Raw genomic sequence first — 67105 nt, 5'->3', positions numbered from 1 at the left:
ACACCATAAAGCTAATGGTAGAAAAGCGAAAATATGTTTGTTTGTTTTTTTCTTCCTAGAATCTTTCATCAAACCACAGATCTGGGTGTATTAATATCGATGGGCAAGTGGGCACTGGGCAGTGGGCAACGCAACGCTCAATGCTAGGTAGTCCTACTTGGATTACTGCTGTTTTGTTTATTGAAGGCAATGAAAATCACCAAATTATAAAGTTAAAAATAAATACTGTAGTCAAAGCTATGGTAAATTCCTTTGATTAATTAGGTCAGATTCTTGAGTTTCTTAGTTGTGCGTGCTCCAATTCCACCCAGCATCTAAAGCAAAAAACTTTTTCACTGGGGAAAGGTTATTGTTTAATTGTGTAAACTCCCTTATCGAAGTGTATTCATTGATCTCAATATATATATAGGTTACAATATAAAGTAAACAACTAGTTATTAGGTTTGGATAAGAAAAAAATTCATTTATCAATATAATACTTTATGATAATAACGCTAAATACAAGTTAGCCGAGTGGTTAAAACTTTAGTATATGTACTTGAGGTCTTGGGATCAAACCCTATACTATGCAATTTGTATAGATATTAAGAAACTTAATTAGGGTAAAAGTTTAATTCTATAACTATATCCAAATACAAAATATATCCTAATATATATTTTATATTCTATCAGTTATTTCTCGTAAAATCTTTTTTTTTTTTTTTGTAAGATCTATGTTGTCAGATTTTTTTCATATAAAAGTTTGTCTCAAAAATATGTATTTAAAAGATTATTTATAACAAATTTTCCTAATTTTAATAATTTACTCCATTCATTTTACAATTTAGTGTTTATTTCTCCTTTTTCATAGAAATTAAGGAAAGTAAGAAAAGTTATTATTTGTATATATTTGATGACGTGCTTGTATTAGAAATCATATCTAATTTTCTTTAGAATTTTGATAAAAAAAATCTATGGCTAAAATAAACAAAACTACACTAAAAGTAACTGTTAAATGTTTACCAATATTAAACATAGAGCGGAACAAAATTTCACCTGAATCCAAAAAATTAAGACCAACCATTAAGAGTACATCAAGTATTTCTAATAACCAATAAAATTATAGCTTTAAAAGTAAATATATTTAAAATAAAGGAAAAATAAACACCAACAGTCCCAATTATGGACCATCTTTCATAAAAGGTCCCAACTATGAAAAATCCACAAAAGGTACGAACTATCAACGTAATCTTCCAAAATCGATCTCATTGACCGGCTCACCTGCTGTTGTAGGCAAAACTTGATTTTTTTAATTTCTCTTTTATTTTTTTTTGAGGTTTTAATAAAACTTTTTCTTTTATTTTTTTCACTTCTTATGTCTCTCTTTTCCTTTCACTCAACATCACCCCTCATCTTCTCTCTCCGCCATGCCATCAACCATCATCATCGGCATCATCTGACCTCCTCCCTCCCTCCATCCACCAACAACCACCCACCTTGTGTTCACCACCACCCAGCATCACTCATCGTCATTCGTCGCTGCGTCTAATAATTGTCCACCCATCACCACCTTAATCACTACCGATCACCACTCTTCTCTCTCATCTACCTCTAACAACATCACCCCTCTTTCTCTCAATGAAAACTGCCACAACCCAAAAATTAAAATAAAGGTTATGGGTTTTGGAGGTGGGTGTGGGTTTGGGAGGTCGAGGGTTTCGGGTTTTGGGTGGATGGGCAAGGTGGTGTTTTGGGATAGTTGGTGGTGTTTTGGGGGTGGTTTATGGAGTTTTCAGGGGTGGTTGGGGTTTTGAGGTGGTTGGCTTCATGTTGGTTGGAGTTTCGAGGTGGTTAGTTTTGGGGTGGTTGTTTTCGGATTGGTTGGGGTTGATTTCGAGTTGGTGGTGTTTAGGGGTGGTTGGTTTCGAGTTGGTGGTATTTCGGGGTGGTTGGTTTGGGGTTGGTTGTGTTTTGGGGTTTGGTGGAGATTTCAAGGTGTTGGGGGGTTGGGTGAAGGTGGGTGGAGATGAGTGGGAGTGGTTGTGGGTGGTGCATCGACACAGTGGTTGTGGGGTTCGGGTGGGGTGGGATCATGGCTGGTGAGGATGGGATGGGGATTGAGGCGTGGGCGTGGGTTTGGGTGGGAGTGGGGGTGGTGTTTGGGGGGTTTTAGGATGGATTTGGGGTGTGTGTGGGGGTGGTTGGATCTGGCTGGGTGGGGGTAGTTGGGTAACAAAAAAGGATAAAATGAAAAGTTTATAAAAAGTCAAACAAAAAAGGGAAAAAAAGGAAATAATTAAAAAATCATTAAATAGATCACGTGAAAGTCACATGATCTCATTTAACTTGTTATAACAGGTTACCAGGTAATCAGGATAATTTTTGGAATATTGATGCAATAGTTGAGAATCTTGGGATCATTTTTGGATTTTCAATAGTTGAGATATTTCATGGAAGATGGTCCATAATTGGAATGGTTGGTGTTTATTTATTCAAAAAATAAAATTTTTTCTTTTGTCAAAAAAAAAAATACATTGTATTATACGACAAATGGAATAGTTATTTCTTATGAACAACTTTTTTTTAAAAAAAAAAATTAATAAAAATAATTTTTCTAGATGGTCTTTGTATAGGACCCCACTTAGAGACTTTTTAAAAATTTGGTTTGGAGAAAAATGTTTTTCTCATGAACAACTTACCAAGTTGGTAGATGACAATGGATGTCAATCATGTCATGTACTCATGTATGCCTAGCTAAGTGGTAGCACTTTTTAGTCTCCGGAGAGATCTCGGTTTTCATGCTTATACTTTTTACCCAAATCATTTGGTATACTGTCACTAGTTTCCTCCAAGATGCTCACTTTAGACCTTTGAATTGAGAATGGGGCCTCCACTAGCAAACAATGGAATATTAATTAGTAAATTGTGATGAAAAACTCTAATCAGACAAACACCGAAATAATTATAAGAGTGTATCTTACATATAATATGTTATACCATAATATATTGTGTAACATGTATACTGAGATATATATTTCAAAAAGAATGACATATACAATTTAAATAATGACATAATTTTCATGTCAGTTACTCATATATTTCATGTCATTTGAGTATTTTTTACAAAAGCAATATTGATTTTTTAGGTTGTTATTTCATAAATTATGGTATAACAGTTACACCTAGGGGTGCACCGGTCCAAGATCGGATCGCAATTCGAGATTTTCTTGGACCGGGAATGGAGCTGAATTTTTCCGGTCCGGGACCTCTTGGACCAAAATTTTTTTCTCACAAAAAAAATCTTTTTTATTTTATTTAAATATATTAATAAATTATATATTAAAAATTAATAATTTTAATAAAAATAATCCTAAAAGAATAAATAGTAGGTTTTTAAGTTTCTAACTTTCTACCTTTTAATTTTTTTTAACATATAAACTTTTTTTTTACTAAAATAATAGAAATTCTGGTCCAACCGATCCGGACCGAAATTTTCCGATTTGAAGTGGACCGGAATCTTGATATTAGGCGAACCGGGGACCGCACCGGAATCTCTGGTCCGGTCCAGACCCGTTTGTGCACGCCCCCTAGACTTACACCCAAGAATTTGTGTGTAATAGACTAAGAGCTTGTTTGGTTACCTTTGTAACTTAATTCCCATAAAAAATCTTATTTTATGGGAAGTAAATTCCCTTGTCTATTTAATTCCTAGGAAATGACTTTTGGTGTTTGATTGAGCATATGAATTTGTAGTTGACACAAGAATTTCTAATCACCAGGGGAAAGGGGTTGGTGATTAATTTCCAACACTTCATAGGAATTTCCATTTCCTTGGAAATTCTATTTCCCATGAATTCCCTATTTCCTGCGTACCAAACAACTATCCTATTTCGTACTTCAAGAAATCCAAATTCCAATGAAACTTGAGATGAACCAAACGACCTCTAATATAATAGTGAACTGTGATGAAAAAGTCTATTCAGAGAAATGATAAAATAATAGTAAATTGTGATGGAATACTTCTATTTGGAGATACGGAGTAAGTTGTGGTGAAAGATTTTATTTGGAGTTGTGTCTACGAAAACGAGAAGCATATAATGTATAATATTTCATAAATCTTGCTTGTTTATTTATAGGAAATTTTTTTTAAAAAAACCTTATAAAGGAATTTTTTGCAAAAAGAAACCAAAATCATTTTTTTTGCGAAAACAAACCAAAAACCTAGTCACCACTACCAGTAACCCCCAACCCTCCCTCCACCCCCTCAGGCGGCACCCCCACCCCCCACCCTCTCTCCTCTCCATTCTTCCCTCCTTCACCCCTCCCCCCTCTCCTATCCCTTCGTCCACCCCCCAACTATTGCGCTACCTAGAACGCCCCCCACCGCTGCGCCACCCAGAACCTCCCCACCGCTGCGCAACCCAGAAACCCTCACCGCTGCGCCATCCAAAAACAATGGTTTTCATTCTTCGTTTTTTGGTAGTTTCCGTTTCATTTGTGGTGGTAGTGGGTTTTCGTGGTGGTGGAGGGGGGGTCATGATGTTATGGTCATGTGATGATGGTGGGTTCAGATTTTCTGGGTTGCGAAGAGGAAGTTGCGGGGGGATAGAGTGGGCTGCGGTGTGGGTGGGGGGGATGGACAAAGGGAGAGTAGAGGGGGAGGGATGGAAGAAGGGAGAAGAAAGAGGGTAGGGGTGGGGGGGGGGGAGGGAGAGGTTGGGGGTTGATGGTGGGGGTGGGCTGCAGGTGGTGGGGGCTGGGCTAGGGGTGAAGTGGGGGGCTGTAGAGGTGGGTGGGGGCTGGGAGCAGGTGTTGGTACTGGTGGCTAGAGGTGGTCAACGCAGAAAATTCTATGGTCAACATCGGAAAATGATACTAGGTTTGGTTTCGAAAAAAAATTTGATTTTGGTTTGTTTTTGCAAAAAATGCTTTATAAGGTTTTTTTTCGCAAAAATGAACTAGTAAAAGGTTTTTTTTTTTTTTACAAATTTTCCTTATTTATATTTATGTTGGTCGTATATTTTAAATCTTTATATTACAGTTGTATTACTTGTATATCCATGCATTTGCACATTTAAATTCATAAATGGGGATCTTGGTTGTGTTAAATATTTGTTAGATTAATGTTGTTTTGTGTTCATCCATATATTTAACATTTGTTCATCCATATTGGTTATGGTTCATCTTGTATTAGATTTGTCATTTGTACATTTATCTTCATCCTTTATTCAACATATGTTCATTCACATTGGCAATTATTCAACCTTTTTCAGCACATCCATATTGATTTGTATCCTCCCTTTTTTCTAACATTTAGACATTTATAGGAGTATATATGTAAATTTACTTCTTATTTCCTATATAACAGTTCGCTAAAGCAAAGCAAAGACTACGATGCGACAATGAATTTCTTGTTTGGCTGTAGCTTTCTTCATGTTTGTTGATTCTTCATTGGCTTATATCTCTTTCATTTGAGATTCACTGAAACTTCCCTGTATTTTTGAATTTTTTCCTTGAATAATGCAAAAGTGAGTTTTAATTCCCAAAATATGTCCAAAAATAAAAAAATTCCTTGCGTACCATCCACGTAGGACGGCACACGAGAAACTGGTTTTTTTTTTTTGTTTTTGCCCAGGTAAACCGCTACTCACAGTAGCGGTTTATATTTATAATAAACCGCTACTTTAAGTAGCGGTTTATACAAATAAACCGCTATCTCAAGTAGCGGTTTACCTGGGCAAAAACTCTGGAGTTGGGGATAATACTACAAGAAAATACATATCAACGACGGCTAAAAGCCGTCGCTAATGACAAAAAACAGTTGTTGATTTCAGCGTTCGTTTTGGCCGTCGTTGTTGTTGGAGTAGCGTTTTTCATTAATAAACCGCTACTTGAAGTAGCGGTTTATATCACTCAGCAAAAAAAAATTCAGTAAACCGCTACTTCAAGTAGCGGTTTTGTTGGAAGTATAAAAAATAAAAATTTCTCGCGTGCCGTCCTACGTGGACGGTACGCAGGGAATTTTTTTATTTTTGGACATATTTTGGGAATTAAAACCCACTTTTGCATTATTCAAGGAAAAAATTCCTGTATTTTTCCCTAGAATACTTAATAACAAATCTACAACTTATCCCAAAACAAACAGTTTGCTAAAAAAGTTAACTCAATTGTGATTTTTTTTTTAATTTGATAATTAACTGATCCAAGTTAGGAATTCATATCGAGAAGGAGATATAACACAAATTACTCAAACTGGGGATGAGGGGAGTCGAACACCCAACCACAATAACCTCAACCCAATTATGATTCCTTGAGGAAAAATAATTTGATGTCATATGAATTTTCTTTGTTTTCGCATCTATATAAGATAATGCCAGGTAGGGTTGTAATGCCGTAGTATATGGTCCATATTGATTGTTTGCCATTATAAATTTTTATTCCCAAACTCAGTAACTGGTTGCACGAGGAAAGGGAAAAATGTTATAGGAAATGGGATGGCATTTTCTGTCGTAATGACAAGTTTGGAAAAAACTTTTAAAAAACTTATGATGTAATATGATCAGGGTATCTCAGAAAAAATAGAATATAGCACCAAAAAGTTCTACATTAAGGCTTCGTTTGGTAAGGTGTAAAATATTTTCCATGAAAATAAGTTTTCATTTTCCTTTTATTTTCCGTTGTTTGGTTTAATAAGGGGTGTAAAACAAGATTTCAATCAAGGGACCTTTAGGTGAAATCATTTTTCTTTCAAAATGAAGGAAAAACACATTTTCCTCTCTCTTCCTTAGCAACCTTTTACTATCTTCTTATCCATCCTCTCCCTTCCCCTTCCATTTTTCTCTTTTTCATAACTTTTTTTACATTGAACCAAACAAAGGAAAATTAGCTTTGCATTTGAATTTTTCATTGTAAAATGTTTTACATGAAAAATCATTTTACATTGAAAATGTTTTACATCCAACCAAACGGAGCCTAAAACCGTGTAAGGAATAGATTCAAAATTCCCCTAAAAAAAAAAGGAATAGATTCAAAATATCATACTTTAGTTTTCACTATTTCCATTATTATGTCTTAGTCATATACGGAGTTTTATGATTTCCAGTTCATTAGGTCCCAAACTCCCAAGTAATGTTTAGGTTCATAGTGTTGTCTGACCCAGGCTTGTTCTCTTCGGCATAAAAAAGCTGAACTGAACTGAATTGAACTGAATTGAACTGAATTAGATCGAACTAAATTGAATTGAACTGAATTGAACTGACTGAACTGAAATGAATAGTGATATGTGAGAGTAAAAGTATTGTCCAGAGCTGAACTGAATTGAATTGAATTGATCTGAATTGAACTGAACTGAATTGAGTTGAACTGAACTGAATTGAACTTAACTGAACTGAAAATAAGGTGGGGAGAACAGGCCCCATAGATGACTAGTCTCAACTCATATCATGCCAATTTTATTAAATATATTTTTTTAAAGGGAGTAAGAAAACTATTATTAATGTTCATACAACATTTATAATAATTATTATCTTCAAGTTAAAACTAATCCAAATATCAATACAAAATTCTTCATCCTACAAATATAAACATTTTGGTGCCGCTTTTTTTGATATGGTGATATTTCAACCAGAAACAAAATTTTTCGATGAAAATCAACATCTTTTATGTCTGATGTAATAGTAAATTGCAATCTAACCTTTATCTTGATGTTTTTGATCTTCAAACCCTAATTTTCCATGTTTTCAATTCTATGAACTAGACAATCCATGACTCTCATGACGAGTGTAAATTAAAGTATTATATATAAATGGAGAAAATTCCTCACAGAAAGAGAGAGAGTTATTATAACTAAACTAAAACCTAATAGAACTTTGAATTGAAGAGATGAATATAATAAAATTTAGGGCTTTCCACTGACAGAAACTGTTGAAAATTGAAATCCTCTACAACCTCAATAATGGAGCTAGTGTTTGAGAGGGGAGTTTTTTTGCTTTCAATATTGTGAGAATCAAAATTTTCATGTTAGGCCAATTTTAAGGTCAAAGTTTGATAGATTAAAGTCTTAGATAATTTTCTTAAAGATGATAAAAAGAGGTATAGTAGCTCGAAGATGACCTTAAAATAAGAAATTGTCGGGTCATTAATTATTTTTTTTGACATCAGGAAATCGTACATTAATTAGAAAGGAAGTACAACCTAATGCTAATACAATCCAAACTAAAACAAATACCTAAACCTAAATAAGTCTCACGAGCTTGTATATTCCACCTAATACAAAAGTTAAAAAAAAAAGAAAAGAAACAAAAGCGCGTAGGAAAGAGACACGTCGCTAGTCGGTGTTGATGATGGTGGATGTAAACCTCGGATGGCTGATGGAAATGGTTGATCAGGTGATGGACGATCACGATTTGGACAACGAACAGCGGTGAGCGTCGCGTCTCGCTATATGAGCAATCCTAATGATCTGTCATCACTTTGGATTTGAAGTTCATGACCATGTGATGAGTCACATTCCAATGTGACTCACTACTCTCAAGCGAGAGTATGTCATGTGTCTCCTTGATGAAGGAGAAACGCTGATGAAAGGGCGTGCTGTAAACCCCCAGATGTAACTGGGGTGCCGCGTACAGATTTGAAGTTTTCAGGGCAAAGACCATGAAGATCAATGTCAAGCTAAAGGGAGAGTCAAACAAGTTGAGCCCTCGAATACACCTCCGATTTTTAATACCGGCAAATACACGTCCCAACCAAGAAAGCATATCATCACCTCGTCCTTACTCACGAACATCGTGAGTCACCGTGTCCCTCACATATTCCAAAAAATCGACATGCTCAACTGTGACTACTGTGAACCACCAATCTTGACCCAACTGACTAATACTTTTCGATGACCACAACCAATCACCGAAAACAGCTTTAACAACTCGAAAACGACGCACTCTATTTATTCAGAGATTTAACACACTGTTTAAGAAGGTACCTGACTTAACTATTTGGAAACTCCAACAACCGGGGGTGGGGGGAAGGGGAAGCCCGACACTAACAGGAGGAAAGGGGAAAGGGGAGCCCGACACTGACTAGGGAGAGGGGAAAGGGGAGCCTGACACAAACTGGGGGGAGGGGGAAGGGAAGCCCAAAACAACCACAAACCAAACTACTGGATTGTTTATACGAGGAACAGGGACGGAAACCTTCAACACAAGCAAACCGGCAGTGACCACACCCTAGGAACACGAACACCCTAGGAACACCCGACAAGCAGCACACAAACCTAAAGCACAAACCCAATAGACCCAGACAGGGGAAGAAAATAAAACTAAACTACAAAACTATTGAAACCAGACATAGGGGAGAGGAGGAAACGAAGAACCGGGGAGAGGGGGAAATGAAGAACATGGGAGGGGGAAGACTCGGCACTGGGGAAGGGGAAGAACTCGACTCAAGAGGGAGAAGACTGAAAACGAAACCGTGAGGCAGGGTGAGTAAACACCAACGACGACGCACAGGGGAGGAAGGGAGGAAAACGACGACTAAACGCAAGGGAGAAGGGGAGGAAAACGACGACTAAGAACAGGGGAGGGGGAGGGAAAAACGACGATGAAAAGCATGGGAGGAGGAGGGGAAAATGGTGACTACAAATAGGGGAGGGGATACGAACTATAAGATACGCCAGCCATCGGCGAGTCTTCAAAGGCAACGGCCGAACTATTTTTTTAGGGTTGACGTTTTAGGGTTTTGGGAGGAGGTTTAGAGAGAGAGAATACTTGAATGACTTGGATCACCAAATTTATTGTGGTCATATTTGATGCATGAGGTGCTCAAAGACTAACCTTCATTTCTTTAAAGTTGTAAATTCTAGAGAAAATGTGGTCAAACAAACTTTTAGAGATTGGATATATTACTCCTAGAAGATTACTATTTATCAAGCAATAAATAAGTTGTCACTAATATTTACATGATTAAGAATCAAGGCTGGCCTAATGGGTTGAAAACCCTCCTCCTACCATTATGATAAGGATTCAACTTTTCTCCCTTGTAAAACGAGATTCCTAAATTCCCCATCCTTTATCTTGCCATAAAAAAAAGTTCATCACATGATCATATAATTTGGACAATGGAATACAATCTCCTACATTGTAACTAATCTAAATAAATAGAGTAATAGATGAAGATAAGTTTGGCTCAACAATAATTCTTTTTTTTACGACCAATGATAATTTGATATATTAAATTTTAGAGAAATGATAAAGCACTCAACACGAGCAGTCAAAGTGTCTACTAGTAGGGGAATATTGTCATTTTCAACATATTTATATACAAAATATGGGTTGATTTAACAAATAACAAATGTATCAAACACAAAAATATGAGTTGATTTATCAATAATCAGTATTTTGGACACAAAAATTAAAGGTTCGCATAAATAACCAACTGTATTTGTTGGGAGAAAAGCTGAACAAGACACGTAAATTAACGTAAATATTTACTTTTTGGCAGAGATCACATGTTTAATAGGGTCAATATTATCATTGCAGCATATTTGCGTATACAAATAGGGATGATTTAACAATAACAAGTGTATCAAACACATAAACAGTGGTTGATTTTTCAATAATCAGTATTTTGAACATGCAAAAAGTGGTTCTTATAAATAATCAATTGTACATTTCGAGGGGAAAGCTGAACGAGACACACAAATCCATGCAACTTTTTACTTTTTGACAAAAAGTTATCTTTTTATACTTCCTCCATTCTGTTTTACTTGAAACATTGGGTGAAATGACACTATTCATTGATCAATTTTGACTCCGATTTTTTGCCATTATATAAAGAAAAACACAGTCAAGTGAGATCTTGTTAAATTTTTCTCGATGCACACTATCAAATTATATTTTTTCATATTTTTTACCTGTGTACCACTAAAGATATTAATGATTAGAAAAGTGTGTTGGGTTGCGTGAAAAAAAAACAAACGTTTCATTTAAAATAGAACGGATGAAGTATTTTTATTTAATTTAAAACTTCTAATTTTCTTCACATAAAGGTAACTTTTCGTAAAAAAATTATTGTGAATGGACAAAGTGCCCGCTCATGATGAGCGTTTTATCACCACTTTAAATTTTGACTAGATTACTTAACTTCAAGGGGCACACCTAAGCAAAGATTTTAACATACATCCGGTGTAGAATGGTTGTACGATGAACATGCTACAACCAAGACTATGTTTTTGCTCATTGTTCATCGGGAAAATCCAAAATATGTAAAATATATACTTAAAAAAAAGGAGAGTTCCAAATAAACAAATGAACAAAAATTAATCTTAAACGTACGAGAAAGTATAGTCCCATGCCCGGTATGAGACAACTTTTCCCGTATCAGTTACTTGATATGATTAGATGTAGCTCAGATATTATTTTAATAGCGAACTGATATGATTTGATGTAGCCCAAATATGATTTAAGATTTCAACTAACAAGCCCCCAAAAAAAATATGAAAAAAAAATTTGTTAGAATTTTTTAATATTACTTTTGTCATAAAAATTACATAAATGTCATGGTATCGATACATACCCAGTATGGGAATATCATTGCTCTTAAACGTACCATATTATATATACTATCTAGACACATAATATATTAGATATACAATCAAAAAATGAAAAAAAAGAAAGAGAGAGAAAGTGCAACAGAAAGGGGCGAAAGAAACCACGAAAACCTAGAATTTCAGTCCAAGAAATCCCTTCCTCCCATCTAATTCTACCAAAAATTCAGAAGAAGCTGAAGAGATTTCTTCGACAAAGTGCTAATGTGCTTTTTATTATCATATTTTTTCTTTTAAGTATTTGGTGTGTAGTCAATAAAGCGCAATCTCTCACCCCCAAAAAAGCCCCAATTCAATTTAAAGGCTACTCTATCTCTTCTAGCCTCCATAAATCATTATCCCTATGTTTTAATTTCCCCAATTTTACAAAGGTATATCTTTTCTCTTCCTCATCTGATGATGTGTCGACTCTTCGTTTCAAGGAGTTACAATTTTGCTGCAATCCAGCTGGAGATGCTAGGGTTTTAGGATTCAGAGCATTTAATGCAATCTCTTCTATTTCTTCCTTTAGTGAGAGGTTTAATCAAATGTGTGCAAAGGTGGCGTTTCAGAGGCGAATTTCGGCCAAGGGTGGAGTGTATTCAGATGGTTTGAGTTCTGCAGTTTATCCAAGAACTCGTAACAATTTTGTCAGTACATTAAATGCGATGGAACTTCACTTCAAGCTCTCTCATTTCAAGCAACTCTCTTCAGTTCCTCCAAGCTTCAGACCCCTCTATAAAAGGGGTGGGAAGGTGAGTTATTACATCACACCAAAATCTCACTTTTCTTCCTTCTCTGGCAAATTCAATTATATTATTCTCCCTGCTAGTAGTCTTAAATTTATTATGTCTATCCCTCATTCCTTCAAAGATATGCTGGTTGGTAACCCTACTCACAATTGTGAAAATGCTGAGACTCCACTATTGGTGGGTCAATCTGATAGCACCAAAAAATCCATTGTTGCTACTAAGTCTAATAACCCCATAAATGATTCCCCCCTCCCTCCTAATAGTGTTCATGATCCCCCAGTATTCCCAGAATCCTGTGTGTTGGATGACCTCCCCCAAGTGAAAAAAGATATATGTGAGCTCTCTAAATCTTGCTTATTTGGTAAGATGTTTTCTGCCCCTCTGGATATTCGCACTGTTATTTCTCGTACTAAAGCTGATTGGAAGATAGTTAAGGTGATGTTGATTATTTAGAGATGGGGAATGGGTGGATCCTCTTGAGATTTGCCAACCCTCAGGATCTTGCCCTTGTTTGGAGTGAGAGGCCATGGCATATCCAAGGGGATCTGCTAGTTCTTCAACCCTGGAAGCCCTCTTTTGATCCTTATTTAGAGGAAATCAAGTGGGTGGACCTTTGGGTAAGAATCCCAAGGCTCCCTACTGAACTCTTGAACTTTGATTCAATAGCAAATCTGTTGTCTTCTAATGATATTGGAGCATTGATCAAGCTTGATCAAAGGTCTTTGTTGAGAAATAAGATCAGGTTTGCTCGGGCATGTATTCGAGTTGACATTCAAGGCCCCCTGTTGGAGTTTGCTGAGGTAAGCAGGTCTGGTGACTTGAGGCATGGATATGTCATATGGTATGAAGACTTCTCTGCTGGTTGTTCTTTTTGTGGTGAGATTGCTCATGTTATAGAGGCTTGTCCTTTATTGAATTCACCTAAGAAAGAAATCTCTATCCAATTGCTAAAGAACCCTAAACAGCAAGTATTATATAAAACTCTTGCTAAGGCTGCTGGGCAAGACTCTCATATTACCACTACTGAGCCAGCACAAGTGGTGTATGTCAAGCCAAAGCACCTTAGCAAGAACCATGCCCCTTTATCTGCTTTCTCTAAGAAAAAAAATGCTAGAGTCCCTGATGGTTTACTCCCTGTTCCGGCTGCTAAAGGTATTGTTTTGAAGGACCCAATAGCGAATCAAGCAAAGCTATCTCCAGCCCCTGTGTATGGCAAAGGTAAGGGTAAGTTGGTTGTAACTGACCCCTATGAGTCCCATGAGTCCTCTGATGATGATGCTGTTTTCTTAGCCCCCTCTATCTCTCCTCCTCTTATGCATGCTGCTGGTGAGAAAAGAGGAGACACAGAAGTTGAGGCATCCCCCTTGCTACCCTTGGATTCTGTTAATGCATTGCCCCCTCTTGTGGGTTCTGGTGTGAATGAGTTTCAGCCTATATCTGAAGGTTATAGCCCAGATCCCTCTCTGGATGATGCTAACACCTTCTTACTGGATGCTGGTGAGTTGATGATCTAGACCCTCTCAATGCTTATGCTGAAAATTCATTTCACTCCATTCAATCTGACAGCTCTATTGTCAAGCAAATCCAAAGCATGGGGATGAATGCTTCTTTCCCTGTGGAGCTCTCTTCTCATTCAAGCTCATCTAAGAGGATGATTGAAGATCATGAGGTCGATGATGATGCCTCTTCAGCTCTGAAGAGGAAGAGGACTTAAATTTTCAGCCCCCCTGCGTATCTAACTACTCTAGTTAAATGGTTTTTGTGCTATGTATCCAAGTATATCATGTCAATCGCGTTTTGGAATGTCCGAGGAGGTTGTAGAAAAAATGTAATGGAAGAATGTAGGGACTTTTGTAAGAATAACAACATTAAGATATTAATGTTGTGTGAAACAAAATCTCAATCCCCCCCTTCCCAAGTAGCTGTTAGTGCAGCTGGGTTCCTCCATCATGATTATCTTCCTGCTATGGGATACTCAGGGGGATTATGGCTTTTTTGGAGAGATTGTAACTTAAATCCATTCTCTCTAGTTGTAATATATAAATCCCTTCGTTTTATTGCGTGTTCTATAAATCTTTTGAATCAAAATCTTCAATTTGTAGCAATTTTCATTTATGCACCTGTTCAAAAGGAGTTCAAAACTTCTTTTTGGAATGAACTTATAGTATATGTTTCGTCTATATCTTCCCCATTTATAATCCTTGGAGACTTTAATGAGATTAATAGTCCATCAGATAAGCTAGGTGGTGCACCTTTTTCATCATCTAGAACTTATTATATGCAAAACTTATTTAGTCAAGTTGCCTGCACAGAAATTTCCTTTACTAGGCAAGCTTTTACTTGGAGAAAAAAGAAGGATGGTCCAAATAATATTCATGAACGGCTAGATAGGGGGGTAGCTAGTACATCTTGGTTGATGTTGTTTCCACATGCATTTCTTAAACATCATATTTTTACCTCCTCTGACCATTGTCAAGTATCCCTTGAGTATCTCGCTAATAATAAATCAAAGGCACCTCCATTTAGATTTGAGAAGATGTGGTGCACCAGAAAAGATTATGATTCACTAGTAAAACGTACGTGGTGTACTAAGTTTTATGGATCTCATATGTTCAACCTTGTTCAGAAATGTAAACTAGTAAAGGCTAATTCTAAAGAGTGGAATAAAACACATTTTGGCAACATTTTTCGCCAATTACGTCAAGTTGATGAAACACTTGAAGAAACTCAAAAGCATCTGTTAGTTGACCCCAACAATTCTACTTTCAAATCTCAGCAAGAATTGTTCCTAGCTAAACGTAATAAGTTACTTGAATATAACACCAACTATTGGAAGCAAAAGTGCAAATCTGACTATATGGTTTTAGGCGACACTAATTCTAAATTTTATCATACACATGCTTCAATTAGAAAATATCGTAATCAAATTAAGGAATTTATTTCTGATAATGCTCAACCCATAACGCAACCTGACCTTATTGAGAAAGAAATAACATTAACATTTAAAAAAAGATTTATTTCTAACCCAGATTGCAATTTTAATCAAAATGAAGATTTTAATCTTCTTACTCCGATTGTATCTGAGGCGGATAACGGTTATCTAACTTCGGTTGTTTCCTCTGAAGAAATTAAAAATGCGGTTTTTGATTTGGCTCCTGACAAATCCCCAGGTCCTGATGGCTTTCCTCCCTTTTTTTTCCAAAAATATTGGACATTGATCGGGAAATCTGTATGTCGAGCAATTCAAGCCTTTTTTCATTCGGGCTATATACTAAAAGAAATTAACCATACTTTCCTTGCGTTGATTCCCAAAGTTGAGAAACCAGTTAATGCAAACCATTTTCGCCCGGTAAGCCTTTGCTCCACTATATACAAAGTCATATCCAAAATACTCACCAATCGCTTGAAAATCACTATGGGTAAGATAATCCACCCATTACAAGGTGCTTTTATTCCGGATCGTCTTATTCAAGATAACATTCTTATTGCGCATGAGGTTTTTCATTCTTTCAAAAATAAAACAGGAAAGGGGGGTTGGATTGCTATTAAACTTGATATGGAAAAGGCGTATGATAGATTGGAATGGAAGTATATTTATACTACCTTGGATAAAATGGGATTTAGTCCAGTTTGGATCGAATGGATACGTAGTTGTATATCCTCCGCATCTTTCTCAGTACTAGTAAATGGTATCCCTGGTGAAAGATTCTTCCCATCTAGAGGGATTAGACAAGGGGACCCGTTGTCTCCCTATTTATTCATTTTATGTGCTGAGCTACTTGCGCGGGAATTCTCCAAGGCGTGTCATGAACCTGGGAAATTGATAGGTGTGCCTATCGGTAGAACACGAACTAGAATTCCTTTCCTTACTTTTGCAGATGATACCATGATTTTTGCAAAAGCTACTGAGGCTAGTTGTAATAAAATTAGGCAAATTCTTGACAAATATTGTTCAATGTCTGGACAATTAGTAAACTATCACAAATCTGCCTTTCAATGTTCCCCAAATGTCAAGGATATTGATAAAGTCAATTTTGCATCTATTCTTGGGATGCAAGAAGCATCGGATTTAGGTGATTATCTTGGTTGTCCCATTATTAATTCTCGGGTTACGAAGGAGACTTTTGCTGGGGTTATTTCTAAAACTGTCCAACAGCTTCCGAAATGGAAAGCTAATTCTCTCTCGCAAGCTGGCAGATCAGTCTTAATCCAATCTAACTTAGCCTCAAAAGCTAGTATCCAAATGCAGAGCTTTACTCTTCCAAAAAAGGTGCTTACCAGTTTGGATACAACATATCGGAATTTTTTCTGGAATAAAGATCCTGCTGCTAAAACAGCTAACCTCATAGGATGGAACAGAATTTGCCAGCCCAAATATGTTGGAGGTGTTGGTTTTAGAAAAGCAGAAGTGACTAACATAGCCCTCCACATGAAACTTTTGTGGAAAATCATGGTAAATAAGGACAACATTTGGGTTAAGCTGGTCGCCCAGAAGTATCTGAAAGAGCAAAATGTACTTGTATGTAAAATTCCTTCTAACACTTCTTGGCAATGGAAAAACCTTCTCCGTCACAGACATTTTTTCACCCAAGGTCTCAGATGGCTAATAGGTGATGGTCAGGACATCTCCTTTTGGACTGATAATTGGATCTTCCAGTACCCTCTAAGCTCTAAGTATACGCCTACTGTTGGTTCGGAAAATATTAAGGTGGCAGAGTGCTTCAATGTGCTCGGAGGTTGGGACATTCCTAAACTCCTCACCTTAGTTCCCCCAAATATTGTTAAGGTTATTTCTTCTGTGTTCATTCCTTCCTCCTCCCAAAAGGATAGACTTATTTGGGGTCTAACCCCGACTGGCCAATACACTGTTAAATCAGGTGTCTCCCTCATTAGAGAGGTTAATGGGGGGACAAATGAAAAAGTAGAATTTTATTGGATTTGGGGTATTCATATTCCGCCCAAAATTAAGAATTTTCTATGGAAAGCTTGCAATGACGGGTTGGCTACTACTAGTAGATTGGAGAGAAGTCACATCTTTGTGCCCCAAAATTGTTGTTTTTGTGACTGCCCTTCAGAGACAATCTCTCATCTTTGCTTTCAATGTCCTTTTACTTTAGACATTTATTCTCATTTAGAGGATAAGTTCCAATGGCCTGCCTATCCTAGCTGGTTTTCTTCCTTACAATTAAATTCGTTCCGTTCGGATTTAGAAGCCTGTCATAGCAATTTGACGCTAGACCACCTTTCGAAGTTAAGTGTAGTATGGTGGCATGTATGGTACTTTAGGAATAAATTAATATTCAATTACGAAAGTACCTCCTTCCCTCAAGCAAGTTTTATTATTCATTCCTTTATGGGAAAATGGGAAAAGTCTAACTTAGAAATCCCTTCTTTTAATTCCCCTCTCCCTAAGGAATGCAAGTTGCCAGTGCGTTCAGGCAAAAATCTTGTGTGGTCCCCGCTTAATGAGGATTTTCTTAAAGTTAATTTTGATGGATCCAAGCTGGATAATGGGCAAGCGGCGTATGGGTTTGTCATCAGAAACTCTAATGGAAAAGTGATCATGGCTAGTGCTAAAGCTTTGGGCATCTACCCTTCGATCCTAATGGCGGAAGCCATGGGGCTTTTAGAGGGCCTTAATGGGGCCCTTTCGCTCCAAAATTGGAGACGGAAGGTCATCATTGAAGGGGATAATATCTCTGTTATTAACGCTATGAGCCCAAGTGCTAATGTTCCCTGGACCATTGCTAACATCATCATGGATGCAGGTGCTCTCCTGGGCAGATTTCAAGATGCCAAGTTTCAACATTGCTATAGGGAGGCTAACCGGCTGGTAGATTTCATGGCTCACAAGGGGCACTCGCACCCAGAAGTTTGGTTTTGGCACCCCCCCTACTGTATTGATTTTTCCCTTCTTATCCGTAAGGATGTTTTAGGTTGGCCCCCTGATTAAGCTGGGTCGCCTAAGGTTTTTCTTTCCCAATCAAAAAAAAAAAAAAAAAAAAAATCTAGACACATAATATACTTAAGTATCTCTATTCTATATGGGAAGAGGGGTAGGACACCAAAATATTAGAAACCCCATTTTACCCTCATAACATTTCTATTATAATTACTTCCTTTAATGAAAAAATAAATAAGAAAACTACCTAATTAATTTAAAAAATAAAAAAATACTACAAAAAGAAAACCATCAAGAATTCAAATATTCCTAATTTATTAGAAATAATTAATAATTAATTTAATTTTTTTCATCTCCTAAAAAAATAATTTTGTACATATATTCGCACGCATCGCGTGCATATAAAAACTAGTATAATTAATGAACTCCACACCAACTGCCCAAAGCCCAAAGGTCACATGTTTTGTTAGATCTGTTGGATTGAGATCCTAATTTTCCTGAATGGCCCTCGGTATCCTTAAACTACGACTTAGTCAAAGTCTGGCACCCATAGTAAATGTAAATGTAAAGCATTTCTACTTCTTTAGTCTTCGAGTTGACTAGTAGCGGATGAGTGGAGCATTTGCAGCCCAAAAGGCCAAAGCCGAAAATCAAATTGTCTTTTAATGGTGGGCCCCAACCGCACTTACCATGTGTAAATCCTTTTATCTAAGTCAGTCAACATACCTTCAAGTCAAGTCAATCGTGCCCTACCCACGTGTCATAACAAAAAAAAAAATTATTAAAACGATAGACAATTTCAAACCATGAATCATCTCAAAAAAAAAAAATTTTCCTTGGGAGACATAGAAAAACATTAACAAGAAATTCCTTGTCCTCTTACTAGGTACATAATGCAATTTACACAAAGTTCTAACACATTTTATGAAAATACACCATTTTAACCAATAAAGAACTAAAGTTAGTTTTGTTGCAAAGTTTGGAATAGTTTGATTTGGAAAGTTTATTTTACTTCTTTTTTTTCTTGTATTGTCTCATCTAGGTATTGGATGAAGTTTTGCTCCATTTTATATACTGGAGCTCTATTATAATCTCTACTAGCCTTCTTTATACGTGATGTGTGTGAATTATTTTGGCAATTATTATTAAATTTTATCAAAATGTAATTTTGAGGATATAATTTATAATCATTATTAGTTCTAATTAAATATCACGTGGTGTAAATATAAAATATAAAAATTACTTGATGAAGAAGTTGTTTTGTTGGTATTTTACTTGTTAATGGATGTTGGTATTTTACTTGTTAATGGATGTTGGTATGATGAAGAAGGTGTTGAATGTGATGAAACTTTTAGCCCTATTGTCACCCCCTCTACTACTATTCGTACTGTTTTGGGATTGGCCATGGCTCGCCACTGGTCTATTCATCAACTTGATGTCAAGAATGCCTTTTTACATGTTGATCTGCATGAAACAGTATTTATGCATCAACCTCTCGACTTTGTTGACAAACGATACCCCCACCATGTTTGTCGTCTCCGCAAAGCTTTGTATGGTCTTTAACCAACAGCTCGTGCTTGGTATCAACGATTTGCTAGCTACCTTCTACAAGTTGGTTTTGTTGTTGCTCAAAGCGACAAATTTCTGTTTACTTATCTATCGCCATGGCTTTGATATGACATATCTTTTATTGTATGTTGATGATATTATTATGTGCACCTCATCTGATCCTCTACGAGGTCGTCTGATCAATACTCTTAAAACATAATTTCCAATGTCTGATTTGGGGCCTCTTAGTTGATTTTTGGGAATTTCTGTCACTCGTACTCCTTCATGTATGCTTCTCTCACATCATAAATATGCACAAAAAATATTAGAGCATGCAGGCAGGAGTTCCTGTAAGCCTGCTGCCACTCCCGTTGATACTAACTCCAAGCACAATGCCGATTCACGACCACCAGACTCTAATCCTACTCATTATGGAAGTTTAGCTAGAGCTTTACAGTATCTTACATTTACTCGCCCATATATTGCTTATGCAGTTCAGCAGGTTCGCCTTTTCATGCATGACCAGAGGGAGTCACATTATAATGCTTTGAAGCGCATCCTATGCTATATTCATGTGACCATTGATCATGGGTTACACTTATATCCTACTATTCATTTGCGCTTGATCACTTATACTAATGTAGATTAGGGTGGTTGTCCAGATACTCATCATTCTACTTCAGGTTATTATTGTTTTCTTGGGGATAACTTAAATCTTGGCAGTCTAAGAGACAACCTACTCTATCTCGATCAAGTGTAGAGGTTGAGTATAGAGGTGTTGCTAATGTTGTTGCTGAAGCTTCTTGGTTGCATAATGTTCTTTTCGAGTTACATTGACCTCTTCGTCAGATAATCATTATTTATTGTGATAATGTTAGTGCTTATCTTTCTCGCAACCCAGTACAACTCCAACGCACGAAACATGTTGAGATGGACATTCACTTTGTTCGAGAAAAGGTTGCTATTGGTTAAGTACGTGTGCTGCATGTTCCTACCATATATCAGTTTGCTGGCATATGCACAAAAGGTCTTCCGCGACATTTATTTTTGGAGTTTAAGTCCAATTTTAGTGTTCGTCCTCCTCCCGCTATGATTGCGGGGGTGTGACAAAATATAAAATATACTAAGATTATATTTGTATTTAGACTTCTACTATGGAAAAATTTCCTAATCCTAATCCTATTAGGATTATATTGTTGTAACCTATATATTCTGATAAATGGAATTCACTACAATCAAAGTGAGTTTACCCAAATCTAATAAACCCCAATACAATCCAAGTGACCCTATGTATGTAGTAGTTATCACATTTTTGTTGTATAATCCAATAAAAAACGCAAATATTACTTGTATTTCAAGACACTAAAATTCTACATATAGACTTTTTAGTAGAGGTGTCAATCTGGGTCACTGGCTGGGTTTGGGTTGACCCAAGCTGGGTCGGAATGATTTGGGTCGGAATAATCTGGGTGACACTGTGTCATGGGTCGGAACTGGGTGGGTCGGGTGAACTTGGGTCGGGTGAAACTGGGTGAGGGGATCTCGGAACTGGGTCGAAATTGGGTCGGGTGAGACTGGGTCGGCCGGTATCTGGGTTGGGTGAATTTGGGTCGGAATGGAATAAGGTGAAGTCGGTCTAAATCGGCTTTCGGAATGACTTGGGTCGGAAGAAATCGGCTTTCGGAATAACTTGGGTCGGAAGAAATCGGCTTTCGGAATGACTTGGGTCGGAAGAAATCGGGTTTCGGAATGACTTGGGTCGGAAGAAATCGGCTTTTGTGTTACTTGGGTCGGAAGAAATCGATATCGGAATAACTTGGGTCGGAATAATTCGGCTTTCGGAATTACTTGGGTCGGAAGAAATCGGTTTTCGGGTTACTTGGGTTGGAAGAAATCGATATCGAAATAACTTGGGTCGGAATAATTCGGCTTTCGGAATTGCTTGGGTCGGAAGAAATCGGCTTTCGGGTTACTTGGGTTGGAAGAAATCGATATCGTAATAACTTGGGTCGGAATAATTCGGCTTTCGGAATTACTTGGGTCGGAAGAAATAAGCTTTCGGGTTACTTGGGTCGAAAGAAATCGATATCGGAATAACTTGGGTCGGAATAATGGGGCTTTCAAAATTACTTGGGTCGGAAGAAATCGATATCGGAATGAATTGGGTCAGAATAAATCGACCTTCAGAATTAATTGAGTGTTCAAGAAATCGACTATCGGAATGACTTTGACTTGGGTCAGAATAAATCGGATTTCGACTTGGGTCGGCATAAATCGGATCTCGGTAGGACTTGGTTCTTGGAACGACTAAATATCGAACCGACGGCTCCGTGGCGTATTGATTTGGGTCGAGATTGTTATAAACTTATAACATGTGATATTGCGATATTGTGGTATAGATTATACTATTATAGTCATTATACTTTATACTTATAGTGGTAATTGGCCTATTGCCTAAGTTACTAAGTATCGCTCATTAGTTATTCACTTATTTAGTTATTCTTATTCATGATTGCATATGTATTCAAGTAACAAACTAACATCTAACAAGTAACAAGTAACAAGTAACAACTAACAACCATAAGGATTATTGATTATAGACTTATAGTGTTAGGGTTAATAGACTATTAAACTTAAACATTTTGTTAGTTAGTGACTTACTCACTCTCAAGTCTGAATCAGTTATTATATAGCAACAAAAAGAGTTAGAATTAAAGAATTAGGTTGACATTAAATCATTAATGAAAGCATCTTAATTCGTAATTATAAAATTGTTCGACTTTTCATCGTTCATGGAACAACTCAACAAGTAACAATGATCAATGTTAATCACTTAATCGAATATGTCATATGAAGATGATACATAATCATACACTATATCACTAAGGATGAAGATGAAATATTGAAGCTATGAAAGTAGATCATAGTCAATAATCAGTATGAAATAATCATGTCATTATATCAGTAGAGGATGAAACATTGATCGATTTTCATTAAGTTAAGGTTGACATAAATCAAATTATCATAAAATTGGCCTATTGCCTAAGTATCGTCTATTAGTTATTCACTTATTTAGTTATTCTTATTGATGATTGCATAAGTATTCAAGTAACAAGTAACAACTAACATCTAACAAGTAACAACTAACAATTAACAACTAACAACTAACAACCATAAGAATTATTGATTATAAACTTATAGTATTAGAGTCAATAGACTATTAAACTTAAACATTTTGTTAGTTAGTGACTTACTCACTCTCAAGTCTCTGAATCAGTCACTATATAGCAACAAAAAGAGTTAGACTTTCATCGTTCGTTGAACAACTCAACAAGTAATGAAGTAGCAATGATCAACGTTAATCATCGATGTTATTACACGGTTTTAACAATAATCAAAATTCAAAGCATACTAGAAATTCGTCTATTTCATTACTTAAATAATCAAACATTCATGTATTTCATACTTAACAATTAACAATTTATACTTTCATTGTTTCACAAATTCACATCAATACATCATTATTCATTGAACTTCTAATTTGTTACTTTGTTAATCACTATTCACTTACTTGTTACTTTGTTAGTTGTTAATTGGTAGTTTGTCTTAACATTTTTACAACTTTGCCTTAACAGTTTCACACTATTCACGATCGTCTTTAGAATCATCCTTCATGCTTGTCTTCAAGAAGATAGGTTGTATTATAATGTCATTAATATCTTATTAGTGTAAGAGATTAGATTAGATTAGATTAGATTAGATTAGATTGTGTGTCATTAATAACTAATTGAATTTTTAAAGTTTTTATTGTATATTAATTTTTAACAATAAGTCAATAATACTAATTTTTAAAGTTAACTAAACCATTAATACTAGAATGATTAATTTAAAATTCTCAAATCAAAATAGTATCAAATTAATCAAAATGACAAAATTAAGGTCATTGATTTGTGAGAAGATCAACATGAACAAAACCCAACCATTGATCAAAATACAACAATCCATGTGCTTGGTGTAACTCAATGCTCATTGGTCAATAGAGTTAGTCATGGATCCCTCTTGAATGAGCAAATCTCAGCCCTTTATTAGAGAAAGACCAAATCTAAGCCCTTCATTTATGATTTAATTTTCTGAAAATAAAAAAGAAATTCACCCTAAATTCATAAGAGGAAATATCAACCCTTCAATCTTTTCATCCAACGGATAAAAACACCCTAAAAATCCCTAACATTGGACAATCTCAGTTTGGAGCCGCCACAAAAGTTAAACCCTGATCAAATATCAGTTTCTCTTTCATGAATTCCCTTCTTTAGTTGCCCTCCTATGCCAAAACAAGTTTCAATAAATACAAAGCATCCAAAAAAACCAGCAAAGAAAATGCATGGCATCCAAACAAGGATTATATTCCGTGAAAGGGAAGCATTGGACAATCTAAATACAAAGCATCCAAACAAGGATTAGAAGTGTTCATCCGATCTCTTTATCATTCTTCCCAAAATGAAATCTCTCAGATGGTCTTAATCTTTTCCCCATTATGATAGATGAATCTAGAGAACGGTTTATATGCAAAGATGAATCCAAAGTCAGTTACCAAGTATAATCTATATGCATAATTTTTTTTGTTCTCTGAAATTATTCTCTAATGTTATAATAATAATTTAATTATTTATGTTTTGTTCCGTCGTAACTTCTCATGGGTTTTCTCTCCAATTGTAATTATACTCTACTGTTCTTTAATTTCGTTCTTATATATATATATATATATATATATATATATATTGTCTTTGTGAATTTGACTCTGAATTCATATTTCATGCTTTTTTGGTTGGATCTGTTTCAAGCTCGCTTTTTTTTATATAAAAAAAAATATAGGGGTTTTAAGACAGGAGTGAATTGGAAAGTGATGAAATTAGCTTTTTTGGTTTGAAAGTCCAAAATTTAATTTCTTCTCTTTTTAATTTTAGATCTTTCCTTCTTCAGTTAATTTTCTTTATTTCTTCTTTTTTGCTCTTCTCTTTCTTCTTTTAGTATGATCTCATGTTGATCATCACTCAATGTTCAGGTAGATATCCGATTATATAAATTCAAGCAAGGGCCTCATAAACAAAGTGTAGCAGATGAAGTTTGGCAACTTTGAAGATGGTGATGAAAAAAAGACCAATTAATTTATTTTGTGTTAGTTTGAGATCTATTCTAAGAATTTTTTTACTGATTTTATTTTTTACTTTTAGATCTAGTGTATTTTTTTTATAACGAGCGAATGTAATAATTAGTAAGGAATTTTAATTACCAAGATCTACCCATGCTCTTTTGCAAAGTTCGAATATTAGGTTGTTTGTTTGATTTGAGATCTGTTAATCTATGCTTCAGTTCATCTTATTTTGTCCCTTAAATTTGTTGAATGTGTGGTTCAAATTTTATATGGAATTTTTAGTAGCATCTCTTAAATTAAAGGGGATGTCACTGATTTTTTTTTTTTTGTCGTAAGGAATAAGCGTTCGACTAGCAGTTGAACTTATACGTCTTCGGTCTTGCACCCCAAAAACAAATAAATGGTGTTGGATCGGGTTTACTTGAGTCGGAATGGTGTTAGGTCGAGTTTAGTTGGGTCGGGTGCTAACAAGGTTGGGTCGAAATTGGGTTGGGTCATAACTGGGTTGGGTCAGAATTAGGTCGGTGATAGCTGGATTGGGTCACAACTGGGTCGGTGATAGCTGGGTTGGGTCACAACTGGGTCGGTGATAACTGGGTTGGATCACGACTGGGTTGGGGATAGCTGGGTTGGGTCACAGCTGGGTTGGGTGGTAACTGGGTTGGGTGATAACTGGCTGGGTTTAACTGGGTCATTGGCGGGTGAAGTTGGGTGCGGGTTATTTTGGGTCGGAAACAGGTTGGGTCTGGGTCGTTATTCACGGGTGCAACTGGGTACAGGTAAAAGTGGGTCGGCCCAACTCAGGTTGGGTTACTAATTCCACGGGTTAAACTGGGCACGGGTGAACGCTGGGTCGGAATGGGTCGGCTTTCCAACCGACCACTCTCGGCTCGGAACAGGTTGGGTCTGGGTCGCATGCGGGTTCACCCGTGGGTCGGCCCAGTTTTTGACACCTCTACTTTTTAGTATAAATATTAGACTATATATTCCATTTTTCCGTTTCCAAAACGTATTGTGCAAAATGATATCCATAATATTCTGAGATAAGCATTGGTTCTATGATCTGTCATGCTCTTCGAGACTTCTGACTATTCAAATGCATTTAAACATAAATATACACTCAAGTCTACGGTCTACGCCCACTATAGATCTAATCATTTAATGAACAATTTTCTAAATTCTTCCATACCCCCACAGCCCCCCACTTTTTGTAGTATTTTTCTACAAATTTAATGGATGGACCAATCGACTAATCGAGCCCAAATTGACGCTTCCTTACCATTTAGTCACGATCATCTGATTCACCATTAACGCACTATAAGACTAGAAAAAGTATACTTCCATATTCGATATGGGAAACTTTTCCCTACCAGATACTTAATATGATTAGATGTTGCTCAGATATGATTTAATAGCTAATGATATGATAAGATATTGTTAGGATATGATATAAGATTTCGACTAACAAGCCCGAAAAAAATAATTAAGAAAAACAAAAAAATTATAATTTTTTAATATTACTTTTGTCATCAAAATTACATAAATACCATGGTATTGGCACATACCCGATATGAGAATATCATTGTTGGACTAGAAAAAGTATAATATAAAATGGAGCACTACCCCTTATATAGTTATATGGGCTTAATCAATCCTTCCAATTTGCGTCAAAAAACATTTAGTTACTCTTCACCCAACGCACTTTCACATGATGTAGTATGAATGTATGATAAATTCCAAAGAGAAAAATCCACAAAACATTAGACGCCAAAGACTTTTCAAGCTTCACCAAAATTTCTTCTCTTTCCTAACTCCTCAACCTCCAACTAACTCACTCTGATGCCAACCAAAAAAAGATAAGAACACAAACTACTCATCCACAAAATGACAAAATTGCCCTTTCCCTCCCTAAATTTCCCGCCTCTTTTGTTCTACCTCCTCCTTATTTCCCTACCCTTTTTCGTAATTTCTCAATCTCTCTCTTCTGACCAAGATATCCTATTGAAAGTCAAAGAACAATGGGGCAATCAACCTCCAATGGATTCATGGAGTGCCACCACCCCTGTTTGTTCTTGGACTGGAATCAATTGCACTGGTGGCGAAACCGTCACCGGAATCTCCTTCAATAGCCAGAACATCGGTGGCGAAATCCCACCGTCTATTTGTGAACTCAAAAACCTCACCATTCTTGATCTTGGAAACAATAGTATTCCAGGGAATTTCCCCACATTTTTATACAATTGTACCAAGCTCAAAACTTTGATCTTATCTTCAAATTATTTTGTTGGGAATTTACCTAATGATATAAATAAACTTTCTCCTAATATCCAACACATTGACTTTAGTGCCAATAACTTCACTGATGATATCCCAACATCATTAGCTCAACTCAAAGAGTTGATCACTTTGCATTTGGATTCCAACTTGTTCAATGGTACATTCCCTTCTGAATTAGGTAACTTGGAGAATCTTGAGGAATTGGTGTTAGCTTACAATTCATTTTCACATATGAAGTTACCCAAAGAATTTGGGATGCTTAAGAATTTGAAGTTTCTTTGGATGACTCAATGTAATTTGATTGGTGAAATTCCAAAGGAATTTGCTAATCTAACTAGCCTTGAGCATTTAGACTTGGTGGAGAATGATTTGGTGGGTGAAATCCCAAGTGGGTTGTTTTTGTTCAAGAATTTGACACTTCTATACTTGTACAAAAATAGGCTTTCAGGGGGAATTCCATCCTCGATTGAGGCCTTAAATTTGGTAGAACTCGATCTTTCGCAGAACGAATTGACAGGAATAATCCCTGAAGACATTGGAAAGCTGCAAGAGTTACAGGTCTTAAATTTGTTCCAAAACAAATTCCATGGAACGTTACCTACAAGTATAGGCTTGCTTCCTTCCTTGAGGGAATTCAAGATATTCAGCAACCGGTTTTCAGGTCCACTTCCTCCTGAACTAGGCCTACACTCGAAGCTCATACGCTTCGAGGTTCCAAACAATGCATTCACTGGCCAACTGCCGGAGAATCTTTGTTCAGGCGGGACGTTGTTGGGTTTGGTTGCTTTCAATAACTATCTTAATGGGACAATCCCAAGTTCCTTAAGCCAATGCAACTCTTTGCTTATAATTTCAGTCTACAATAATAGTTTGTCAGGTGAAGTTCCTGAAGGGGTGTGGACTTTGCAGGATATGATGGTCATGCAACTTAGTAGCAACCAATTTTCAGGCCAACTTCCTGATAAATTGGCTTGGAACTTGAGTCGTGTCGAATTGAGCAACAATAAGTTTTCCGGGAAGATTCCAATAAGTGTAAACTCATGGAAAAATTTACAGGAATTTCAAGCAAGCAACAACTTGATCACAGGTACTGTTCCATTGGAATTAACAAGCCTTTCACGCCTTAACACTCTCTTGCTTGATCGAAATCAACTCACTGGTGAACTTCCCTCAGAAATAATTTCATGGAAAAGTTTAAGCAGCTTTGATATTTCTTATAACCAGCTTTCTGGCTCAATTCCATCAGCTCTTGGCTCTTTGCCTGTCCTTAATTATCTTCATTTGTCTAATAATCAGTTTTCTGGCCAACTCCCACCTGAATTAGGCCGATTACGATTCACTTCACTCAACTTATCCTCAACTAAGCTCACTGGGGAGATCCCAGTTGGGCTTGATAACAGTGCGTACAGTACTAGTTTTATGAACACCCATTTATGTTCTGATACCGGGAACTTAGAACTTCCGACTTGCTCGTTTAGCCAACGAAACCCGAATTTGTCTTCCAAATATCTTGCTCTTATCATAGTCCTTGCTTTGGTTGCCTTCTTAGCAATTGCATACTTTGCTGTGTTCATAATCAATGTAATTAAGCAGAGAAAAAATAAGCAAGAACTAGAAACATGGGAACTTACCTCTTTCCACAGTCTAGACTTCACAGAAGAAAAAATCGTTGCTAACTTAACTAAGAAGAATATGATTGGGTCTGGAGGATCCGGTGAAGTTTACCGGATTCCCATTAACCAATCCGGGCGTGCTGTTGCAGTTAAGAGGCTATGGAAAAACAGAAAAATAAGTAACAATTCAGAAAAGGAGTTCATGGCTGAGGTCCAAATTCTGGGTACAATAAGGCATCTCAACATAGTGAAGTTACTTTGCTGTATTTCGAGTAAAAGCTCGAAATTGCTCGTGTATGAATACATGGAGAATCAAAGCCTGGATAAATGGATCCGTGATAGTGAATCGCGACCCATTACATCAATGAGTGGGTCAGTTCAAAATGCAGTTTTGGATTGGCCTACTAGATTGAAAGTTGCATTTGATGCTGCTCAAGGATTAAGTTATATGCACAACGATTGTTCACTTCCCATAGTTCATAGGGATGTGAAATCCAGTAATATTTTGCTGGACTCCGAGTTTAACGCCAAGATTGCTGATTTTGGGTTAGCGAGGATTTTGACTAAGGCACAAGGAGAACCTCAGACTGTCTCTTCTGTTGCTGGATCTTTTGGTTATATGGCCCCAGGTAATATATGGGCATCACCCTATAATTTCTTACTATCACACTGTATTGTTACTAACATATACTCAAACTACTATAAGAAGCTGACAATAGAGTGTTTGTTATCTGTTTTTGAATTGCAGAGTATTGCTACACAACCAAGGTGAATGAGAAGATTGACATCTACAGCTTTGGCGTAGTTCTTCTCGAGTTAGTGACAGGGAAAGAGCCACATATTGGAGACGAGCACACGAACCTTGCAGAGTGGGCTTGGAGACATTACAGCCAGGGATATCCAATTAAGGATGTCCTTGATAAGGAAGTGGAGGAGCCTTGCTATTTGGAAGAGATGAGCACTGTGTTCATGATAGGGTTGATGTGCACTAACACATTACCTGCTTCTAGGCCTTCAATGAAGGATGTTTTACAATTGCTTCGACGACATAGCACGCTAGAAGATTATGGAAGAGCCAAGGCAAAGCATGAACGTGATGTATCCCCTCTTATTGGGGGTGAGAATTATATCTCTAGTTGTGGAAATAGCAAGCGAGTCAGGGGAGTAGAAGCAGATAAGTATGACATGGTCTAAAGTCTAAACATGGAGGAATCGGCATAGCATCTTTTTCGCTTGTGTGAAATCACTAAGAGAGTGTGTGCAGCTTCAAGTTGAACCAGTTATAACAAACTATGCACTTCATGCTGAACTATTAGCAATTTGGAGTGTCACAAAGGAGGCTCGATCACAAAGCAGGGCTACTATCATTTGACGGATTCATTAGACGCAGTGAGGGAAGTATAAGAAGATAAGTATGACATGGTCTGAATCTGTATCTACAAGTAACAAGATAGTGTGTTTTCTTCATGTAAATACGTTTCCTCCTCGCATGAGGCGGATCCGGGGGTGGCCTACCCGGGCTATGGCCCATCCCATCCTGAAATTAAGAAAGATTGGATACTAATAGCTTTGATAGAGGAGATGGTAGAACTTAGAAGTGCTAGATTAACAATGGTAAGGTCACAACTCACAGATTGAACTTTAGCGAAGTCAATATGTTGGCCTCTTTTGCTTTCTATTACAGTAGTTTCTTTCTTTTTTGTAAATTTTTTCCTTTGATTTAGCCATTTAGGTTCTCAAGTTGTGTAACATCTTCTCCACATATGATATAAATATCTAAACTTCTTTATTTTTTGTCATTATCTCTACTTCTAATTAACACTTAACAATTTTTTTTATTTCTTTTAATAAGGAAAAAAACCTAAGCTATCCCCTAAAATAGAACCAACCTAAAACATCTTTACTAATGATCGAAAGAATAGGGAACATTGTTGTATTCGGCATAAAACAACTAAACTGAACTGATTGTAACTAAACTGAGATGAGCTGAATTGAACTAAATTAAATTATAACTAATAGTAGTGATAATAATATAATATATTATTTAATTAATAATAAATTCATAATAATGATTTATTAATAATAATAAGTTATTAAATAAAATAATAATTAACTGATTATGAAAACTAGTTAATGTTCAATAATACTATTATTTTGCCTAGTAATCCAACTATCAAAACGTGTATTTTTTTCATTTCAACAATGACAAGTGTCATTGTTGTTATTATTAATAGTATAATTGTTGTCATCTATTAAAAAGTTTGTACTTTGAACAATGACAAATATTATTGCAATGTGTACTTCTTAAGTTTAAATTATCATTTCAATATAATTAGCCGAATCATATAAAAAAAGTATTAGCAAAACAATAATTAGCAATATTAAAATAATAATAATATAATAATAATTGTAATCATGATAGTAGTATTTACAATAGTAATAGTAGTAATAATAATAATTATCATTGTTTTATTATTAGAGAATTAAATGACTGAATTGAACTGAACTGAACTAATTGCAACTGGAAAATAATGATTCCTTGCTTCTTCGGCTCTACACACATAGGCATACACCTGCCTCTTGGCGTTCTTATGTGCTAGGGACCAACAGTTCACTCGTATCATGATACTCACGGATTCTACCACTTTGGTCCTTCTTTTACAATCTCGCCGAGGTCAGGATTTCTCGGTAGCCCATACCATTCAGGATATTCGCGCTATGACAGCTTCTTTTTCTTGGTGTCGTATTTTTAAGGTGCCTAGGGAGGATGCGGCCCTAGCTCATTCTCTTGCCACTAAGCGTCGTTCGTCCGTCCTTCCCTTTACGTTATGCTAATTTTAATTTATCTCGTTGTTTTCTTTCTTGTACGCTTAAAAAACAAAAAAAAAGAAAAAGAAAATAAGCTGGAGAAAATAGGCCCTTAATATATTGATCACATGAGTAATATTATTATAATTACGTAATGTTGAACATTGTCACATAAGAATTTGACGAAAAAACACAACCTATCTTTGATACCCATATTGAAAGTATTGTAACTTTTTATTTTTCACTTTCAACATATATTACCACTTTTGGGGATCCTACTTTGCAAGAGGCAAATCGAACCCCTGTTACACGGTGAAATAAAAGCCTCCAACCAATTAGATCCACCTTGAGTTTTATCATATCTACATTTTTCGGTAGGAGTATTATCTACTCATATAAGTACTCTAGTTATAACTAATCTATCTACTTTTTTTAACAAAGTTAATGCATTTAGTTTGACCCGCTATATATAAAAATCCTAAATATGTCACATAAATACATCCTTAATTTACTTAAACTATTTTTAGAATGCTCGAAAATTTTTGTTGAACAAGTTTGTGATTGACTTTCCAAAAGGATCCCATTAGTAACTTTTGTAAATCGGACCACAAAAGACCTTCGATCGGAGGTGTTTTGTGAAGTTGTGCCCAGAAAAACGTGAATGAACTACTCTCTTCTTCTTTCATTTATGTTCTCTCGCATGCAAATATCAAAGTGGTGTAAAGTTGAATTAGAGTTAGAAGATAAGATCCTAAATAAGTGGTGTAATGTTATATTGTGTTTAGAGTATCTTATAAGCCATTTCCATATTGTTTGTTGCTCTTTTATTTAATAATCTTATATTATATAATAGAGATTTATATATTTAACTTTCGATTTCAAATGTACAAATTTATCATGTATAGTAAAGACATTATTACTTTAAATTAATTTATGTCTCAATGTTATTATCTCAGTTAATTTCTATTATACGACATAAAGTTGTGAGATAATAATATACCCCATAAGAACCCACACAATAAGCTTGCAATAAAGTCAAAGTTTACTTACATTAATCATGGCAAATATGAAAAATAACAATTTTCAAATACTAATTTCAAAATCGAGTTAATAATAGAATAGCGGTCCCTATACGAACCCATACAACAGGAATATCAACAATTTTTAAAATATAGTTTATTAGTACTTAAACATTAATTATACTTAGATTATTAGCTTAAAAATAAATATATTTTTAACTATTAACTCATTGTTACAAACTTAGAAATTATATCACTAACTATTGTTACACAAATTATAAGTAAAGTTATTAAACCTCAAAAATGTAAGTTATTCAGCGATGAATTTATAGATATCTATATCTTAAAAAAGTTATATGAAAATTATAAAACAAGGATATTAACAATTTTTAAAAAGTAGTTTATTAGTACTTAAACATTAATTATAGTTACATCATTAGATTTAAAAATTAATATATTTTCAACTATCAACTCAATTTATGATAACTTAAAAATTGTATTCACTAATTATTGTTAACTAAATTATAAGTAAAGCTATTAAACCTCAAAAATATAAGTTAGGCAGAGATAAGAATTTACAGGTGTCTATATTTTAAAAGATAGTTATATAAAATTTACAATTAAAAAAGTAACAAAACCTTCGCTTGGATCTTACCTCCACCAATGCAAGACTTCAATTCGGATCACTCTTATACTGTTAGCTATGTGATGCAGGTCGATTGGGTTGAAGAGTGCATGTGGTTAACCAAGTTCTATGAAGTTAAATTTTATAGTTGAAACACCGGAGATTTCATTTACTATCTTTGTTAATTATATTGTTACATTGTGAATATTTTTTTCCTCGATAAATTTTGTATATAAGTTTTCTATGAATTTAGATCTAATTACGCAACTAATTTAATTCCACAAACGATTTTAGTCACATATATATAAAACCTAAAACTTATGTAGATAGAGCTAGATGTAAGTATGCAAATTTAATTCCATAAACGACTTCACACGCATAGCCTACATATAAGGCTAGTACAACTATATTCAGAAACATATCTTTGAAAAAGCTCCTCAAACTTTTTGGAATTCGAACTAGTCAAAACCTCACTATTCATATCAAACATCTTTTTACTCCAAAAACTCCCAACCAAACACCCCAATATATGCAATTGCACAATAAGCATTCTAGAACCAAACTTTGAGTAGTGGTGAAGAGAATTCTGTGGAAACTTTTGTTCCACACTTGTAATTTTCTCTTTTCTAGAATCAATTGCACCGGCCAGTCGTGGAAGACGAAAACAGTATGCTAGCCTGCTAGGAGTATTTATTACTTCTTATTAGTAATGGTCCATAACTAGAACTCTAGAAGTACTTTTCTTTCCTTTTACATGCAATTTTCTCGTTGATTTTGTTGACCCATCACAACCCAATATTTATCACTTGTAATTTGTAACAAGATCTAAAATGAATTACGCCAAGTCGTCAAGTTTGAATACAATACCGTTGAATGTTTGACAATATTTCTCTCTTTTTTCCTCCTAACATATTTTCCCGCTACTAGTTGTTCTAGCTCTTCTGCCTCCAACTTCACTTCCTAAGGCAGATGAACCATATAAAAAACAGAGCAAAACTTCCATAAACCACATACAAAATGACAAAAATACCCTTTTCTTCCCTCCAACTTCCACTCCTTTTATTCTCCTTCCTCTTTACCTCTCTACCCTTTTTGGTAATTTCACAATCTCACTCCTCTGACCAAGACATCTTGTTGAATATTGCACAGCAATGGGGCAATCCACCTCCTATGCAATCATGGAATTCCACCATCCCTGTTTGTGTTTGGCCCGGAATCAATTGCACCGATGGCGAAAGTGTCATCGGTATCTCTCTAAATAGCCAAAACATCGATGGCGCAATCTCGGCGTCCATTTGTGATCTCAAAAACCTCACCTTGCTTGATCTTGGAAACAATAGCATCACAGGAAACTTCCCCACATTTTTATACAATTGCACCAAGCTCCAAACTTTAGTATTATCCTCAAATTATTTTGTTGGGGAATTACCAAATGACATAAATAAGCTTTCTCCTAGCCTACAAAACCTTGACCTTAGTGCCAACAACTTCACTGGTGATATTCCAACTTCATTAGCTCAGATCAAAGGGTTGATCACTTTGCATTTAGAATCCAATTTGTTCAATGGCACATTTCCTTCGGAGTTGGGTAACTTAGAAAATCTTGAGGAATTGGGGTTAGCTTACAACCCATTTTCCCCTGTAAATTTGCCCAAAGAATTTGGGATGCTCAAGAATTTGAAGTTTCTTTGGATGACTCAATGCAATTTGATTGGCGAAATCCCAGATGATTATGCTAATCTAACTAGCCTTGAGCATTTAGACTTGGTGGAGAATGGTCTGGTCGGTGGAATTCCTAGTAAGTTGTTCTTACTCAAGAACTTGACATATGTATACTTGTATAAAAATAGGCTCTCAGGGGGGATTCCGTCCTTGATCGAGGCCTTGAACTTGGTCGAAGTCGATCTCTCGATGAACAATCTGACAGGAATAATTCCTGATGCATTTGGAAAGCTCCAAAAATTAGAGATCCTGCAGTTGCTTGAAAACCAACTCCATGGAACAATTCCGCCAAGTATTAGCCTGCTTCCTTCCTTGAAGAAGTTGAAGTTGTTTAGAAACCGGTTGTCAGGTCCACTTCCTCCGGAAATGGGCTTACACTCAAAATTGGAGGGCTTTGAAGTGTCGGACAATGCATTCACCGGCCAACTGCCGGAGAATCTTTGCGCGGGTGGGAACTTAAATGGTGTTGTGGCATTCAACAACTATTTGAATGGGACAATCCCACGTTCTCTAAGCCAATGCAACTCTTTGATCGTAGTTTTACTCAACAACAATAGCTTGTCAGGTGATGTTCCTGAACAGCTTTGGAGTTTGCAGCAGATGACGACCATATTGCTTAACAACAACCAATTTACAGGCCAACTCCCTGAGAAATTGGCTTCGAACTTGAGCCGTGTTGTAATCAGCAACAACAAATTTTCCGGGAAAATTCCACCAAGTATAAGCACTTGGAGAATTTTGCAGGTGTTTGAAGCTAGTAACAACATGATCACAGGTACTGTTCCATTGGAGTTAACTAGCCTTTCAAACCTCAACACTCTCATGCTTGATGGGAATCAGCTGACAGGTGAACTTCCCTCAGAAATAATCTCATGGCAAAACTTAAACAGATTGGATCTGTCTCATAACGCGCTTTCTGGTTCGATTCCTTCTGTTCTAGGCTCTTTGCCTGTCCTTAATTATCTTGATTTGTCTGATAATCAGTTTTCTGGCAAAATCCCACCTGAATTTGGCCAATTAAAAGTTCCTTCACTCAACCTTTCCTCCAATCAGCTCAATGGGAAAATCCCATATGGAATTGACAACAGTGCATACAAGACTAGCTTCTTAGATACCCACTTATGTTCCGATACCGGATTGTTAGACCTCCCAAAATGCTTGACTACTCCTAGAAACCAGAACTTGTCTTCGAAATATCTTGCTTTAATTATAGTCCTTGCATTGGTTTCCTTCCTGGCAATTTCATACTTCATCGTTGTCATAATCAATGAAATACGGCAAAGAAATAATAAGCAAGAACTGGCATCATGGAAACTAACCTCTTTCCAAAAGCTAAATTTCACAGAAGAAAAAGTCCTTGCTAACTTAACTGAGGATAATGTGATTGGGTGCGGAGGATCCGGTAAAATTTACCAGATCCGCATCAACCAATCAGGAGATGAGGTTGCAGTTAAGAGGATATGGAATAACAGGAAAACGAACAACAGGTTGGAAAAAGAATTCAATGCTGAGGTCCAAATTCTGGGTACAATAAGGCATCTCAACATAGTGAAGTTACTTTGCTGTATTTCGAGTCAAAACTCGAAACTGCTTGTGTACGAGTATATGGAGAAACAAAGCCTGGATAAATGGATCCATGAGAGTAATAGGCAACAAGTTTCATCAAAGAGTGGGTCCGTTCATCATGCAGTTTTGAAATGGCCTGCTAGATTGAAAATTGCTATTGATGCTGCTCAAGGATTAAGTTATATGCACCATGATTGTTCACCTCCCATAATTCATAGGGATGTGAAATCCAGTAATATATTGCTGGATTCCAAGTTTAATGCTAAGATTGCTGATTTTGGGTTAGCAAAGATTTTAGCTAAGCCACAAGGAGAGCTTCATACAGTCTCTGCTGTTGCTGGATCTTTCGGTTACATGGCGCCAGGTATAATATATTACTTCCTCTTCCATTACCATACTAAGTACTTATGAAGTATATTTTTATGAAACAATTTGATTAAATTGGAATTCGGTTAATAGGAAAAGAAAGATCATTGATAATGTATTCTAACTACTTTAATAAGCTGACAATGAAATGCTCATCATCTAATTTGGAAATGCAGAATATTGCTACACAACGAAGGTGAATGAAAAGATCGACATCTACAGCTTTGGTGTAGTTCTTCTCGAGCTAGTGACAGGAAAAGAGCCCCACATCGGAGATGAGCGCTCAAGTCTCGCAGAATGGGCATGGAAGCATTATGGCGATAGACAGAGACATTCAATTGAGGTTGTCTTTGACAAGGAAGTAGCGGAGCCTTGCTTCTTAGAAGAGATGACCAGTGTATTCAAGGTAGGGTTAATGTGCACCAGCACAATACCCTCTTCTAGGCCATCAATGAAGGAGGTTGTGCGGATGCTTCAACAACATAGCACTATAGAAGGTTCTGACAGAACCAAGGCAGAACATGAACGCGATGTTTCCCCTCTTATCGGAAGCGAAAATTATATCTCTAGTTGTAAGAATAGCAAGAGGAAAGTAGAAGATGACTGTGACATGGTCTAAATGTGTCCATGTAAGCTAGGAGCTAAGTAGGATCAGAGCTAGATAATAAATATTGTAGATATGTTCTTCCTTCGTCTAAAAATAACAATCACATATACTATTTTAGGATATTTAGAAAAGCACAAACATATCCTTCATAATGGGTTGTGATTGAGTTTTCGAGAAATTCCCTTACTAGAATGGTGTAATTGGGAGGATGTTAAAATAAATCAAATTGTTATAGTAAATCTTTCAGTAATATTGTATCATATCCTCAATTATGAGGGGTTATGACACTTTTTTTGATCCATATGAGCCACGAAGGTAGTACAAAATACAAAGAAGGGGAGGGGGGAATTCGAACATGTGACCTATCGTTTACAGCACCTCAATCTTAACTACTAGGCCAAGACATCTTTGGTTGAAGGGTTATGATACTTAATTGCGAGTTTTAAATCTCTGTGTAACTAGTCAATAAAGTCTATTAGGGGTTTTATATCAAAGAACAGAGTTCCATCCTGGTGCCTCCTTTTCCTCAAAAGATAGAATAAATCTTTAAAACCCAAAACTTTCTTTGAGCAATTAACAAAGAAAATAAGCATAAAACATCCTCCATTCTAAATTTTTTTAGAAGATTCTGAACAGCAGATAATGTATCAATATCAGAGCTTTCTTCAAGAGGTATGAAGCCAAATTAGAATTTCCTACATCCTGAAATAAGTCACTCTTCCTTATTACCGGAGGTTGCATTTCATAAAATCTTTACTCCCCAAAAAAAGTAGGGAGCCTTCCATTTCCCATAAATAACTTTTTGCACTTCCTAGAAGAACTTACATGGCCCAAAAAATTCCCACGAAATATATCTTCCTATGTTGAATCAAATGATCATCGCTAATTGTACACCTTATGTATGGAAATAATATTGACATCATCCCAATTCCTCAATCAAGGACATAGATAAGCTATTATCATAGTAAACAACCGTTTGATTTATGTTTTATATCACTCTTCAAAATCAAATTTCCAAATACTATATGGCAGATATTTAATGTTATGGGAAAGACCATTGTTTTGTAGCAGTTCATCCAGTTTTGCTTCCAAACAAGAAATAAAAAAAAAAAAAAACTAGAATTAATTTGTTGCTAGTTACCAAATGCAATACAAACTCTATAACTGTTGATACTATGTGATCATTAGGTATAGTTTCTTTTTGGGAAGAACTGCACAAGGGAAATTTTACAATGCGATTATAATTATTAATTAATTTCTTACTATTCTAGGTAAAGTAGTAAACAACTTCGCATTCTTTCACTTCCTAGGAACTCCTACTTCCCATGTTTCAACCAAACAAGCATTCAGTATAGTTAAACACCAACTTAAGGTCGTCGTCGAGAAAGATTTACCCATAAAGAGAAGAAAAAGGAGCATGAGAAAGTTCAAAATTGGACAAAATAGTCAAAAAAAGGCAGTTGATACATTGAACCCCACTAACCAAAAATCAGGTTCCTAAATCTGAACACTCTTGATCCGTATTCTAATTGTCACTTTCTCAAGCAGATCAGCAACTGAATGAGCTTACTGATAGATAAACAAAGCAGCAGTCCAACCTTTTTGTCCCAACAGCTTCCTCGTTATCTTCATGTCCTTTTTAACGAAATTTCGGGTAGGGTTTTAATTGACCATCATTTTCTTGTGGGCATCAATGAACAAGTCTCCAAAGCCCAACCGAATACCATAAGATCAAATACAAGAAATGGTGAATGCACTAAACAAGGTTGGATCATGCTTACTGGAGTTTAAGTAGGAAAGCAGCAGACTGCAGCAACAATCCTAGTCAATACAAGTTGCAGACTCGATCACCGGTAATTTGCTGAAGAAATCCATCTGCAAGGAATCTCCTAACCACCAGAACATGAATTAATTCTAGCAAGTTTTCATGAACAAATGTTTACAAAATGTTATAATTTAATGCTGGTTCGAGACAGTATCCACCAACCAATTCAGAGAGTTGCACAAAGACGCAACTGTCATTAATTTAAGCCATCACTTGGAGGTCAAAAGATTACCAGAAACTAGTAATAGTAAATTAGTCACAACTTAGATGCATATACATCACAGTTTAACAATAATTTAAACAGGAGTAATACTGCCAAAATAAAATTCAAGGGAAAGTAGGAGGGGTGTTCCTAAAGGATCAAATAAATAACATTTATTATGAAGTTACAGGTTAATAAACAGCATTTGTTTATCACCGAGACACTGACAATGAAAATATTTCAACTTAAAGACACTAAATATAACATCCACACTCCAAAATAATTATGAAGTATTAAATTTCCTGTTCCTTTGTTCCAGTTTTTGTTCTTCAAGCTCCTATGGTTCCAACTACCAAAAGCCCCTAAAATAAAAGTAGAACAAAACTACCCTTTTGTTCCACAAAAATCACAGGAAGAAATACAAGCTAATCCAAAGTTAAATATACACCAAAAAATGTTAAACCTACCCTTTTCTTCCATAAAAATCCTGCTCTCTTTTTTCACCCTCCTACTAACTTGCAAGCCCTTTCTGGTAAGCCCATTGTCTCAAAACTCTGAACAGGCAATCCTGTTAATGATTAAGCAACAATGGGGCAATATATCACCAATGCAGTCATGGAACTCAACCACTGCCATTTGTCATTGGCCCGGAATCAATTGCACTGGTGGCGAAAGCGTCACTGGAATAGCCCTGAATAGCCATAATATCAAAGGCGAAATTCCACCGTTCATTTGTGATCTCGAAAATCTCACCTTGCTTGATCTTGGAAACAATAGCATCCAAGGAAACTTCCCCACATTTTTATACAACTGTACCAAGCTCCAGACTTTAATCCTATCTTCAAACTACTTTGTTGGGCTATTACCCAATGACATAAGTAGGCTTTCTCCAAAACTCCGACACCTTGACCTTAGTGCAAACAACTTCACTGGTGATATTCCGACCTCATTAGCTCAGCTGAAAGGATTGATCACCTTGCGTTTAGAATCCAATGTGTTCAATGACACATATCCATATGACTTGGGTAACTTAGAAAATCTTGAGGAATTGGGTTTAGCTTACAACCCATTTTCCCCTGCAAATTTGCCCAAAGAATTTGGGACACTCAAGAATTTGAAGTTTCTTTGGATGACTCAATGCAATTTGACCGGTATAATCCCAGAAAATCTTGCTAATCTGACGAACCTTGAGCATTTAGACTTGGCGTCGAATGATTTGGTCGGTGGAATACCGAGGGGGTTGTTCATGCTCAAGAACTTGACATATGTATACTTGTACAGAAATAGGCTATCAGGGGGAATTCCTTCCTCAATTGAGGCTATAAATTTAGTGGAAATCGATCTTTCGATGAACAATTTGAGAGGAATAATCCCTGATACATTTGGAAATCTGCTAAAGTTAGAGATCTTACATTTGTATCACAACACATTCCATGGACTACTTCCACCAAGTATAGGCCTGCTTCCTTCCTTAAAGCAATTGAAGTTATTCAACAACCAATTTTCGGGTCCACTTCCCCCAGAAATGGGCCTACACTCGAAACTCGAGGGCTTTGAAGTGTCAGACAATGCATTTACCGGCCAACTGCCGAGGAATCTTTGCGCCGGTGGGAGCTTAGTGGGTGTTGTGGCATTTAGCAACTATCTAAATGGGACAATTCCAAGTTCTCTAGGCCAATGCACCACTCTGCTAGTCATTTTACTCTCCAACAACCACTTCTCAGGAGTTTTACCGCCAAAACTAGGCTTCCTTTCTCAGCTTATCTCATTTGATGTTTCAATAAACCAATTCTCTGGAGTGATCCCATTGTCCCTATCTAAGCTCAATGCCTTGCAAACTTTGTCGGTCCATCGTAACAACTTTTCAGGGGGGATCCCTTCTGGCCTGTTGATGTTACCTAATATACTATTCTTGTTTCTAAGTAACAACAGCTTTTCTGGGAAGTTTCCATCTCAATTGTCAGAAAAACTGATTTGGCTTGATATAAGACATAACAAATTTTCAGGCGAGCTTCCATCTCAGTTGTCAAAAAAACTGGTTTGGCTTGATATAAGCCATAATAAGTTTTCAGGTCCTATTCCTTCCAGTATAGCCAGCTGGGAAAATCTTGTTGAATTTAGGGCAAGCAACAACCAGTTCTGGGGAAATATTCCAGTAGAGTTGACTGCTCTGTCATCTCTTCATGTTCTTCTACTCGATGGTAATCAATTATCTGGTGAGCTACCATCAAGGATCATTTCTTGGAAATCACTGGATACGCTAAACCTAGCTCAGAATAACCTTTCAGGTCCACTCCCAGCAGCCTTAGGTACTCTGCCTAGACTTAATTCTTTAAACCTCTCCAATAACAAGCTATCAGGTCAAATCCCTTCTGATTTAGCACGGCTAATAGCAGGGCAAAACCTTATCACACTTAATCTCTCTTCTAATAGCTTCAGTGGGAAGATCCCAAATGCATTTCACAACAGCGAATTTAATCAGAGTTTCTTAGACAATGCCAATTTGTGCTCAGACAAACAAATTTCAGACCTTCATCGATGCTCTTCCTCACGAAACAAATATCTTCCCCTGATTCTAGTTCCTGGAGCAATCTTTTTTCTGACTTTTCTGTATTTCGCGTTCTTCAGAAGTAGCAAGGGGACACAGCATGAGAATTCTAGTGAGCACCAGGTATGGGAACTGAAACCATTTCACAGGGTAGACTTCACTGGAACAATGATTGTGTCTGGCCTGACAGACGATAACATGATTGGATCTGGGGGGTCAGGAAAGGTATACAGTATTATTGTGAATGATTCAGACGAAAAAGTGGCTGTGAAAAGAATCTGGAGTGGCAAAAAAATTGAAGGCGCTCTTGAAAAGCAATTTCTGACAGAAGTTGAGATCCTGGGCACAATTAGACATGCTAATATAGTGAAGTTGCTGCGTTGTGTTTCAAACGCCCATGTTAAGCTTCTTGTATATGAATACATGGAGAACGAGAGCCTTGATAAGTGGCTTCATATGAAAAAAAGAGACAATGAGCCATCATCAATGCACTCGGGGACATCAATGAGCAATCCGGATGAAAATATTGTTCTAGTTTGGCCAACACGACTGAGAATTGCTGTTGGCGCTGCAAAGGGATTATGCTATTTGCACAATGACTGTTGTCCTCCCGTCATTCATAGAGATGTTAAATCAAGCAATATCTTGTTGGACTCTGAGTTCAATGCCAAAATTGCAGATTTTGGACTAGCCAAGATGACAGACAAGACAGGTGAACCTTACACTGCATCTGCTGTTGCAGGCTCTTTTGGTTACATAGCTCCAGGTAGGAACCATTTCATATCATAGTTTCTAAAATATTCCTTGTCATGATTGTTTAAAAAAGTGTGTTACATCTGAAATCTATTTCATAAACAGAAAACCACAACAATCATCAAGTATGTATCCTGAGATTACACGATTCTACAGAGGTGTAGTTGCCCTCAGAATCATAATGCTGACAGAACTGCATCATAAAATTTCATGTTTAAAATCAACTTGATAACTAGTCACTGACTCGCAAGACACTCTTTTGTTTAGGATAGTAAAATCAATTCATTAATAAGCATTCATATGACATCTACAAAAGAAATTTGAAACTAACAAATACATAAGCAGTTGAAAACGAATCAAGGATTTCTACATCAAAACTATGAAATCATACTCACTAACAAATCATTACACTGTCTCTCCGAAAAAAACTCACAAGATACATTAAAATCCTCAACAGAGATTGCATCTTTCCTCAATCATATAGTTCTCCCTGTTTATTTCTTTTTTAATGAAAAAGCACCACACTAATTTTTCTTTACTGATCTCTACTTTTTTGTTTTTTCACGTGGTCATGTAGAATATTGGCAAACAAAAAGGCTGAATGAGAAGATTGATGTTTACAGCTTTGGAGTTGTCCTTCTAGAACTAGCAACAGGGAAAGATCCGTGTACGGGAAATGAGCACTTAAACCTGGCAGACTGGTCATGGCAACACTGTTTTGAGGAACATCCTATCATTGATGCCTTAGATGAGCATATCAAGGAACCAAGATTCATAGAACAGATGGTGAAAGTGTTTAAACTAGGTCTCATATGCACAAGCAAGATGCCAAGTTCACGACCATCTATGAAACAGGTTCTACAGCTACTTAATGCATGCAGCCACTATGAAGGTTAATGAGGAATGAGTATAATAAAAGTAAACCATGCCTATGTGGAGGAAGACATCTCATGTAGCTAGTGGAAAAGAACCAGAAAGCAAAAATTAGAAAGAATGACAAGGTGGTGGTATCAATAATTTTGTTATACTAGACTGCTAGTTGCCAATGAGCTAAAAATGTAATTGACACCAGCATTGTTCTTTAGTGGATAAGAGAGATCATATAGATTATGGGCGAGCAGGAAATTGAGTATATAGAGGCAAGCTTAGAGAGTGTTTGTTTGGGAGCAACATATTTTTGATGACATGGTTTTCCAGTTTTCCTTTGTTTGAATTGTAAAGTTTTTCTAAGAGCGGAAAACAATTTCTTTTTCAAAAATAAGAATTACCATATTTACCTCCCTTTTCTTCAATTACCTTTTTCCTTTCTTCCCTCTCATCCATTCTATTCCACTTGATTTCCTTTTCTCTCTAACTTTCTTGAAAAGAACCAAACAAACGAAAACATATAGAAGTGTGTTCACCTTTGGAACATGTTATTCATATAAGATCATTTTCCACATGTCCAGCCAAATAGAGACTTGATGTTTTTAGCTTCTCGGCTTTTACTTCTCTATAATAAGCTACTAGGTTTAGTCAATTTTTCTTTTTGATTATGCTAAAGAATATATGCTCATAAAACATCTTCTCCGAATTCGTAACTATTGAAAAATACTACTCCCTTTGTGATTAAAAATATACTCCATTGCATTTTGGGGGTTAAAGTTTATTTGCTCCAATATACAAGGAAAATATATAGACATCGTGTATATTACATCTACGGACTACGGTTCATAATAAGGCCCATTCTTTTGAACTAGGAGTATCTGAATTGAAGTGGACTGGGAGAAAGCTGAACATAAGAGAGTATCTGAAGTGAAGTGTCCAAAAGTTTGAATATACGCCTTAGAGACTCTAAAAAGTCCAACGGAACATATATAAGGGACGAAAATACATAATTGGATATATTTATACACGAAAAAGAATGATGTGATAAATAAATAGGGTTTTCCTCCCATCAATCCATCTTTCTCTCCTCACATCCATCTCTCCCCTCCACTAAATTCCATTTTTCTTAATAACTTTTCTTGCAATAAACCAAACAAAGGAAACTAATCTCGAATTCTGTTAACTCTGTCTAATCAAACAAACCCTAAAATCTCCAACTGATTTGCAATTGATATTATAAAATTATGAAACTCACCTAATTTAGTAGCTACAAACAAAATAAGACCCTTCTTTGAAATTAGGCCTAACAAACACCCCAAAACATATACTATAATATGATCATCATGTAACCTGAAATTAACATCACATATCACACCACTTTTCCGTTACAACAAACATGAAAAATCAAGATGAAAAAGGAAAATTATGGGGTAGAAATCAAGCATGAATTTTCAAAAATACATCACTGAGAGTTTTACAATTACAGTTGATAAATCAATGGTGAATTAACAGGAACAGAGAGGTAATTTGTATTTAATGCAGTTATTTATAGGAAGTGAAGACGGAATGTAAGAGAGAAATACCGGTGCCGGTGGCTACACATCTCCATTGTTTCAAGCTGATTAAAAATGATTTCCCCCATTCATAAATTTTTTACGAAGTTACTAACTGTAAAAGGTTGAACTTTTACCAAACCACCCTATTTACTCAATCTCCCTCTCACGAATGAAATAAGATTTTGGAACCCTATCGCTATTTGCCGTCCTTATTTACTAAAAATCGCCCGTATTTTTTCCTTTATATTCCCCCCTAGCCCCTTCCATTTCACTCCACTCATCGACTCTTCCACTTCGCTTCTCATCCACTCTCACTCACTTACTTTGTCACTTACCCGAGCCCGACCACCACCACCACCGGCGGTACCACCAACTTGAGCACCGCCACAAACTTGAGCAGTACCACCATCATTATTTGGGCGTACTTGAACACCACCAACACCCGTGAGCACCACCACCACCAGGGGCCAACTTGAGCACCACCACCGGGAGCCAACTTCACCATCACCGGAGCCACCACTACTGGCGGCCAACCACCACTGTGACAATGTCCGACGAAGAACCGTCAACACCGCCATCATCACCGGACATAATGTGATTAGTTTTCGATTTTTTTTTCCGGCCACCACGCTCGATAACATTTCAAAATTTTGTTTCCTCCGCGGAGACGAAATTTTTTTTGGTTTCCTCCATGAAGGAAACGAAATTTTTTTTGGTTACGAAAAATCACTTCGTTACCATGGTAACGAAGTGTTTTTTTGGTTCCTTCTTTCAATTTTGTGAATTTTGAATGTTATACGACTATTATTACGTGTATTTTTTATATTTTCGAATTTTGTTATGTGTTTTTTTAAATTCGAATGTTAAGTGATATTAACATAGTAATTAGTATAATTTTTATATAATAATTTGTAACATAATATTGTTTTCCAACAAAAATGTTGGTAGCATTTTTATAATTTGTAATTATATTCATTAAATGTAGTATATTAATAAAAGTGTTTCTGATTATTTTTGTGAAAATATATTGATGTTGTGTAATTATAAGTTGAAAATGAATATGTTTGCGTACTGTTGGAATTAATTATAATGGGCGTGCAAAAATTGATTTGATGATCATTACATGTTCAAATGTTATAGGTTTATTTGCCGGATTTTGGGGGTGATTATATAGATTATAATCACATGTTTTATAATGAAACGATTTGGGGTGAGAAAAATGAAGTAAAAGCTTGGGTGAAATCTAGGGCACTTGAAATTGGGTTTGTGATGGTAATTTCGTCAAATCATAGACTCGAATCTAATGGTCGAGAGTATGTGTATATGAGATGTAATCGAGGTGAAAGATATCGGGGTGAAGGTAGGGATCTTAGCGTAGCAGAACGTGTAGCTATGAAAACAAAAGCATGTGGATGTAGAGCGAAGATTAAGCTTATGTTTTTGGATTACCTTGATCGAACGGGATGGGTGATCAAAGCAGATCCAGGGCTAAGTGGCATGCATAATCACGAGTTTATTCATTACCGTGAGGGCCACTGATCCGTTAGCGGTCTTAGTCCTGCGGCGAAGGTTTTCGCTCGCGATATGATTAAGTCGCATGTTAGACCTGTTAGTATCATGAAAGTCGTTAATGAAAAATTTCCCGATGATCATCCTAATATGAGACACTTGTACAACCTCAAGGAAAAGGATAGAAGGGAAGCAATGGATGGTAGGTAGAGATATGATGCAACAATTCCTACACCTTGCTCGAGAGCACAACTACATTTAGTGGATACGGCAAGACGAGCAGACAAATGTGATGACACAGGCGTTCATGGTGCACCCTCGATCGGCAGATGTCCTCCGTACTTATCCGCATGTTGTTGGTATGGATGCAACGTACAAAACCAACAAATATAATAGGCCTTTTTTGGAGCTCATTGGGATGACACCTTGTAACAAGCACTTTATTGTTGGTTATGCTCTGATGGCCCACGAAACAGCTGATAGTCACAATTGGGTGTTGGACAACTTTAGGTTTCTTATCGGGGTGAATGTATGTCCCTGTTACACTCAAAACCTACCATGATTTGAGACTTATGAAAGCGGTACGGGAAGTGTTCCCTAACTCTGCACATTTGTTATGTAGATGGCATATTTGCAAAGATGTGCAGAGTAGAGTGAATGTTATCATGGGTAACCCCGATGCTGGGCCGAGATTCTTGAAGAGAAGTTGGTATTCAGAACTTAACCCACCTCCCAGATGGGTTATTTAGCGCGGCCATTAAAACATGAGAGATGTGTACAGACAGTGACCTAGAATCATCGAATAGGTTGAAACCACTTGGCTTGTGTACAAAGAGAAGTTCGTTCAGGCATGGACGGACAATGTTTTTCCTCTTGGGAATACGTGCACTAGTCGAGTTGAAAGTGCACACTCAACTTTAAAATCTTGGGTTTTTAGTAGTACATCTGCATTGGACACCATATTTTCTATTACTCATAGCGAGATAGAAAATCAGGTAAAAAAAGTAGAGAATCACCCGGAGGAGAGTCGGTGTCGGCATGGGATCTTGTACAAGAATGCGGCTTTGCATATGTTAAATGGTCGAGTGTCCCATTATTGTTTAGAGCTTTTATGACTTGAGTAAACACGTATGCGGGAGTTGGCCGATGAGGTCTATGAAATCAGCTTTGTGGTTGCTCGTTGAGAACCACACATGGCATTCCTTGTGCATGTATCATATGAAGACGCTTGGAGGCGAAGCAGGGTTTGTACCTGACAGACTTACATCCTTATTGGACTACTTTGATCCTTGGTGATGGGGTGAACAACCCCGATTTTTGTTACAATTGGTTTGTGTCTTTTTAGGTGATGGTTGGATTTTGTTGAGCTTGATACTATTGTTGGTTGGAGTCTGGTTCCATAATTATAGGAACAAATATTTTTTTGACGGTTCCAGAACAAATTCGTTAACGTCCTTTTGTCTTGTAGGGAGCAAGTGGGCCAGATATGAGGTTTAGGACTTTATAAGTTTAATATATTGTTCTTAATAGTTATAATTTGTTAATTACATTGTATTATAAAGTAAAATTTGTATTTGGTATCTTACATTTGATCTATGAGATTTGAGTACTATTTTTTTCTTTAGTTCTATTTTTTTATAATAGTACTTTAAACATTCCTAAATTATTAAATTGCTTTTGCAGATAATTCGCTTTTGCAAGTAATCAAAATAGTAAAAACAACACCGAGTGGAAGTGATCAAGAATAAAATAACTAGCAATCAAAGTGGGGTGTGTTATGGCAGAAAGATTGACATTTATTAACAAGGATGAATTCCATGAATTATATTTGAAGAATCATAACAAATGATGTTTTTGACTAATTGAAATTAGCTATTCCCTCCATTTCATTTTAATCTACACACTTACACTTTTCACGTATGCCAATGCAAAACTTTGGCGATATATATCTCTAGTTTTGTATTTGTAAAAATTACAAAAAATACATATTAATAAAATACATACTAAGATGAATCTAACAAGATCCCACGTGACTATGTTATTATTCACGTATAAATCACAAACGAGGGTCAAAGTGCAATTTGTGAATAGTGTAAAATGTCAAAGTGTAACATTTAAAATGAAACGGATGGAGTAGATGAATTTATAAATAATCATAACTCCATAGCCCATACAAGTAATACAACTATGCTAGTATTTTTCTTTATTAAAATACACAAAGGTCTTGTATATTGAATTTTAACTATTGAGAATTCAACTTTTTAATGCAAATAGTAATTGAAAATTGAAATCACGTGTTTTTATCTTTGTCTAGTTATTAAGGTATCATGTCATTGTATGCCAATAATTTAGGTAAACTAAAAAATTACGAAATGAGGTGTTACATTTTGAAATAGTTCAGTTTGAGTGTTTGATACAATTGTATTCTATACAGTTTAAAAAATTTTATTCAGTTTGATTCGATTTAGTTTAAAACAAGTTTTATTCAGTTTTATGCAGTTCGGTTAAAAATAGTCTTATTTAGTTCAGTTAAAAACAATTTTATTCAGCTTGATTCAGTTCAGTTAAAAACAATTTGATTCAGTTCAGTTAAAAACAATTTTATTCAGTTTGAAACAGTTTCCAGTTAATTCAATTCATTTTCAGATGACTTCAGTTCAGTTAAATCGGTTTTTCGTGCAGTTAATTTCAGTTTGGTTTGTTTTCGGTTAAGTTTCAGTTTAGTTAATTGTTGTTTACGTTAATCTGATTGACTTATCAATTTTTAACTTTTCAATTATGGATTTACTCAGTTCAAATTATTCAGTATAGATGATCAACAGTTTGCAATTTAACTATCAGTTTACAACCAAACTGACATCACTCCTAGCGCCCAAAATTGTTTATACGCCACGTGACACCTTTGATTCTCCACTAGAATTCTCCAATGTGTACATAAGTCATGTCAATGAACAAAAGTAAAATTAGTTTGCAACAAGATTTGAACCCATGACTTCTTGCTATTATACATGACACAATTACCATCTCAACCAACTTTTAATCATGCTTTAACGACCCGTTTGGTAGTTGGTCGTAAATGGTGGTGATGGGAATGAATTTGTGTGTAAATTTGTGAAAAATATCATTGTCCATTACCATGGTAATGCTAATTTATCCTAAAGTGTCCACTTTCCTTCTTGAATTTTCATTCCCATCCAATATCACCTTGTAGGGTGGTAATGAGTGGTAATGAAAATTGCTTCCCCTTGGAGACAAAAACACAAGTTTAAGGGTGAGATTGCTTGTCCATGGAGAAAAAATGTCTCCCCATGGAGATTTTAAGGGTGCTTCCCTAATAAAATTACACATAAAATTCATTCCCATTACCGCAATTTATTAACGACTACCAAACGGGCCGTAAGTGTTCACATTATTATATTTGTACCTTTTAAGGAGTCATTTGGTTCAAGATATGGAATGGAAAGGGAATGGATACAAATAGAGGAGGGGAGTGGTAACAAAAATGGTTACCTTTATTGAGTGTTTGGTTCAACTCAAGGAATGGAAATGAAGTGTGTTTCCATTAGCTTCAAGTAATGGATTTTGTTATTTGAGGGGAGGGAAGGTAACAAATTGGGGGAATCTATTACCATCAAGTAATGGTAAGGAATTGATGAGAGGTTGAACCAAATAAAAAGAAAGGGAATCGATAATTGATTCCATTTTTTGAGACCCAAAAATAGTGAACCAAACGACTCCTAAATGTTGAGTTTTCCTTAATATATTTTAGTGAAAATGAAAATAATGCATATCAAGTTCGAAAATCAATACCAATCCGAAGCAACGTCCGGACCTATCCGCCTAAATACTACTCCTTTCGTCCCATAATATAGTGCTTACTTCATTTTTGGTGGGTCAAACTTTAAAATTTTTGACCAAATATTCTCATTTATATATATAAAAAAACATATTTATGTGGGATCTTGTTAGATTCGTCTCAATGTGTAGTTTCATACCATCAACTTTTAATATTTTTTATTGATACGGAACTGAAGATATTAAATGTCAAAGTTACGTTTTGGAAACTGTGTAAAAAAGAAACAAGCACTATATTATGGGACGGAAGAAGATTCGTCTCAATGTGTAGTTTCATACCATCAACTTTTAATATTTTTTTATTAATACGAAACTGAAGATATTAAATGTCAAAGTTACGTTTTGGAAACTGTGTAAAAAAGAAACAAGCACTATATTATGGGACGGAAGAAGATTCGTCTCAATGTGTAGTTTCATACCATCAACTTTTAATATTTTTTTATTAATACGGAACTGAAGATATTAAATGTCAAAGTTACGTTTTAGAAACTGTGTAAAAAAGAAACAAGCACTATATTATGGGACGGAGGAAGTAATTGTCTTTTTGAATGGTGGGAACTGGGAAGTGGGAACCAACAGTCCAACATGATACAGCCTACAGCCTACAGCCTACAGCCTACAGCCTACAAGGCTACAACCACACTTTACACTTACAATGTGTAAAACATTTTATCCTAAGTCAGCAATTAAACGTTCAAGTAAATGGTGGCCTCCACCCCACGTGTGAACCAAAGAAAAGATAAAAGGTCAGATATATGATGTATCATCTCAATATAATAGTATTTCCTTCGGAGACATAGAAAAACATTAACAGGAAATTACTACATGCACAAAATGACAAAATTACCCTTTTCCTCCCTAAATTTCCCGCCTCTTTTGTTCTACCTCCTCCATACCTCCCTACCCTTGTTCGTAATTTCACAATCTCTCTCCTCTGACCAAGATATCCTATTGAAAGTCAAGGAACAATGGGGCAATCAATCTCCAATGGATTCATGGAGTGCCACCACCCCTGTTTGTTCCTGGATTGGAATCAATTGTACCAGTGGCAATACCGTCACCGGAATCTCCTTCAATAGCCAAAACATCGGTGGCGAAATCCCACCGTCTATTTGTGAACTCAAAAACCTCACCATTCTTGATCTTGGAAACAATAGTATCCCAGGAAACTTCCCCACATTTTTATACAATTGTACCAAGCTCAAAACTCTAGTCTTAGCATCAAATTATTTTGTTGGGAAATTACCCAATGATATTAATAAGCTTTCTCCTAATATCCAACACATTGACTTTAGTGCCAATAACTTCACTGGTGATATCCCATCATCATTAGCTCAGCTCAAAGAGTTGATCACTTTGCATTTGGATTCCAACTTGTTCAATGGCACATTCCCTTTTGAATTGGGTAACTTGGAGAATCTTGAGGAATTGGTGTTAGCTTACAATCCATTTTCACCTATGAAGTTGCCCAGACAATTTGGTATGCTTAGGAATGTGAAGTTTCTTTGGATGACGCAATGCAATTTGATTGGCGAAATCCCAGAGGAATTTGCTAATCTAACTCGCCTTGACCATTTAGACTTGGTGGAGAATGATTTGGTGGGTGAAATCCCAAGTGGCTTGTTTTTGTTAAAGAATTTGACAATTCTATACTTGTACAGAAATAAGCTTTCAGGGGGAATCCCGTCCTCGATCGAGGCCTTAAATTTGGTAGAACTCGATCTCTCGCAGAATGAATTGACAGGAATAATTCCTGAAGACATTGGAAAGCTGCAAGAGTTACAGGTCTTAAATTTGTTCCAAAACAAATTCCATGGAACATTACCTACAAGTATAGGCTTGCTTCCTTCCTTGAGGGAATTCAAGATATTCAGCAACCGGTTTTCGGGTCCACTTCCCCCAGAAATGGGCCTACACTCGAAACTCGAGGACTTTGAAGTGTCAGACAATGCATTTACCGGCCAACTGCCGAGGAATCTTTGCGCTGGTGGGAGCTTATTGGGTGTTGTGGCATTCAGCAACTATCTAAATGGGACAATTCCAAGTTCTCTAGGCCAATGCACCACTCTGCTAATCATTTTGCTCTCCAACAACCATTTCTCAGGAGTTTTACCGCCAAAACTAGGCTTCCTTTCAGGCATGTTTACATCTCAATTGTCAAAAAATCTGATATGGCTTGATATAAGACAGAACAAATTTTCAGGCGAGCTTCCATCTCAGTTGTCAAAAAAACTGGTTTGGCTCGATATAAGCCATAATAAGTTTTCAGGTCCTATTCCTTCCAGTATAGCCAGCTGGGGAAATCTTGTTGAATTCAGGGCAAGCAACAACCAGTTCTGGGGAAATATTCCAGTAGAGTTGACTGCTCTATCATCTCTTCATGTTCTTCTACTCGATGGTAATCAATTATCTGGTGAGCTACCATCGAGAATAATTTCATGGAAGTCACTGGATACGCTAGATCTTGCCCATAATTACCTTTCAGGCCCAATCCCAGCAGCCTTAGGTTCTCTGCCTAGACTTAATACTTTAAACCTCTCCAATAACAAGCTATCAGGTCAAATTCCTCCTAATTTAGCGCGGCTAATAGGGTGGCAAAACCTTGTCACACTTAATCTGTCTACTAATAGCCTCAGTGGCAAGATCCCTAAAGCATTTGACAACAGGGAATTTAATCAAAGTTTCTTAAACAATGCCAATATGTGCTCGGACCACCAAGTTTCAAACCTACATCGATGCTCTTCTTCTCAAAACAAATACCTTGCCGTAATTCTAGTTCCCGGAGCAATCATATTTCTGATGCTTCTGTATTTCGCCTTCTACAAGATTAATATGGGGAGGAAAGAAGAGAATAGCAGTGAGCAACAGTCATGGGAACTCAAACCTTTTCACAGGGTAGACTTCACTGAAACAATGATTGTGTCAGGCCTGACAGACAATAACATGATCGGATCTGGAGGGTCAGGAAAGGTATACAGGATTATTGTAAATGATTCATGCGATAAAGTCGCCGTTAAAAGAATCTGGACTGGAAGAAAAGTGGAAGACGCTCTTGAAAAGCAATTTCTAACAGAAGTTGAGATTCTATGCACAATTAGGCATGCTAACATAGTGAAGTTGCTGTGTTGTGTTTCAAGTGAACATGTTAAGCTTCTTGTATATGAATACATGGAGAATCACAGCCTTGATAAGTGGCTTCAGGCGAAAAAGATAGATAATGAACCATCATCAATGCAGTCGGATGATAATATTGTTCTGGATTGGCCAACTCGATTGAGAATCGCGGTAGGAGCTGCAAAGGGACTACGCTATTTGCACACTGAATGCTCTCCTCCCATCATTCACAGAGATGTGAAATCAAGCAACATCTTGCTAGACACGGAGTTCAATGCGAAAATTGCAGATTTTGGACTAGCCAAGATGACAGTCAAGACCGGCGAACCTCAAACTGCATCTGTTGTTGCAGGCTCTTTTGGTTACATAGCTCCAGGTAGGAACCATCTCATATCATAATTTCTAAAATTTCCCTTCTCATGATTGTTCAATAAACAAAAAAGAATCACAACTATCAAGTATGTATTCTGTGATTACATGATTGTACAGAGGTGCAGATTGCCCTCAAAAACATAAGGGTGACACAACTGCATCATGCAATTTCTGGTTTATGTCTTTTCAATGAAAAGGTAGCAAGTTAATCTTTGTCCTGATTTCTACTTTTTTGTTTTTCACGTGGTCATGTAGAATATTGGCAAACAAAAAGGCTGAATGAGAAGATTGATGTTTACAGCTTTGGAGTTGTCCTTCTGGAACTAGCAACAGGGAAAGATCCGTGTACGGGAAATGAGCACTTAAACCTGGCAGACTGGTCATGGCAACACTGTTGTGACGAACATCCCATCATTGATGCCTTAGATGAGGATATCAAGGAACCAAGATTCATAGAACAGATGGTAAAAGTGTTTAAACTAGGTCTCATATGCACAAGCAAGATGCCAAGCTCACGACCATCTATGAAACAGGTTCTACAGCTACTTAATGCATGCAGCCACTATGAAAACCATGGTCGTACACAGATGGTTAATGAGGAATGAGTGTATTAACACCCTATCTAGGTGGAGGAAGACATCTCATGTAGCTAGTAGAAAAGAACCAGAAAGTAAAATCAGAAAGAATGACATACTAGTTGCCAATGAGCTAAAGATGTAAGTGACACCAGCATAGTTCTTTAGTAGATAAGAGATATCAGATAGATTATGGGTGTTTTTGTAATGAATCAACCTAGGGAGAAGGGTATTTTTGGTATTGTAATAATTAGTTAGTTTTAGTAGTAGCGTGAAGAATAAGCGAGGGAGTTAGGGAGAAAACATCTCTATAAATAGAATGGAATAGGCAGACAAAAAGGATGTTGAATATTGAGTAGTATTTTGGGTGAATTTTTAAGAGTTCTTTTGGAAGTAGACCAAGCCTCTCGAAAGCTTGTAAACACTATCTCTATTTTACTATTCTTTAGAAAATTATTAATCAAGTCCATTTTACTCCTTAATCTTGTTCTCTAATCTGTCCTAGTGATGTCAGTTCATCACAGTTTTCATGGGAGGAACATGTTTCCCATCATCCCATGACAAATGTTTTTCCCATTTTCCTTTGTTTGAATAGTAAAGTTTTTCTAAGAGTGGAAAACATTTTCTTTTCCATAAATGAGAATTACCACATTTTCCTCCCTAATCTTTACTTTTTGCTTTCTTCCCTCCCATCCATCCTCTTCCAGTTTATTTCCTTTCTCCTTCTCTCATAACTTTTCTTGCAAAGAAGCAAACAAACAAAAGCTTATAGAAGTGTGTTTTTCATTGGAAAATGTTTTTCATAGATAATTATTTCCATGCGTGGAACCAAATAGTAGTCTTGATGCTTTTAGCTTATTGGCATTAACTTCTATACATTGAGCTACTGCCTACTAGGTCTAGTAAATTTGTCTTTTTGATTGTGCTAACTCCTAAAGAATCTATGTTCAAAAAATTTCTTCCCCAAATATTAACTGGTGAAAAATACTACTTCCTCTGTCATTACTCATTAAAAGCATTGGCCCCTTGGATTTTTTGGGTCAAAGATTATTCACCCCAATATACAAGGAAAAATATACACATGAAGCACCTAGTTCGGTTTATCCTAATATTTTTTAAGGTGTAATTAGAGATGTAGTGGGTTTCTATGTAGGAGATATACTTCTTCTAGGTCACGTACTCATACCCGTGTCCGATACATATCCTCTACGGGTACGCTTACCCATTAGTAAAATTTCAAAATCTTGCCGTTTTCTGTCCCCTTACCCGAATCCGAACCCGTTCCTGTACCCGTCTCCGTGCAACCTTCACATATCGGAGACTAAAAAAAGTCCAATGGAGCATACTAAGGGTTTTCCTCCCAACAAAGTAACAATCCAACTCTCCTTTCTCCCATCCGCTTTCAGTTTCCTCAAGTATATAACTTTTCTTGCACAAAATCAAACAAAGGAAATTATTCTAGTATCGTATTCACTCTAGAAAATGTTTTCCGTCCAATCAAACAAAGCCGTAAAACCTCTAGCTTAGAACTAAGGTCTAACAACAACCCAGCAAACGTGACTAAAAATATTCTTAGCGAATTCCCATTTTTTTGACACAATCTGATTTGCAACTGATCTTAAAAATTATAAGACCCACTAATTAATCCGCTACCAAAACAAATCACCGAGGATGTCTTGGCCTAGTGGTTAAGATTGAGGTGCTGTGAACGATAGGTCACAGGTTCGAATCCCCTCCCCTTCTTTGTACATTATATTGCCTTCTTGGCTCATATGGATCAAAAAAAAAAGCTACCAAAACAAACCCCTTCTTGAAAATTGAAATTATGGCAAACAAACATCCCAACAGATATATAATATTTCATAAAATATGATCATGTAACCTAAAATAACATTACATACCACAAACATTCTACTTCACAACAATTAGCAAATTAAGATGAAAACAGATAACATTTGTTTTCATGTGTACCCATAACCCATGTATTATTTGATGGAAACATGAATTTTTAAAGAAGAACGTCTCTGAAAATTTTCAAATTACAGTTGATGAATTAATGTAAAATTAAAAAAAAGGGAAGTCATTTGTATTTGACGCAGTTATCTGAAGGAAGTGAAGACGAAATGTAAGGGAGGGAGAAGTACCGGTGGAAACGCCATCGTCTAAAGCTGATTACAAATGATTTCCGCCATTCATAATATGTGACCAAAATTACTAACTGTGAAACAGTGAAAGCTAGAGCTTTTCACAAAACACCTTATTAGAGCACCTCCATTCATGGGGCACCCCATTTTTTCTCTCTCCTCACCTTATTTGTCCACCTCATTTTCCACTACCTCCCCATTTTACCTTACTCAAATTTGAAACACATACCTCCACTCATCTACCTCCCCATTTATCTTCTCTCTCTTATTCCTATACCCCACCACCTTTTCTCTCTCCTACTTTCCCATACCCCACCAATATTTATCTATTGATTATATATTCCATATGTAACATGATTTCTTTGTAATTAAATAAAAAAATCGTAATTATCCTCATTAATTTCATAATTAATCAATAAATAATTGATACACTAATTAAATTCGGTAGTTGCTAATTACGCTATGTAAATTGGTAATCACGCTATTAAAACGATAAATCGTTAATTTATGCTCATCTTTTAATTAAGCTACTTAATTGAGATTTCTTACAACAATGGCTACACTTAATATTACAAACAATAATTCACTCATCATTGGTTGATTGGCGACAATTGTGCCAAATGTGTTGAGCCAAGTCCTTTTGTAAGGAGTTGTGAACATCTCTATCCCACGCATCAGCTCTATTTTGCAAATATTGTTGCATCCCTATATCATTGTAGCGACCAGGTTGAACAGAGAATGTTTCAAGCCTATGGCTAGACGAAGTACTAGCAATCGAGGCATTTTCTTGCTCGAAGTCTGATGCGTCTTGATAATTTAGATATGTATCCCGTTCATCCTCGACAATCATATTGTGAAGAATGATACACGCCAGCATTATTTCCCACATTAAGTGTTCATCCCAATGAGTGATGGCCTTTGTATTATTGCAAAGCGTGCTTGTAAAACCCCAAACGCACGTTCGACGTCTTTCCGAACTGATTCTTGACGTTTGGTGAACAACTCATCGACGGGAGATAGTGGGAGTCGAATTGCTGGCATGAACACTGCCCATTTAGGGTAGATCCCATCTGTTAGGTAATATCCCCTATTATAGGTATTACCATTCACATTAAATGTGACCTCAGGAGCTCTTCCTTGATAAAGATCATCAAACACCGGAGAGCGTGCCAATACATTGATATCATTGCAAGTTCCCGGTGTTCCGAAAAATGCATGCCATATCCACAAGTCTCCGGAGGCCACGGCTTCTAGAATTACCGTTGCAGATTTGGACCTACCTTGATACAACCCTTTCCATGCTCGTGGGCAATTTTTCCATTGCCAATGCATGCAATCTATGCTGCCCATCATTCCAGAAAAACCCCGCCTTTCCCCGTCACGTAAGAGGCGTTGCAAGTCGGTTACTGTAGGCCTCCTTAAGTACTCGGTCGTAAAAACTTTTCGAATTCCTTGCACAAAGTGCACAAGGCACTCCTTTGCTGTTGATTCAGCAATTTTGATGTACTCGTCGACTGCGTCAGATGCTGATCCATATGCTAGACACCTCAATGCTGCTGTGCATTTCTGATGAGTGGATGCACCTAGCTTCCCAGTTGCGTCTGGTAGTTGTTGAAAAAATTTGTCTTTCGCAGCGAGTGCGTTCATAATTCGAAAGAAAAGAGGACGACGCATACGAAATCTGCGTCGGAACATGTCTTCGGTATATAGAGGACGATCAACAAAGTAATCGATCATTAACCTTTGATTTGCATCAGCACGGTCTCTCGGGATAATAATTTTTTTTTTTTTTGGGAGATGTTCTTTGAGTGGCTTCTATGATTGGAGCGACAATTGTTTGAACAGCTTGTTCAATTACGTAGTCTTCTTGTTCTTCAAGATACGCGTTGTATAAAATCATGTTATTGACCATATCATCAAACTGGTCATCACTTGAACTTGAAGAATTGTAATCCAAGTTCATGTTTCCTTTTGTTGCAAGAAGAGAAGAAGAATGAAGTGGTTTGAAGGAAGAAGAATTTTTTTTGTAGAAAGAAGGATGGTGTTATGGTGTGATGTTATCATTCAACCAATTCATCTTTTATAGACATTTGATGATAAGAGTGCAATCTCTGAAGATAAGAAAGGACTACACAATCCCAAAAAAAAGATTTTCAAAAGATAAGATTGTAATCCACTTTTCAGAAGATAAGATTCTCAATAGATAAGATTGTAATCCACTTTTCAGAAGATAAGATTCTCAATAGATAAAAAATATTAAAACAATACAAACTAGGATAGTAAATACTAGAATTACGAAAGAATTAAGGATACTAAATAAAACAACCTTATAACTAAACTACTTCATAAACTCTTCTCTCAGCTTCTCATAGTATTCGAACTCAACCGCATCAAGAGATGGTTTGGTCATCAACAATTGATACATCTTGAACCTCATTTTCTTTTCATCTCGCTGCTTTTGGTAATCCATCATTTCTTCTATATTTTTCCTTATTGTAATTCGTTCACCTTGCATTTCACTTAAAGTGTTGTTGAAATCATCTAAACTTGTAGCTACTCCTTTCATCTTTCTTTGTGCCTTAGCCTTCTTCTGACCATCCGGGCGAACTGATACAACTTCATCACTTGACCTTTTTGAACTTGATTGACTCACAACAGTTGAATCATATCCGGGTTGCCATCTTGAAAGGTGTCTCATTCCCATCCAACAATGGTACAATTTGAAAGCTTTATTATTTTGTTTTGTTTGTATAGTTCATGAGCTTTAGCCTCTACATCCGTAATAGCCATTCCACTTGATTTCATTCGCTCGGCTTCACCGAGTTGCGATACCCACAAAGTCACGAGTCGGTTGATGGTTCTCCAATGCGCTTTAATTGACTTCATGGTCCTTGGGTGGATGAGTGATGTTTTTTTACCACTTCAGCATCGTAGATGCGCTTGATTTCTATCCAAAGCTTTGCCTTTGACTGATCTGTTCCCACTAATGGATCACCACCACAATTAAGGTATCCGGAGACCAATGCTATATCCTCATCATGTCCCCACCTTTCTTTTAGTATCTTATTTTTACCTTTTCCACCTTGGTCCGCTTCATCTTCATCATCATCATCATAAGCATCATCATCGTCTCCGAGTTGTTGAGTTTGGTAATAATCTCCAACGGTATTCGGTTATTGCTCCCGTCTCCCCCTGGAGTTGTAGGATTTTGATCCATATATTGAGACATTGGAGATGAGAGATTCACCGGAGTATGGGGCGGGGTTTCGAAATTAGAAGGTTGTTGACTTTGGAGTACAAATGCTTGGAATAAGGCTTGGATTGAGGGTTATTGAGCATATTTGGATCAAAGCAATATTAGTATTTTGGATTTGTTTTTTCGAAATTTTGATGGAAATTTGGATTTTGTAGGGAATTTGAATTTTGTTGGAAATTTGGAGATTAATTGGAAATTAGAATTTTTGGGGAGTTAGAATTTTGTGGGAAATTTGGATTTTGTGGTTAAAAAATTGATAATTTGGGGTTCTTTGAGGCCTATTTCCATAATTAGAATTATTAGGATTCATAATTATGGATAATTTGTTTGGAAGTATTTAAAGAGTAGAGGAATAAAATATATAATTAAGATTAGAGAAATTAAAGATTGGAAAAGGTAGAGAAATTTGAATGTATCTAAAATATGGCAAAATTGGTCTCTATTTATAGACAATTAAAAAATATGAACGTTGGTATAATTTTTTTTTTTTTTAATTAGCAGATTTTTTTTAAAATGGCAAAATTATGCAACGGCTATTTTAAAAAATAACCGTTGCTTTTAATTGTGAAGTTGACATTTGGCAGCAAGTGGTTGGCCTTTGGGCGCGCGTCAGGCTGGACACGCCAGCTGTCCCCTTTTTCTTTTCCTCTCTCTGCCGCGCGTCAGTGTAACGTTACAATTTTTGCCACCTGGTCCGATTTTTTGGCAGCTTGTAAAATTTTTTGTGCTCTCTCTCCCGCCAGGTGTAACCTCCTCATTAGTTATTCATTTGGGCACCTCCCCTAAAACTTGAGCATCCTCATTAAATGGGGAACCAACCCCACTCATGTGGAGCCCCATTTGAGGAGAGAGAGTCCATATGGGGAGGGTTTTTATTGCCATTGGAGGTGCTCTTATTGCCATTGGAGGTAGGGGTGTAAGTTATTTGGTTAAAAACCGAAAACCAAACCAAACCAAACCGAATTAGTAATTTGGTTTGGTTTTTTTTGAAATTCGGTTTGGTTTGGATTTTAAAAATAAAAAATTTCGGTTTTTCGGTTTGGATCGGTTTTGGTTTTGAAAAACCGAAAAAACCGAACTAAAAAACTGGACCAACGCCCAGCCCAGCGTCCCAGCCCACTTAATGTCTTTTGAATCCTAAACTACTAACCTCCTAAAGACCTAAACTAAACCAGTAAAGAGTAAACCCTAATTCCTCCTCTCTTCTCCTCTCCTCTCCTCTCCTCTCCCTAACTGGTGACTGCTGCGAGCCTGCGACCTAAACCCTAATCCCCACGCGGCAGCGGCAGCGGCACGCCGGCACGCCGCACGCGACAGAGTTGAAGAGGTTGCGCACGCCATTTCCTCTTTCAGATCAGGTATTTTTTTTGTTTATTCTTTTTATTATTAGTTAATCTCTGTTTTTTTTTTGTATTTTTTTAAATATTAGTTTCGAAAAATAGAAAATATGAATATATTGTCATTGATCTCTGTTTTTTTGTTTGTGTTTATTGTTTTTAATATTAGTTATGAAAATACCAAATTATTGTCACTTAACATACGAATTTTGTCTGTATTTTTTTTGTGTTTCTTTTTTTTAATATTAATTTGGTATTTCTTAATATTAACAATATTTAACATACGAAAATAGTGTTGCTACGAATTTTAACTAGAGAAAACAGTAATTGTTATTACTTATTAGTAATTTAGTAGTGTAAAACTGTAAATGTCAGTGACTAATTGTATTGTGTTTGGTTTGGTTTGGTTTGGTTTGGTTTGGATTTTGAAAGATAAAAAAAATTCGGTTTGGTTTGGTTTGGTTTGGTTTTTGGTTTCATATTTTGGTTTGGTTTGGTTTGGATTGAGTCGAATTTCGGTTTGGATTTGGTTTTGAAATTTCAAAACCGAATTTATTTCGGTTTGGTTTGGTTTTGACCTAAAACCAAACCAAAAACCGAACTTACACCCCTAATTGGAGGTGCTCTTAATGAACTATTCATTCTGTTTTTTTTTTCCTTACATTGTTGTTTTGGGAAATAAAACCACTCATTTTGATCAATTAGTTTGATTTTTTTATAACTAAAAATATAATTATATGTGGTGTTAGATTCATCTTGATGTGTAGATTTATAATATCAAATTTTTATAAGTTTACTTCAATGAAATAAGAGATGTTAAGGGTTAAAAAATATGAATATCGCTCAACAACCCTGTAACAAATAAAAAGGGGTTACCAGATGCAGCCTCACTTTACTAATCCAGCCCAAAAAATCCTTATTATCATATTCTTTTTATAAATAAATATTTCTCTCTCTAAAAATATTCTCTCCACAAAAATATTCTCTCCTCCTCCTTATGTTAGAGGAAAAAAACTTCATAGAAGACCTAATTCACAAATTTTAATCTGATATTCAATGGACGATAAGTTTGACGCAAACGAATTTCAATCTGATGTATGTTGTTCTTTTTTTCGTCATTATGCATTGTCGGGCGATTATTATGCATCGATTTGCCTTATTTCGTGCAATTTACACGAACTCGATTAGTCTGTTTCGCGTAAATTGAACAAAACGGTCTATTTTGTTTCATGCAGATTACACGGAACAATCTACTATGTTTCATGCAGATTGCACGAAACAGTCTATGATTGCACGAAACAGTAAATTCGAACCTTCAATGATTTTCGCAGTTTCCTTCCAAATTGTAACTTGCAATTTGATGTTTGCTGTTTTGAAACCACAAAAATGGAGAAAAGAGGAAGAGAACTCATGAAAATGGATGAAGGAGGAAGAGAAATCGCTAAATTGATGTGTTGTTATGGAGAAATCACTCGAAAATGGAGGAATTCTTAGAAATTAAATTGGTACAACCCTAGAAAAAATGCAGAGAAATGATAGAGAGGGAGAAAGTAGGTAGAAATTGATAGATGGTGAATATAGTTATGAGGAGTATCTTAGGTATTTTACTAGCTTGTGTATAGTAAAGTGAGGTTGCATTTAGCAGCCATGAATATAAAAAGCAGAGGGAGTAAATTATAGGTGATCAAATGATGAGTTGCACTAGATCGCCTAAAAAAATTCAACCTACATGTTAGGTTGGGCCGGTCTTTGGAACGTTTTTATGCTCAAAATCCGTTATTTCGAATCAAATATAGCTGATTTTTTTGGGTTGAAATAGGGTCGGGTCATATTATATAAACTAAAAAGTTGTTTTTGAGTATCCCCAAAATCTGTCCTAAAAAAAATTAAATTATATTGTATCAGGCCCGAAAATCAAATTAAAAAATTCTACCTGAGCTCGACCATTTTTTCATGTTGGGTTGGGTTGACCTTGATCAATTCTGACTAGGTTATACCCCTTTTTTTTGGTTGTGCATTGGGTTATGGGGTAATATGATACAATATATTTAAGTTAGTTTGGGGAGTAAGTAAGTAAGTTAGCTATATATATAGAAACTAGCTTTCCACCCGTGCAAAAATGCACGGAAAGTTTTATGTAGAAATGATTTAGCGTGTATAATGTACGATAATTATTTTGTATATTAAGTAGTTGTTTTTATTCGAAATATATTAAATCCGTAATTGTTAGATACCATCTATTTAAGATTAAAAGAATATAAAATATAAAATTATACTATTTAATATATATAAAAATTCTTTGTTACAACATTTTAAAAATTAAAAATCTTATAATCGTGATATATACATTTATAAATACGTAAATGAAACAAAAAACACATTAAAATGCGGGGGAGTACTTTGTTTATAAATTTAAGATTTTAGAATGTTTCTCCTAAAATCATGATCTGAATAGTAGTTATTGATTTCAAGTTTTTAAAATCATATCGTGTATTAAAAATAAATTTTAAAAAACCGACTTATGACTCGTATGTCCAGTGACTGATGTAGCTAATGTCATGATAAAAACATGTGACCAACCGACTTTTTTTGTTTTGCTAAGCAAGTAATTATATTAATTAGAGCAAACAATACAACCTAAAACCAACTAAGAGGAAGCAAACCAAGGTCTGCTTCCTCTTAGTTGGTTTTAGGTTGTAACTGTTTGCTCTAATTAATATAATTTGGTTTCGCTTCCTCTTAGTTGATTTTAGGTTGTAACTGTTTACTCTAATTAATATAATTATTTGCTTAGCAAAAAAAAAAACTTTTTTTAAACAAAAAAAGTTGAATGAAACTAAGAAGCTTGTGTTCTGCCCATTGTTTCATTCAGAGGCTCATATAAAAACACGATGCGCCACTACTGGCACTCAATCACGCAACAACTTTCACTCCTTGCTTGTGGCAGTCTCGCTCAACCCCTCTCTCTTATTAAACTATCTTATTACATATTTTTATTTTTGTATGATATGATTATCTATAATGCACGACTGATCAATCTATATTATTAAAAAATAAAATAAAGCAAACATAACAATACATGTAACAGAGCTAATAATTAAATCAGAAATTATATAACATGACAAAGTTAATTATGTAGAAATGATTTAGCGTGGAGCCGTGTATAATGTACGATAATTATTTTGTATATTAAGTAGTTGTTTTTATTCGAAATATATTAAATCCGTAATTGTTAGATACCATCTATTTAAGATTAAAAGAATATAAAATATAAAATTATACTATTTAATATATATATATATAAATTCTTTGTTACAACATTTTAAACTTTTTAAATCTTATAATCGTGATATATACATTTATAAATACGTAAATGAAACAAAAAACACATTAAAATGCGGGGGAGTACTTTGTTTATAAATTTAAGATTTTAGAATGTTTCTCCTAAAATCATGATCTGAATAGTAGTTATTGATTTCAAGTTTTTAAAATCATATCGTGTATTAAAATTAAATTTTAAAAAACCGACTTATGACCCGTATGTCCAGTGATTGATGTAGCTAATGTCATGATAAAAACATGTGACCAACCGACTTTTTTTTTTTGCTAAGCAAGTAATTATATTAATTAGAGCAAACAGTTACAACCTAAAACCAACTAAGAGGAAGCAAACCAAGGTTTGCTTCCTCTTAGTTGGTTTTAGGTTGTAACTGTTTGCTCTAATTAATATAATTTGGTTTCGCTTCCTCTTAGTTGATTTTAGGTTGTAACTGTTTACTCTAATTAATATAATTATTTGCTTAGCAAAAAAAAACTTTTTCTAAACAAAAAAAAGTTGAATGAAACTAAGAAGCTTGTGTTCTGCCCATTGTTTCATTCAGAGGCTCATATAAAAACATGATGCGCCACTACTGGCACTCAATCACGCAACAACTTTCACTCCTTGCTTGTGGCAGTCTCGCTCAACCCCTCTCTCTTATTAAACTATCTTATTACATATTTTTATTTTTTGTATGATATGATTATCTATAATGCACGACTGATCAATCTATATTATTAAAAAATAAAATAAAACAAACATAACAATACATGTAACATACAGAGCTAATAATTAAATCAGAAATTATATAACATGACAAAGTTTATCATATACAATAAGAATCCTAATTTCATCTTGGAGGCTGTGGACACTAATTAACAATAATGGTTGTCTAATCCAACAAACAAAGTTTATTACTCTTTTCCTAATATCTATCTTAGCTTGGAGGAAACCCTTGAATTTTATTTAGAAAGTATTGTTGACATGCCTGACAATGACTTCCTTTTCTTTTTGTTAGCGTTTTAGAAGAAACTTTGTAAATTTTCATTTGGTAGCTCATACACTGTTACCATAAGGTAATACTCCCTCCATTCCAAAATATAGTTCTCATTTCCCTTTTTTCATAGTAATTTATGTAACTATAATCTCAGAGTGATAATAAAGATTTTTTATTTATTTAAATAAGTGTTGTCTGAGAAAAAATGATTTTAATTAGGAGAGAGAATGAAAAATAATTGGTGAAAGAGCATTAATTGTAACATCTTGGTCGAATAAACAAAGGAAAAAACAAAATTCAAGAAGCAAATAAGTGATGGGACACGATTTTTCTAGACAAATTACGGAAAAATGTGGAACTAAATATGAAAATGGAAACTCTATTTTGGGACAACTAAAATGAAAATGTGAACTATATTTTGGGACGGAGGGAATAATATAACTTCATTTCTTGATTAAAGTATACAAAATTATGGTAAACCAAAGTTACCAAACCAAACCTATCTATTTCCTCATCTTCTTGTATGGTCTCAATTATCCCCATTTCTTGATTATAAGCATTGTCACTAACGCAACACCCATCACCCTCTCACTTCAAAGTATCCACTCTCTCTCCTTTATTTTGTTTTGACTTATTTGATGAACCATAATATTTTTCACTTTCTCTCCCTTCAGTTCTCTCAATCTTGTAAGTTCCTTTCTTTACCCTTTGAGTTTGGTTTCATAATGGTGATTTTGTTTCGATCTAGGAGCAAATGATTTATGTTGGCATGCTAATTTGTATCGATCTTTTGGATTTAGTTTGAAAATTTAGTTATGGTTTAAATATTCTTAGTATAAATATTATATAGACAAATCAAATCTCACTATATCTAATGAATATTCTTTACTATCTTTTGACAGCAAAAGTCATGGCTAATTATGGTCTGAAAATTACCCACGAATTTCAAATTTTGAATCTAAATAATTAATTTAATTTAATCGGGTGACGTAATTAAAGCAATGAGGTAAAACTTGCCAAATTTATATGATTGTAATTGATTCATTTTATATCTATAGACTATATATGTTGCAAATCATCCAATTTAAAGCAATAGTTATGGCTTTCCATAAATGAGGCAATTAGCCCACGCACAGTTTGATTGTGGAAGCGAAATCTCAGCAAATGTTCATATGCATACTACATGTGGCACTGAAAAAATGAGGATAAGTGTAGTGATGACATTTGGCAAATTGAACAATAGCTTGACATGTAGGATAAATGTACTCAGCTTTATATATATATATATATAGATATATATATATATGGGATTAGTAATATAAAAAGGTATGAAGAAATATTTGAGAGTTCATTTCATTTGAT

General features: G+C 35.9%; 5 protein-coding genes and 2 long non-coding RNA genes across 7 annotated transcripts; 5 read left to right on the top strand and 2 right to left on the bottom strand.

Moving 5' to 3' along the window:
- Positions 1 to 23815: 23815 nt before the first annotated feature.
- On the top strand, positions 23816 to 25138 carry LOC104885807 (uncharacterized). Its single transcript, XR_789016.4, has 2 exons — positions 23816 to 24341; positions 24822 to 25138. It is a non-coding gene; the product is annotated as an uncharacterized LOC104885807 (long non-coding RNA).
- Positions 25139 to 26551: 1413 nt separating this feature from the next.
- On the top strand, positions 26552 to 30590 carry LOC125495077 (receptor-like protein kinase HSL1). The gene is made up of 2 exons (XM_048639744.2): positions 26552 to 29430; positions 29550 to 30590. The coding sequence occupies exons 1-2, from the start codon at positions 26796 to 26798 to the stop codon at positions 29993 to 29995; spliced, it is 3081 nt and encodes a 1026-aa protein (XP_048495701.1). The 5' UTR covers positions 26552 to 26795; the 3' UTR covers positions 29996 to 30590.
- A 3244-nt stretch (positions 30591 to 33834) lies between these two features.
- Positions 33835 to 37811, top strand: LOC104885827 (receptor-like protein kinase HSL1). The gene is made up of 2 exons (XM_010670432.4): positions 33835 to 36905; positions 37084 to 37811. The coding sequence occupies exons 1-2, from the start codon at positions 34271 to 34273 to the stop codon at positions 37524 to 37526; spliced, it is 3078 nt and encodes a 1025-aa protein (XP_010668734.3). The 5' UTR covers positions 33835 to 34270; the 3' UTR covers positions 37527 to 37811.
- Positions 37812 to 38892: 1081 nt separating this feature from the next.
- LOC125495092 (uncharacterized) lies at positions 38893 to 45496 on the bottom strand. The gene is made up of 2 exons (XR_007271782.1): positions 45293 to 45496; positions 38893 to 39403 (listed from the first exon to the last, which is right to left on the bottom strand). It is a non-coding gene; the product is annotated as an uncharacterized LOC125495092 (long non-coding RNA).
- LOC104886273 (receptor-like protein kinase HSL1) lies at positions 39763 to 44218 on the top strand. Its single transcript, XM_057392674.1, has 3 exons — positions 39763 to 41547; positions 41614 to 42855; positions 43420 to 44218. Exons 1-3 carry the CDS (start codon positions 39996 to 39998, stop codon positions 43737 to 43739), a joined length of 3114 nt encoding a protein of 1037 aa, XP_057248657.1. The 5' UTR covers positions 39763 to 39995; the 3' UTR covers positions 43740 to 44218.
- Positions 45497 to 51616: 6120 nt separating the features above from the next.
- On the top strand, positions 51617 to 54720 carry LOC104886280 (receptor-like protein kinase HSL1). Its single transcript, XM_010670744.3, has 2 exons — positions 51617 to 54119; positions 54371 to 54720. Exons 1-2 carry the CDS (start codon positions 51617 to 51619, stop codon positions 54718 to 54720), a joined length of 2853 nt encoding a protein of 950 aa, XP_010669046.2.
- A 3002-nt stretch (positions 54721 to 57722) lies between these two features.
- LOC125494900 (uncharacterized) lies at positions 57723 to 58481 on the bottom strand. Its single transcript, XM_048638780.1, has one exon. The coding sequence runs from the start codon at positions 58479 to 58481 to the stop codon at positions 57723 to 57725; it is 759 nt and encodes a 252-aa protein (XP_048494737.1).
- Positions 58482 to 67105: the final 8624 nt, after the last annotated feature.

This window comes from Beta vulgaris, chromosome 2, assembly GCF_026745355.1.
Source record: "Beta vulgaris subsp. vulgaris cultivar EL10 chromosome 2, EL10.2, whole genome shotgun sequence".
In the NCBI taxonomy this organism is placed as follows: domain Eukaryota; kingdom Viridiplantae; phylum Streptophyta; class Magnoliopsida; order Caryophyllales; family Amaranthaceae; genus Beta; species Beta vulgaris.
The sequence above is the reverse complement of the archived record's forward strand: the minus strand, read 5'-3'. Positions and strand labels throughout refer to the sequence as shown.

Bases quoted from the DNA above. Each gene is read 5' to 3' on its own strand.
- LOC125495077 (XM_048639744.2), top strand. From the start codon at position 26,796: ATGACAAAATTGCCCTTTCCCTCCCTAAATTTCCCGCCTCTTTTGTTC. The intron at 29,431-29,549 runs GTAATATATGGG...TTTGAATTGCAG, and splicing joins TTTTGGTTATATGGCCCCAG to AGTATTGCTACACAACCAAG.
- LOC104885827 (XM_010670432.4), top strand. From the start codon at position 34,271: ATGACAAAAATACCCTTTTCTTCCCTCCAACTTCCACTCCTTTTATTC. The intron at 36,906-37,083 runs GTATAATATATT...TTGGAAATGCAG, and splicing joins TTTCGGTTACATGGCGCCAG to AATATTGCTACACAACGAAG.
- LOC104886273 (XM_057392674.1), top strand. From the start codon at position 39,996: ATGTTAAACCTACCCTTTTCTTCCATAAAAATCCTGCTCTCTTTTTTC. The intron at 41,548-41,613 runs GCGAGCTTCCAT...ATAAGTTTTCAG, and splicing joins AAGACATAACAAATTTTCAG to GTCCTATTCCTTCCAGTATA. The intron at 42,856-43,419 runs GTAGGAACCATT...GTGGTCATGTAG, and splicing joins TTTTGGTTACATAGCTCCAG to AATATTGGCAAACAAAAAGG.
- LOC104886280 (XM_010670744.3), top strand. From the start codon at position 51,617: ATGGATTCATGGAGTGCCACCACCCCTGTTTGTTCCTGGATTGGAATC. The intron at 54,120-54,370 runs GTAGGAACCATC...GTGGTCATGTAG, and splicing joins TTTTGGTTACATAGCTCCAG to AATATTGGCAAACAAAAAGG.
- LOC125494900 (XM_048638780.1), bottom strand. From the start codon at position 58,481: ATGAACGCACTCGCTGCGAAAGACAAATTTTTTCAACAACTACCAGAC.